The sequence below is a fragment of the Pan troglodytes genome, chromosome 7, assembly GCF_028858775.2.
Source record: "Pan troglodytes isolate AG18354 chromosome 7, NHGRI_mPanTro3-v2.0_pri, whole genome shotgun sequence".
Taxonomy (NCBI): Eukaryota; Metazoa; Chordata; class Mammalia; order Primates; family Hominidae; genus Pan; species Pan troglodytes.
Window position 1 is genome coordinate 56,553,389 of NC_072405.2, and position 71,937 is coordinate 56,625,325.

The following is a 71,937-nucleotide window of genomic DNA, read 5'->3' on the forward strand; positions in this document are numbered from 1 at the left end:
TTATGGTTTTAGGTCTTACGTTTAAGTCTTTAATCCATCTTGAGTTAATTTTTGTATAAGGTGTAAGGAAGGGATCCAGTTCCAGCTTTCTGCATATGGCTACCCAGTTTTCCCAACACCATTTATTAAATAAGGAATCCTTTCCCCATTGCTTGTTTTTGTCAGGTTTGTCAAAGATCAGATGGTTGTAGATATGTGGAGTTATTTCTGAGGCCTCTGTTCTGTTCCATTGATCTATATATCTGTTTTGGTACCAGTACTAGGCAATTTTTTTTACTGTAGCCTCGCAGTATAGTTTGAAGTCAGGTAGGTAGTGTGATGCCTCCAGCTTTGTTCCTTTTGCTTACGATTGCCTTGGCTACGTGGGCTCAATACCCCTGATGAACACTGATGCGAAAATACTCAATAAAATACTGGCAAACCGAATCCAGCAGCACATCAAAAGAGCTTATCCACCAAGATTAAGTCGGCTTCATCCCTGGGATGCAAGGCTGCTTCAACATATGCAAATCAATAAATGTAATCCATCACATAAACAGAACCAATGACAAAAACCACATGATTATCTCAATAGATGCAGAAAAGGCTTCGACAAAATTCAACAGCCCTTCATGCTAAAAACTCTCAATAAACTAGGCATTGATGGAATGTATCTCAAAATAATAAGAGCTATTTACGACAAACCCACAGCCAATATCATACTGAATGGGCGAAAACTGGAATGAAGGATTCTTTATTTTTTTTATTTTTTTTTATTTTGAGATGGAGTCTCGCTCTGTCCCCTAGGCTGGGGTGGAGTGCAGTGTCGCCATCTCGGTTCACTGCAAGCTCCAACTCCCGGGTTCACGCCATTCTCCTGCCTCAGCCTCCCGAGTAGCTGGGACTACAGGGGCCTGCCACCATGCCTGGCTAATTTTTTGTATTTTTTTTTTTTTCAGTAGAGACAGGGTTTCACTGTGTTAGCCAAGATGGTCTCGATCTTCTGACCTCGTGATCCGCCCGCCTCCGTCTCCCAAAGTGCTGGGATCCATGCCCGGCCAAAAGCATTCCCTTTAAAAGCCGGCACAAGACAAAGATGCCCTCTCTCACCACTCCTATTCAACATAGTATTGGAAGTTCTGGCCAGGGCAATCAGGCAAGAGAAAGAAATAAAGGGTATTCAATTAGGAAAAGAGGAAGTCAAATTGTCTCTGTTTGCAGATGACATGATTGTATATTTAGAAAACCCCATAGTCTCAGCCCCAAATCTTCTTAAGCTGACAAGCAACTTCAGCAAAGTCTCAGGATACAAAATCAATGTGCAAAAATCACAAGCATTCCTATACACTAATAACAGACAAACAGAGAGCCAAATCATGAGTGAACTCCCATTCACAATTGCTACAAAGAGAATAAAAATACCTAGGAATACAACCTACAAGGGATGTGAAAAATCTTTTTTTTTTTTTTTCAGTTTTATGTAGAGACTAGGTATCACTATGTTGTCCAAGCTGGTCTCAAAGTCTTGGGTTCAAGCCATCCTCCTGCCTCAGCCTCCCAAAGTGTTAGGATTACAGAAGTGAGCTTCGGCGCCCAGCCTGTATTACTTTCCTTTTTCTTTCTTTCTTTTTTTTTTTGAAATGGAGTCTCCCTCTGTTGCCCAGGCTGGAGTGCAGCGATTTCTGCTCACTGCAGCCTCACCTCTTGGGCTCAAGTGACCCTCCCACCTCAGCATCACTAGCTGTTCAAATTTATTGTCCAACTCTTTTGAATCGTTTATCAACGCAAATCTGTCAATGCCCACTTATTCTTATTTATTTTTTTTGAGGCGGAGTCTCGCTCTGTTGTCCAGGCTGGAGTGCAGTGGCGCAATCGCGGCTCATTACCCCTCCGCCTCCCCGGTTCAAACGATTCTCGTGCCTCAGCCTCCCAAATAGCTGGGATTACAGGCGCGCGCCACCACGTCCGGCTAATTTTTGTATTTTTAGTAGAGACGGGGTTTCGCCATGTTGGCCAGGCTGGTTTCGAACTCCTGACCTCGGGTGATCCGATCGCCTCGGCCTCCCAAAGTGCTGGGATTAGAGACGTGAGCCACCGCGCCCAGCCCTCATGAACTTATTCTTTAGCGTTTCATTTTGAGAGCGGGAGTCACAAGGGAATTGCGGAAACAGCGCGAGGCCCCGCGACCCCCCGGCCCACGTGCGCGCTGTCCCTCGGGTCGCCCCGCGCCCGCCGGGGGCGGAGTCCGCTGTGACGCGTGCAGGGCGGCGCGCTCCCGGAAGTGACGCGCGACGGTTCGTGCGTGCGTGCGGGCGGCTGCGTCGGGCTGCAGGAGAAGATGGCGGTCTCCACAGGTCGGTTCCCGGGCCGGGCTGCGTGATTTTCCGCTCCGACCCGGCTCTGCCCCTCCGTCTGCTGCTGGCGCCCGAGCGCTGACCGTGCGGGAGAAGCCCGAGTGCGCTGTCTCGAATGCCGCGGTCTCCGCAGAGCGTAGCCTGGGACCGGGTGGGACCGGCGCCGAGGCCCCGGCGGCCGTCGGGTTGGCGGGTCGTGCTCGCGCGTCGGCCGCGCGCCGGCGGGCTGGGGGCGGGGTGGCTCCCGCGCGGGCGCCCTCGTAGGGTCCGGCGGGCGCGGGTCCGAGTTGTAGGCTGAAGGCTCTACGGGAGGGAGGCGAGGAGGCCCAAGGTGGGCGGGTGTCAACCTCCGGCACCGAAGATGGGTCAGGCCAAGAGGTGTCCTGGATCAGAGTAGGGGTCCCATTCCTTTGGACTCTCCTTGACATGGGTTGGGGAGTAGAGGACGATTGCTCCTTAAAATAAGAGAGGATCTTTCTTACCTGACTGAATACGTGTGATCTTTTTATTATTTATGAGGAAAACTGCAGTGCAAACAAAATAAAAGACCAGAGCAAGATGAAAGCTAATTGAAGAACAAGTGGTTTCTTAGATAAGCTGTTCAACTCCTCTTTCCTACTGAATACAATGTTTGGTTTCCTGTGAGCACACAAGTATTAACGTTGAGGTTTTAGACATTAGACCATTTCAGAAATGTTAAAAACGTTAAGCTTTAGTTTACATTTAAAAATGTTAACCCGTGTGATCTGCCTTTTTCTTTTCTTTTCTTTTCTTTTTTTTTTTGAGTCAGAGGTTCACCCTGTTGCCCAGTTGGAATGCAGTGGTGTGATCTCGGCTCACTGCAACCTCCACCTCCCAGGTTCAAGTGATTCTCCTGCCTCAGCCTCCCAAGTAGCTGGGATTACAGGCGCGTGCCACCAGGCCCGGCTAATTTTTGTATTTTTAGTAGAGACGGGGTTTTGTCATGTTGGCCAGACTGGTCTCGAACTCCTGACCTCAGGTGATCCGCCCACTTCGGCCTCCCAGAGTGCTGGAATTACAGGTGTGAGCCAACGCGCTCGGCCTGATCTGCCTTTTCCTAGACTTCGTTGAAACAAGAGTATAGAGCAGTGTGATTTAATAGTTTATGCCATCATTGCGTAATAAAATGAATTTTCAAATCTATATGTACTAAAATGGAAGGCTTTGAATATATGTTGTAATTGTTGCTTTAGAGTAATACCTCAGGATACATTCTGCATACATTTTAATTAAGTGGTGTCTTTTACATCTTTATTACATATAGGTGTCATAGGTTTTAAGATCTTTAGCAGTTCTAGTGTTGGGGTAGTATACATACTTGGGTCAGAGCTAGCTAGTAAGGCAAGGATTGTTTTAAAAGTGGAATTTTAGTGTTATGACTTTACTGTGCTTGCTGAAATCTAATCTGTGCTCGTTAACGGGGCCATATCTTTATAACAGTTGTGCTTAGGACCTCTTATAGATTTTTGAAAATTTAGTAATAAAATAATGCATTTTAATTTAATACTTTTCATTTTCCTTTTGTGGGTTGCAGTATTAAACACAATTTTTTCATAACGCTATACATGAGTGTATGTTAATATTTTGAAAAGACCAAAGGTTAGATGATATTAATGGCAAATACTTTTTGTTAATCACTTTTAGTTGTTTTGGAAGTTGAATATAAATTATAAAGATTACTGATAAATTATTAGCATATTGTACATAGGGAGTCTGTATTTTTTTTTTTTTTTTTGAGATGGAGTCTTGCTGCATTGCCCAGGCTGGAGTGCAGTGGCATGATCTTGGCTCACTGCACCCTCCTCACCTCAGGTGATCCACCCGCCTCAGCCTCCCAAAGTGCTGGATTACAGGGGTGAGCCACCGTTCCCATCTACTAGTTTTTTTTTTTTTTTTTTTTTTTTGAGACGGAGTCTTGCTCTGTCACCCAGGCTGGAGTGCAGTGGCGCGATCTCGGCTCACTGCAACCTCCGCCTCCCGGGCTCAAGCGATTCTCCTGCCTCAGTCTCCTGAGTAGCTGGGACTACAGGCGCGTGCCACCATGCCCAGCTAATTTTTTGTATATTTAGTAGAGACGTAGTTTCACCATATTGGCCAGGATGGTCTTGATCTCTTGACCTCGTGATCCGGCCTCCCAAATTGCTGGGATTACAGGTGTGAGCCACTGCGCCTGGGTTTGTTTGTTTGTTTGTTTTTTGAGACTGAGTCTCGCTTCTTTGCCCAGGCTGGAGTGCAAGGGCATGATCTCGGCTCACTGCAACTTCCACCTCCCTGGTTCAAGCAGTTCCTCTGCCTCAGCCTCTTGAGTAGCTGGGATTACAGGTGCATGCCACCACGCCCAGCAAATTTTTTTGTATATATATATTTTTTTTGTATTTTTTTTTTTTTTTAGTAGGGACAGGTTTTCATCATGTTGTCCAGACTGGTCTCAAACTCCTGACCCCAGGCAATCCGCCCACCTTGGCCTCCCAAAGTGCTGAGATTACAGGTGTGAGCCACAGTGCCCAGCCTATTAATTAGTTTTAATTTTACTATTAGCTATACTTTTGTTTGCTTTTTGGTAACATGGGAAGTAAATAGTACCTGTGTATTTGTGAAAGCAGCATGATACAGCTTAAAATTTAAAAGTAGATGAGCTACATCGATGTAATGCACGTGTTTGTTTGAAACGGAGTCTCGCCTTGTTGCTCAGGCTGGAGTGCAATGGTGCGATCTCGGCTGACTGCAGCCTCTTCCTCCTGGGTTTAAGCAATTCTCCTGCCTCAGCATTCTGAGTAGCTGGGTTTACAGGCATGCACCACCATGCCCAGCTAATTTATTATATATATATTTTTTCTAGTAGAGATGGGGTTTCACCATGTTGGCCAGGCTGGTCTCAAACTGCTAACCTCAGGTAATCCATCCGCTCCGGCCTCCCAAAGTTCTGGGATTACAGGCATAAACCACTGAGCTTGGTCTAATACACGTGTTTTTTTATTTAAGCCAAAGTATCTCGATAACAGTTTAAGAGGCCAAAAAGAAAAACCCTGACAAATATGTTTTGATCTTTAGTTCAGTGTGCATCATATACCTTAGCCCCTTTAACCCTTCCTTCTACTGGAAGAGAATTTTGGAAGGAAAAAACTTTTAATTAGACTGAGACTTTTTGAGACGGAGTCTTGCTGTGTTGCCCAGGTTGGAATGCAGTGGCATGCGATCATGGCTCACTGCAGCCTCGACCTGCTGGGGTCAGGTGATCCTCCTACCTCAGCCTCCCGAGTAGCTGCGAACACAGGCACGCATTGCCACACCTGGCTAATTTTTAAATTATTTGTAGAGACAGGGTCTCCGTATGTTATCCAGTGTAGTCTGAACTCCTGGACTCAAGTGACCCTCCTGCCCTGGCCTGAGGTTAGGATTACAGGTTTGAGCCACTGTGCCTGGCCAGACGGAGACTTCTAAGCAGAAACATTTTTGGCCATCCCATCTGGTCTTCTTATTTTGCAGATGAGAAAACTGAGGCTCAAACAAGTAAAAGGCTATATATAGGTGGTTACTAGTACAGGCAAGACTAGAATCCAGGTCTTTTACCCTTAGTCTGATGCGCTCTCCATTATGAAGAACTCTGAATTTGGAATATTTCTCAGAACATGAATCTTAATTACTCCCTTTCACACTTCCCTTCTTGGCACAATCCTTGTTTCAGATTCTTAGATTCTTCTCATGGATGAAAGGGGAACGTAGCCCTCACCAGCTAGGTTCTCCTTTTCCAAGAGACAGAGTTACCCATGCAATTCAAGAGTATTTCACAGGACAAAGGTTAAGAAGCTACTCTCGGGAATAGAAATTTGATACTGTTTAGTACTCATGATTCAAAATTTTATTAGATTCCAGCATTAATAATAACAATTAGTTTAGATAGAAAAGTATGTGCAGGCCGGGTGGGGTGGCTCACACCTGTAATCCCAGCACTTTGGGAGGCCGAGGTGGGCGGATTACCTGAGGTCGGGAGGTTGAGACCAGCTGGACCAACATGGAGAAACCATGTCTCTACTAAAAATACAAAATTATCCGGGCGTGGTGGCACTTGCCTGTAATTCCAGCTACTCGGAAGGCTGAGGCAGGAGAATCTCTTGAACCCGGGAGGCAGAGGTTGTGGTGAGCCGAGAGCACGCCATTGCATTCCAGCCTGGGTAAGAAGAGTGAGACTCCATCTCAGAAAAAAAAAGAAAAAAAGTGTGTGCAATAGTTTTAAAAAAATACAATAGTTTTAGTTTTACAGAAAAGTTGTGAAGATAGTACAGAAAGTTTCCATGCACCTCACATTCAGTTTTCCCTGTCAATTTCCTTTTTTTTTCTTTCGGGATGGAGTCTTGCTCTGTCACCCAGGCTAGAGCGCAGTGGCGTGATCTGGGCTTACTGCAACCTCTGCCTCCTGGGTTCAAGTGATTCTCCTGCCTCAGCCTCCCGAGTAGCTGGGATTACAGGTGTGTGCTGTCACACCCGGATAATTTTTTGTATTTTTAGTAGAGACAGGGTTTCACCATGTTGGCCAGGCTGGTCTCAAACTCCTGGCCTCATGATCCGCCCGCATTGGCCTCCCAAAGTGCTGGGATCACTGGTGTGAGCCACTGCATCTGGCTTCACTGTTAATTTCTTATATTGGTATGGTACACTTGTCACAATTAAGGAACCAATATTGACACATTTATTATTAACTAAAGTTCAGATTTCCTTAGTTTTTCTTTAATGTACTTTTGCTGTCCTAGGACTTCATCCAGGATACCACATTACATTGTAACGTGAAACTTTTTTTTTTTTTTTTGAGATGAAGTCTCGCTCTGTGGCCCAGGCTGGAGTGCAGTGGCGTGATCTTGGCTCACTGCAAGCACTGCCTCCCGGGTTCATGCCATTCTGTGGCCTCAGCCTCCGAAGTAGCTGGGACTATAGGCGCCTGCCACCACGCCCGGCTAATTTTTTTTGTATTTTTAGTAGAAGTGGGGTTTCACCGTGTTAGCCAGGATGGTCTCGATCTCCTGACCTCGTGATCCACCCGCCTCGGCCTCCCAAAGTGCTGGGATTACAGGCGTGAGCCACCGCGCCCGGCCCACATGAAACGTTTTACATTTATCACTTAGGTAATATTAATGGTACAGTGAAGCTCTAGTCTCTGACTGTAGATGCCTGGAAAATGTCTTTGAGTAATGAGAAACTCAGAAAAAATTGATGAAAGAATATGTTTTCTGCTATGTAGGCAGAAAACAAAACCAAAATATAACCTACTAATTGCCTTCTTCAGAAGTGGGTAGCATTGTATATACTGGAAGAACTAGTTTAGCAGTGTTCTGAGTTGCCTGCTGCCCCTGACAGACTACTGTGCCACCATGGGCATGTCAGTTAATCACTAAACATTGCTTTTCCCATCCCATCTGTGAAAAGATTGGACAACATCATCTTGTTTTCCTCTTTAGATGAAGATACTTGGATATGGACAGAACTCGGGTGTGGTGATAGAAGAGAATTACATAGTTTAAATCATAACCTAGAACTTGGGAACTAAACAATAGAAGAGCTGAACTATGGTAGTCTAGTGTATTTCCCTCTTGAGGCTTCCATAACTGGCCTGGTTGATTTTTCTAGGTCATTTGGGAGCCTGAATTCTCTTGATAAACATGCTTTTGATAATATGGTACAACCTCACTGTACAGGCAGTCCTTTGGCAGTTTGCAGAGGTAAAAATGGCCATGCAAAAAACTACCCAAAGCAGTCTTAATTATTGGGAAAATTATGGTTATTCTGAGACCTTCAAAAATGTCAAAACATTAAGAACTCTCCCTGTTTAGAAATATGCAGGAAAGGGCCGGGCACGGTGGCTCACGCCTGTAATCCCAGCACTTTGGGAGGCTGAGGGGGGTGGATCAGGAGGTCAGGAGATGGAGACCATCCTGGCTAACACAGTGAAACCCTATCTCTACTAAAAATACAAAAAATTAGCCGAGTGTGGTGATGGGCGCCTGTAGTCCCAGCTACTCAGGAGGCTGAGGCAGGAGAATGGTGTGAACCTGGGAGTCGAAGCTTGCAGTGAGCTGAGATTGCTCCACTGCACTCCAGCCTGGGCAACAGAGAGAGACTCTGCCTCAAAAAAAAAAAAAAGAAATGTGCAGGAAAATGAAACCAGTAAAATTAATATTTAGTATGTCATAATTTAAAGTATCAGATATTAAGAATTAAAATGTTTTATTTCATTAAAAAAAGCTTGTTGGCTGGGCGTGGTGGCTCACGCCTGTAATCCTAGCACTTTGGGAGGCCGAGGTGGGTGGTTCACGAGGTCAGGAGATCAAGACCATCCTGGCTAACATGGTGAAACCCCGTCTCTACCAAAAATACAAAAAACTAGCCGGGCGTGGTGACAGGCGCCTGTAGTCCTGGCTACTGGGGAGACTGAAGCAGTAGAATGGCATGAACCCGGGAGGCGGAGCTTGCAGTGAGCTGAGATTGTGCCACTGCACTCCAGCCCAAGTGACAGAGCGAGACTCCATCTCCAAAAAAAAAAAAAAAAAAAAAAAAAAAAAAAAAAAAAAAAAAAAAGGCTTGTCAAGAGTAGCTTGAGGCTGGGTGCAGTGGCTTCCACCTGTAGTCCCAGCACTTTGGGAGGTCGAGGTGGGTGGATTACTAGAGCCTAGGAGTTCAAGACCAGCCTGGGCAATACAAGAAAATCCCATCTCTACAAAAAATGCAAAAATTAGCTGGGTGTGGTGATGTGCACCTGCAGTCCCAGCTACTTGGGAGGCTGAGGTGGAGTATGGCTTGAGCCTGGGAGGTTGAGGCTGCAGTGAGCTGTGATCGTGTCACTGCACTCCTGCCTGGGCGACAGAGCAAGACACTGTGTCAAAAAAAAAAATTAATTTGAACAATGCTTGCTAATGTTTTGAAGTACATTATATGTACATTGTGGAATGGTTAAATCTAGCTAATTACCAAATACATTATCTCACATAGTTACCATTTTTGTGGTGAGAATACTTAATAGCTACTGAGTATTTTTCAAGAATACAGTATGTTGTTAACTAATCACCATGCTATACAGTAGTGCTCTTGAACTTGTTCCTCCTGACTGTAATTACGTATCCTTTGTCTAACATCTTCCCAATCCCCACCCCCGTAACCCCAACCATCCTAACCTCTGGTAACCACCATCTCCTGTCTACTTCTGTGAGATCAATTTTGACTCCATATATGAGTGAGATAATATGTATTTGTCTTTCTGTGCCTGTGTTATTTCAGTTAACATAATGTTCTCCAGGTTCATCCATGTTGTTGGAAATGAGAGAATTTCCTTCTTTTTTATGATTGGAACAGTGTCCCACTGTATACGTATACCACATGTTCTTTATCCATTTGTCTGTGTGGTTTTTTTGTTTTTGTTTTTGTTTTTTTTTTTTGAGACGGAGTCTCACTCTATCACCCAGGCTGGAGTGCAGTGGCGCGTTCTCAGCTCACTGCAATCTCCACCTCCTGGGTTCAAGCAATTCTCCTGCCTCAGGCTCCCTAGTAGCTGGGATTACTGGCACCCGCCGCCAAGCCCGGCTAATTTTTGTATTTTAGTAGAGATGGGGTTTCACCATATTGGCCAGGTTGGTCTCAAACTCCTGACCTCAAGCAATCCATCCGCCTCGGCCTCCCAAAGTATGGGGATTACAGGCGTGAGCCACTGCGCTCAGCCTATCCATTCGTTGGTTGATGGATACTTAGGTTGATTCTATATCTTGCATATTTTGAGTAGTGCTGCAATAAAATGGGAGTGCAGGCCTCTCTTTGACATACTGATTTTATTTTCTTTGGCTATATATGCAGTAGCAGGATTACTGGATCATACGGTAGCTCTATTTTTAGGTTTTTGAGGAACTCCATACTCTTCTTTCTCCATATGGTTGTACTAATTCACATTCCCACCAACAGCATGCTTAGATTATCCTTTATCACCACATACTCACCAACACTTGTTATCTGTCATCTTTTTTTTTTTGAGACGGAGTTTGGCTCTTGTTGCCCAGGCTGGAGTGCAATGGCATGATCTCGGCTCATTGCAACCTCCGCCTCCTGGGTTCAAGCAATTCTCCTGCCTCAGCCTCCCGAGTAGCTGGGATTACAGCCACGCACCACCATGCCTGGCTAATTTTGTATTTTTATTAGAGACGGGGTTTCTCCATGTTGGTGAGGCTGCTCTCGAACTCCCAACCTCAGGTGATCTTCCCACCTTGGCCTCCCAAGGTACTGGGATTACAGGCGTGAGCCGCCGTGCCCAGCCTTTTTTTTTTTTTTTAATTGAGACAGAGTCTCGCTCTGTTGCCTAGGCTGGAGTGCAGTGGCGAGATGTCAGTTCACTGCAACCTCCACCTCCAGGTTCAAGCGATTCTCCTGTCTTAGCCTCCCGAGTAGCTGGGATTACAGGCACCCGCCACCATGCCTGGCTAATTTCCATATTGTTAGTAGAGACATGATTTCACCATGTTGGCCAGGCTAGGCTGGTCTCAAACTCCCGACCTCAGGTGATCCACCTGCCTTGGCCTCCCAAAGTGCTGGGATTACAGGCGTGAGCCACTGCGCTTGGCCTCATCTTTCATCCTTTTGATTATAGCCATTTTAATGGGAGTGAGGTGATACCTCATGTGGGTTTTTTTTGCATTTCTTTGATGATTAGTGATGTTGAGAATTTTTTTCATATACCTCTTGGCCATTTGTATGTCTTTTGAGAAATGTCTATTCAGATCTTTTACCCATTTTTACATGGGGTTATTTTCTTGGTATTGAATGGAGTTCCTTATATATTTTGGTTATTAACCCCTTATCAGATATATAGTTTACGAGTATAGTGAACCATTCTGTATGTTCTCTCTCTCTCTTTTTTTTTTTTGGTGGAGTTTCGCTCTTGTTGCCCAGGCTGGAGTGCAATGGCACGATCTCAGCTCACTGCAAGCTCTGCCTCCTGGGTTCAAGGGATTCTCCTGCTTCAGCCTCCTAAGTAGCTGGGATTACAGGCATGTGCCACCATGCACTGCTAATTTTGTATTTTTAGTAGAGACGGGATTTCTCCATGTTGGTCAGGCTGGTAATAAACTCCCGACCTCAGGTGGTCTGCCTGCCTCAGCCTCCCAAAGTGCTAGGATTACAGGCGAGAGCCACCGCGCCTGCCAGTTCTCTCTTTATTGTTTCCTTTGCAGTGCAGGAGATTTTTAGTTTTATGTGATCCAAATTGTCTGTTTTTGCTTTTGTTGAGTGTGCTTTTGAGGTCATATCCTCCAAAAATCATTGCCCAGACCAATGCCATTGACTTTTCTTCCTGTTTTCTAGTAGTTTCATAGATTGCCTTTTTTTTTTTTTTTTCCTGAGACAGTCTCAACCTGTCACCCAGGCTGGAGTGCAGTGGCATAGTCACGGCTCGCTGCAGCCTCAACTTCCCAGGCTCTCACCTCAGCCTCCTGAGTAGCTGGGACTACAGGTGCACGCCACCATACCTGGCTAATGTTTTGTATTTTTAGTAGAGATGGGGTTTCGCCATGTTGGCCAGGCTGGTCTCTAACTCCTGACCTCAGGTGATCCACACGCCTCGGCCTCCCAAAGTGCTGGGATTACAGGTGTGAGCCACCATGCCCAGCTGCACAATGCCCAATTTTGCCACTTCTGTTCAACATAATACTGGAAGTCCTAGAAAGAGCAATAAGACAAGAGAAATAAATACAAGGCATCTTAATTGGAAAAGAAGTTAAACTGTTCCTGTTTGCAGAAGACATATGATGTCAGTGTTTATTGTTATAAAAACTTCTGTCTTAAAACTGCTTTTGCTGTATTCCATAGGCTTTGTATGCTGTGTTTCAGTTTTCATTTGTTTCAATAAACTTCCTAATTTGTTTTTTAATATCTTCATTGACCTATTGGTTGTTCAAGAGCATGTGTTTAACTTCCATGTTTTTGTGAATTTTCTGAAGATCCTCCTGTTAATGATTTCTAGTTTTATACCATTGTGGTCAGAAAAGAAATTTGATATGATTTCCATCTTCTTAAATTTGTTAAGACTTATTTTGTGGCTTGACATATGATCTATCCTTGAGAATGTTCCATGTGCAGCTTAAAATAATGTATTATGCCACTGTTGAATGGTATGTTCTGTGTATGTCTGTTAGGTCCATTTGTTCTATAGTGTAGCTTAAGTCTCATGTTTCCTTGTTGGCTTTCTGTCTGCATGATCTGTGCATTGCTAATTGTGAGGTGTGAAAATCTCCTACTGTTACTGTATTACAGCCTATCTTTCAGATCTATTAATATTTGCTTTATATATTTAGGTGCTTTGATGTTGGGTGCATATATATTTACAATTATTCTCTTGCTAAATTGACCCCTTTGTTATTACATAATGACCTTCTTTATCTTTTTTTTACAGTTTTTGATTTAAAAATCTATTTTATTGGGGGCCAGGCATAGTGGCTCATGCCTGTAATCCCAGCACTTTGGGAGGCCGAGGCAGGCGGATCACTTGAAATCAGGAGTTCAAGACCAACCTGGCCAACATGGCGAAATCCCATCTCTATTAAAAATACAAAAATTGGACCGGGAGCGGTGGCTCACACCTGTAATCCCAGCACTTTGGGAGGCCAAGGCAGGTGGAGCACGAGGTTGGGAGTTCAAGACCAGCCTAGCCAACATGGTGAAATCCCATCTCTACTAAAAATACAAAAATTAGCCAGGTGTGGTGGCAGGCGCCTGTGACCCCAGCTACTTGGGAGGCTAAGGCAGAGAATTGCTTGAACCTGGGAGGCAGAGGTTGCAGTAAGCCGAGATCACGGCACTGCACTCCAGCCTGGGTGACAGAACAAGACTCCTGCTCAAAACAAAACAAACAAAAATTGGGCGTGGTGGTGGGCTCCTGTAGTACCAGCTACTCGGGAGGCTGAGGCAGGAGAATCGTGTGAACCCGGGAGTTGGGAGATTGCAGTGAGCCTTGATTGCGCCACTGCCCTCCAGCCTGGGCAACAGAGCGAGACTCTCAAAAAAACGGCAGGGCATGGTGGCTCATGCCTGTAATCCCAGCACTTTGGGAGGCTGAGGCTGGCGGATCATGAGGTTAGGAGTTCGAAACCAGCCTGACCAACATGGTGAAATCCCGTCTCTACTAAAAATACAAAAATTAGCCGGGCGTGGTGGCACATGCCTGTAATCCCAGCTACTCAGGAGGCTGAGGCAGGAGAATCACGTGAACCTGGGAGGTGGAGGCTGCAGTGAGCCGAGATTGCGCCACTGCACTTCAGCCTGGGTGACAGAGCTAGACTCCGTCTCAAAAAAAAAAAAATTAGCCAGGCATGGTGCCATATGCCTATAATTCCACTTGGGAGGCTGAGGCAGGATAATTGCTTGAACTCAGGAGGTGGAGGTTACAGTGAGCCAAGATCCTGCGACTGTACTCCAACCTGGGCAACAGAGTGAGTGAGACTCTGTCTAAAAAGAAAAACAAAAATAATTTTATCTGATATAAGTGAAGCAATTCTTGGGCTTTCTCTCTCTCTCTGTCTCTCTTTTTTTTTTTTTTTTTTTGAGACAGGGTCTCCCTATCTAGGCTAGAGTGCAGTGGCGTGAACATGGCTCACTGCAGCCTTGAACTATTGAGATCAGTGATTTTCCTACCTCAGCCTCCTGTGTAGCTGACCACAGATGCATGCCACTATGCCTTGCTAATTTTTTATATTTTTTGTAGAGATGGGGTCTCAACATGTTGCTCAGGATGCTTTCAAACTCCTGGGCTCAAACAATTTTCCCTCCTTGGCCTTTCAGAATGCTGGGATTATAGGGTCTTGTTCTCTCTTGATTTCCATTTGCATGGCATATCTTTTTCCATTCCTTCACCTTCAGTCTACATGTGTCCGTACAGGTGAGGTGAGTCTCTTGTTGGCAGCATATAGTTGAGTCTTGTTTTTTTTAACCATTCAGTCACTCTATGTCTTGATTAAATAATTTAATTCATTTACATTTGGAGTAATTATTGATAGATGAGTTAATACTGCCATCCTGTTAATTGTTTCCTATTTGTTTTGTAGCTCCTTTCTTCCTCTCCTATGGTCTTCTTTGGTGGTTGATTTTCTCTAGTAGTATGTTTTTGATTCCTCGCCTTTTTATTTTTTGAGACAGTGTGTTGCTCTGACCTGATCATAGCTCACTATAACCTCCAACTCATGGGCTCAAGCCATCTTCTTGCCTCAGCCTTTGGAGTAGCTAGGACTATAGGTGTGTGCCACCAAACCTGGCTAATTTTATTTTCCTGTAGATACGGGGTCTTGCCATGTTGCACAAGCTGGTTTGAACTCCTGGGCTGGAGTGATCCTCCTGCCTCAGCCTCCTGAGTAGCTAGGAATGCAGGCATGTGCCACTATGCCCAGCTAATTTTTTTTTTTTTTTTAAATTTTTGTAGAGACAACGTCTTGCTATATTGCCCAGGCTAGCTTTGAACTCCTGGCCTCAAGTGCTCCTCCCACCTTGGGCTCTAGAGCACTGGGGTTTCAGGCATGATCCACTCTGCTGGCTTGTTCTTGCTTTTTATGTTTTATCTATTATAGGTTTTTTTTTTTTGTTTTTTTTTAAGATGGATTTTCACTCTTGTTTCCCAGGCTGGAGTGCAATGGCGTGATCCTGGCTCACTGCAACCTCTGCCTCCTGGGTTCAAGCGATTCTCCTGTCTCAGCCTCCTTAGTAGTTGGGCTTACAGGCGGCCACCACCACGCCCAGCTAATTTTTTGTATTTTTAGTAGAGACAGGGTTTCACTGTGTTGGCTAGGCTGGTCTCGAACCCTTTTTTTTTTTTTTTTTTGAGATGGAGTCTCGCTCTGTCGCCCACGCTTTAGTGCAGTGGTGCAATCTTGGCTCACTGCAAGCTCTGCCTCCCAGGTTCACGCCATTCTCCTGCCTCAGCCTCCTGAGTAGCTGGGACTACAGGTGCCCACCACCACGCCCGGCTAATTTTTTGTATTTTTAGTAGAGATGGGGTTTCACCGTGTTAGTGAGGATGGTCTCAATCTCCTGACCTCGTGATCTGCCCGCCTTGGCCTCCCAAAGTGCTGGGATTACAAGCGTGAGCCACTGCGCCTGGCCGGTCCTGAACTCTTGACCTCAGGTGATCCACCCACCTCATCTTCCCAAAGTGCTGGGATTACAGGTATGAGCCAATGCGCCTGGCTCTCTTTTTTTTTTTGAGATGGAGTTTTGCTCTGTCACCCAGGCTGGAGTGCAGTGGTGTGATCTTGGCTCAGTGCAACCTCTGCCTCCTGGGTTCAAGCAATTCTCCTGCCTCAGCCTCCTGAGTAGCTGCCATTACAGGTATGCGCCACCACGTCTGGCTAATTTTTAGTAGAGACCGGGTTTTACCATGTTGGTCAGGCTGGTCTGGAACTCCTTACCTCAGATGATCCACCTGCCTCAGCCTCCCAAAGTGCTGGGATTGCAGGGGTGAGCCACCACGCCTGGCATATAGGTTTTTGCTTTGTGGTTACCATGAGGCTTACAGAAAAGATCTTACAGTTACAAAAGGTTATTTTAAGCTAATAACAACTTAGCCTTGATGGCCTAAAAAATCCTTTATACTTTTACCCTACTCTCCCATTTTGATGTCACAGTTTGGATCTTTTTTTTTTTTTGGAGACAGTGTCGTTCTTGTCACCCAGGCTGGAGTGCAATGATCTGATCTTGGCTTACTGCAACCTTCGCCTCCCGGGTTCATGTGATTCTCCTGCCTCAGCCTCCTGAGTAGCTGATTACAGGCGGCTGCCACCACACCCCACTAATTTTTGTATTTTTAGTGGAGATGGGGTTTCACCATGTTGGCTAGGCTGCTCTCGAACTCCTGACCTCAGGTAATCCACCTGCCTTGGCCTCTCAAAGTGCTGGGATTACAGGCATGAACCACCATGCCCAGCCTGCATCTCTTTATATTGCATATTCCTTTACAAATTATTGTAGTTACTTTCAATAGTTTTGTCTTTTAACCTTCCTACTAAAGATACAAGTAATTTACACTCCACCATTACAGTATTAGTGTATTCCGAAGTTGACCTTGTGTTTACTTTTCCCAGTGAGTTTTATACTTTCAGATGTTTTTGTGTTACTCACCAGTATCCTTTTCTTTCAGCTTGAAGAACTTCCCATAGCATTTCTTGTAAGGCAGGTCTTGTGGTGATAAACTCCTTCAGCTTTTGCTTGCCTGAGAAAGTCTTTATCCTTTGTTTCTGAAGAACAGCTTTGTCCTGGGACAGACAGCTTTGTCTAAAGGACAGATTTTTTCCTGGTCGCATTTTTTTTTTTTTTTAAAGAGAGACAAGGTCTGTTGCCCAGACTGGTCTTGAACTCTTGGGCTTAAGTGATCTGCCTGCCTCAGCCTCCCAAAGTGCTGGGGTTACAGGTGTGAGCCCAGCCCCTGCGAGCGCTTTAAATGTATCATCTCACTCTCCCCTGGCCTCTTAAGTTTTCTGTTGAGAAGTCTGCTGCTAGGTATATTGGAAGTCCCTTATATGTTATTTGCTTCTTTTCTCTTGCTGCCTTGAGGATTCTCTCTTTGTCTTTGATCTTTGACAGTTTGGTTATAACATGTCTTGGAGGAGTCTTATTTGGGTTGAATCTGGTTGGAGACCCTTCAACCTGTAGCCATATACTTATAACTTTCTCCATATTTGTACAGTTTTTTTGCTACTTTTTCTTTAGATATACTTTTTTTTTTTTGAGACAGAGTATTGCTCTATCGCCAGGCTGTAGTGCGGTGACGCGATCTTGGCTCACTGCGACCTCTGCCTCCTGGGTTCAAGTGATTCTCCTGCCTCAGCCTCCTGAGTAGCTGTGACTACACGCACGCACCACCACGCTCAACTGATTTTGGTATTTTTAGTAGAGACGGGGTTTCACCATGTTTGCCAGGCTGGTCTTGAATTCCTGACATCAGGTGATCCACCTGCCTCGGCCTCCCAAAGTGCTGGGATCACAGGTGTGAGCCACCATGCCCAGCCTAACATGAAACTTGATAGAAGTGGATATGAGGCATGCAAATTAGAATAAACAGTAACATTCAGTGTTCAGGCTGGGCGCAGTAGTGGCTTACGCCTGTAATCCCAGCACTTTGGAAGGCCAAGGCAGGAGGATCACTTGAGGTCAGGAGTTTGAGACCAGCCTGGCCAACATGGTGATACCCTATCTCTATTAAAAATACAAAAAAAAAATTAGCCAGGCATGATGGTGCTTGCTTATAGCTCCAGCTACTTGGGAGGCTGAGGTGGGAGAATCACTTGAATCCAGGAGGCAGAGGTTGCATTGAGCCAAGATTGCGCCACTGTATTCCAGCTTGGGTGGCAGAGTGAGACCCTGTCTCAAAAAAACAACAAAAAAAAATCAATGTTTGAAAGTTTGTTTCAAACGTAGTTCTCTTTTTCAAAGAGCTGATTAAAATAAGTCTTTGACATATGTAAGATGGGACTTCAGGACTGGGTTTGGGAGTGCTTTATTCTTGTTTATAAAGTCTTAGCTGATTTGTGTGAGAGCAGATGGTATTTTCAGTAAGCTGGAACTCAGCAGCTGTTTCAAACCTTAGAAGGAGATAAATCCTTGTGGCTGTGTATAGGTACTTTTAAATAGAAATAGAAAAAACAGTTTAATAGAATATATGTTATGGATTGCCTGGACTCTAGACCAAGTTCATTTTATAGATAAGCAGTAGAAATACAGATATGAAATGGCTTTTGCAGGAGTTTTTAGCTAGATGTTGAGTCCAGAGCTGGTATCTTGATTTAAGACTCTTGGCTGGGTATGGTAGCTCATGCCTGTAATCCCAGCACTTTGGGAGGCCAGGGCAGGTGGATCACCTGAGGTCAGGAGTTCGAGACCAGCCTGACCAACATGGAGAAACCCCGTCTCTACTGAAAATACAAAATTAGCTGGGCATGGTGGCACATGCCTGTAATCCCAGCTACTCAGGAGACTGAGGTAGGAGAATCGCTTGAACCCGGGAGATGGAGGTTGTGGTGAGCCGAGATCGCACCATTGCACACCAGCCTGGGCAACAAGAGCTAAACTCCGTCTCAAAAAAAAAAAAGAGATTCTTAAATACTGCTTCTGTATCACACTGTATCCTACGTATGCCTTGGTTGCTTTTATTTCCTGGAAACCCAGTGATGTTATTTTACAGATAAATGCCGTTAAGGATCAAGACAAAATACTTGATAGAGTCTAAAGGCATTAATAGAATATTAAAACTCCATGTTCTTTTAAGGTGTGAAGGATTTTATTGAAATGAGTAACAAAAATTTAGAAAAAGCGATTTCAGTGGCTAAATGCTGGTCAATATTCACATAAATCTTTTTTGTAAGCACATATTTGGTATTGCAGGTAAATACATATATATTATTTGTTCCCTTACTGATTTTTTTTTTTTTTTAGAATGAGTCTTGTTCTGTTGCCCGGGCTGGAGTGCAGTGGTGCAATCTCAGCTCACTGCAACCTCCGCTTCCTGGGTTCAAGTGATTCTCCAGCTTCAGCCTCCTGAGTAGCTGGAACTACAGGCGTGTGCCACCACGCCCGGCTAGCTTGTTGTATTTTTAGTAGAGATGGGGTTTCACCGTGTTAGCCAGGAGATGGTCTCGATCTCCTGACCCTCATGATCTGCCTGCCTTGGCCTCCCAAAGTGCTGGGATTACAGGCGTGAGCCACCATGCCTGGCCAGTGATTCTTATAAATCTGTGATTTTCTTTTTTTTTGAGATGGAGTCTCACTCTGTCATCCAGGCTGGAGTGTAGTGGTGCGATCTCGGCTCACTGCAACTTGTGCAGGGTTCAAGCAATTCTCCTGCCTCAGCCTCCTGAGTAGCTGGGATTACAGGTGTGTGCCACCACACTTAGCTGATTATTATTATTTTTTTTTTGTATTTTAGTAGAGAAAAGGGTTTCACCATATTGACCAGGCTGGTCTTGAACTCCTGACATCAAGTAATCCGCCCGCCTTGGCCTCCCAAAGTGTTGGGATTATAGGCGTGAGCCACCGTGCCTGGCCTAAATCTGGATTTTCTTTTTTTTTTCTTTCTTTTTTTTTTGAGATGGAGTCTTGCTCTGTCGCCCAGGCTGGAGTGCAGTGGCGTGATCTCGGCTCACTGCAAGCTCCGCCTCCTGGGTTCACGCCATTCTCCTGCCTCAGCCTTCCGAGTAGCTGGGACTATAGGCACCCGCCACCACGACCGGCTAATTTTTTTGTATTTTTTGTAGAGTCGGGGTTTCTCCGTGTTAGCCAGGATGGTCTCAATCTCCTGACCTCGTGATCCGCCTGCCTTGGTCTCCCAAAGTGCTGGGATTACAGGCGTGAGCCACCGCACCAGGCTCTGGATTTTCTATCTGAGGTTTATCTAAGGGAGGGGAGGGAAAGGGAGGTTATTGGGAGTGTTTTAAGTGTTTGATAGAAACGTATCTCTGTATCAGAGGTAGAATTTACAACCTGATGAGTTATCGTAAACATTTCAGTATTGCAGCTGTTATTCCTAAAGTGACCCTTTAGAATATTTAGTACTGTTCCTTTCTTTTTTTTTTCATTTTATTCTTCCTTTTACCCTTCCCCAAGTAGGCTGCCTCTAGATAAAACTGTATATTATCGGGTAGGAAGAACTTGGTTCCAGGAGTTTTGGGACTGGGAAGATTGGACAACAGCTATGTAACCCGGGCTTCTTATTCTCTCTAGGGCTTATGAAGTGGTTACTAAAATCTAAAGTTCTATGGAAAAGGGCCAGTTTCCTCTAGGATTTGACCACACCTTTGAGGGATGCTTCATAAGAAAGCTGAACTTCTGGTGGATGGAGATGTAAATGAATATTGAGTTTGGTTTCAGGGAGCTGTTGTTTCAAAACAACTTTACTGAGATATAATTCACATACCATACAGTTGTCTATTTAAAGTGTACAATTCACTGATTTCTGGCATGTTCACAGATATATGTAACTGTGGTCATTTTAGAACATTTTATCACCTCAGAAAGAAACTCTGTACCCTTTAGCTCTCACTGTTCTATACCTCCAAACCTCAGCCCCTGACTACTATAATCTGTCTCAATAGATATACCCATTCTGTACTTTCATATGTGTAGAGTCATATATTATGTGGTCTTTTGTGACTGGCTTCTTTCACTTAGTGTAATGTTTTTAAGGGTCATCCATGTTGTAGCATGTATCAGTATTTACATGTTTTTATGGCTGAAGAATATTCCACTGCATTGGATACACCACATTTTTGTTTATTCATTCATCATGTTGGTGGTGTTTTCCACCATCTGGCTATTGGGAATAAGGCTGCTGTAAACATTGATGTACACGTTCCCCCCCACCCCCCCGCTTGAGTAGATACCTAGGAGTGGAACTGCTGGGTCATGTTAACTATGTTTAGCTGTTTGAGGAACTGCTAGGCTGTTTTCCAAAGGGAGACTTCTTTTTTTTCGAGACAGAGTCTCGCTCTGTTGCCCAGGCTGGAGTGCAGTGGTGTGATCTCAGTCCACTGCAACCTCAGCCTCTTGGGCTCAAGTGATCCTCCTGCCTCAGCCTCCCACGTAGCTTGGATGCCACATAGCTTGGATGACAAGCCTGCGCTACCATGCCTGTCTAATTTTTGTATTTTTAGTAGAGACTGGGTTTTGCCAAGTTGGCCAGGCTGGTCTTGATCTCTTGACCTCAAGTGATCTCCCTGCCTTGAACTCCCAAAGTGCTGGGATTACAGGCATGAGCCACTCTGCCCGGGCCCAAAAGGAGACCATTTTATATTCCTACCAGCAGTATATGAAGGTCCCAGTTTATCCACATCCTTACCAACACTTATTATCTGACTTTGATTCTAGCCATTCTAGTGGGTGTTAAGTGGTATCTCATTGCGGTTTTGACTTGCATTTCCCTGATAACTAGTGATATTGAGTATCTTTTCATGTGCTTACTAGTTTTTATTTATTTATTTAATTTTTTGAGACAGGTTCTTGTTCTGTTGTCCAGGCTGGAATGTAGTGGTGCAGTCTTGGCTTACTGCAGTCTCCACCTCCTATACCCAAGTGATTCTCCTGCCTCAGCCTCCTGAGTAGCTGGGAGTGCAGGCATGCGCCTTTATGCCTGGGTAATTTTTGTATTTTTAGTAGAGATGGTGTTTCACCATGTTGCCCAGGGTGGTCTTGAATTGCTTGGCTCAAGTGATCCACCTGCCTCAGCCTCCCAGAATTGTGGCATTACAGGCGTAAGCCACTGCACCTGGCCCTTTACTGGCTATTTATATATCTTCTTTGGAGAAATGTCTATTCAGATTCTTTATTCATTTTTTTTTTGTTTTTGAGACGGAGTCTCGCTCTCGCCCAGGCTGGAGTGCAATGGCGCGGTCTTGGCTCACTGCAACCTCTGCCTCCTGGGTTCAAGCGATTCTCCTGCCTCAACCTCCCAAGTAGCTGGGATTACAGGTGCCCACCACCACGCCTGGCTAATTTTTGTATTTTTAGTAGAAATGGGATTTCACCATGTTGGCCAGGCTGGTCTTGAACTGCTGACCTCGTGATCTGCCTGCCTTGGCCTCCCAAAGTGCTGGGATTTACAGGCATGAGCCACTGTGCCTGGCCCCTTTACTCATTTTTATTTATTTATTCATTTTTGAGCTGGAGTCTTGCATTGTCATCCAGGCCGGAGTGCAGTGTCATGATCTCAGCTCATTGCAACTTCCATCTCCCAGGTTCAAGTGATCCTCCCACTTTAGCCTCCAGAGTAGTTAGGATTACAGGTGTGTGCCACCACACCCGGCTTTTTTTTTTTTTTTTTTTTTGAGACAGAGTTTCGTTCTCGTTGCCCAGGCTGGAGTGCAATGGCGCAATCTTGGCTCACTGCAACCTCTGCCTCCTGAGTTCAAGCAATTCTCCTGCCTCAGCCTCTCAAATAGCTGGGATTACAGGCATGTGCCACCACACCTGGCGAATTTTGTATTTTTATTAGAGATGGGGTTTCACCATGTTGGTCAGGCTAATCTCGAACTCCTGACCTCAGGTGATCTGCCCACCTCGGCCTCCCAAAGTGCTGGAATTACAGGCGTGAGCCACTGTGTCCAGACCAACACAGCTAATTTTTTTTGTAGTTTTAGTAGAGACGGAGTTTCACCATGTTGGCCAGGCTTGTCTCAAACTCCTGACCTCAAGTGATCTGCCTACCTCGGCCTCCCAAAGTGTTGGGATTACAGGTGTGAGCTACTGCACCCGACCCCTTTACCCATTTTTAAATTGGGCTGTTTGTCTTTTTATTGTTGAGTTATCGGAGTTCTTTATATATTCTGGATACAAGTCCTTTATCAGTTGTATGGTTTGCAAGTATTTTCTTTCATTCTGTAGATTGTCTTCACTTTCTTGATGTTGTCCTTTGGAACCCAAAAGTTTAAAATTTTGATGAAGACCAATTAATTTTTTTCTACTTCAATTAAATGCAGATTCTGGCTTTTTGTATGTAGCTCATCATCTAGCTGGTACTTTGTTTTAAAAACAATAATGTTCAGGCCAGGTGCAGTAGGAGGCCAAGGTAGGCAGATCACTTGAGGTCAGGAGTTTGAGAGCAGCCTGGGCAACATACCGAGATCCTGTCTCTACAAAAAAATTAAAAAATCAGCTGGGCACAATGCTGTGTGCCTATAGTTCCAGCTCCTCAGGAGGCTAAGGCAGGAGGATCACTTGTGCCCAGAAGTTCGAGGTTGCAGTGAGACATGATTGTACCACTGCCCACCAGCCTGGGCAACAGAGTAAGACCCTGTCTCTAAAATGAACACACAAACATCAGAGAACCATGTTTCATGCAGGATATGGTCAGAAACTAAAATATAAATGAATAAAAACAACCTGATGAAGTACTGTGAATTCTAGTTGATGCTCTGGTTGTGATTACTGTATGACAGAAGGGCAGGAGTCTGAGCTCTTCTTGCCAGGTGAGGTTTAATCTCACTAAAAAAAGTTCCATAGCCAGATACCATGCATACTGTAAACAGTTTTATTCTTTGGAAGTAGTATAATTATGCCAGAGTTTTTCAATTTATGGATTGGAATGTTCTTGAAAAGTACAGACAGTGCATTGCTTGGTGTACTGCTCTTCATGCCATTGTCATCTGCTACCTAAATTATTGATTGTTGTTTACTAAACAGTACTGATGTAAATGGTTATGTCCTCAGAGGAAATACTTATGTTATTGAGAAGTCTTTAATTTTCTCAAGTTTTTACCTCATAAACAGTGATTTGGAGAGATATCTGTTTATTTTGCTTAATATGGCTTTCTGACTGTGGAAGCCAGCTACAGCTTCCTGGACTCACAGGTGAGCAGTTATGCCCATTTAATAGTCTCCGTTAGAAGACCTCACATCTTTTAAAGTGCATGCCATCCTAATTTTACTTAGAAATTAAAACTAGAGAGGAACCAGAATATATTAGCTTACTTAACTTTCTTCCACTCCCTAGTGTATTCTAAGGGAAGTCTCCCTTGATAGTTCTGCAATAAACATTCTTAGCTACCTCACTGGAGAATGTGAAGTAACTGCTATATTCATTGGCTTATCTCATTGGGATATCTGTAGTGTATCCAGGTGAAATCTTCTGCAATAACTTACTGCATTATATTTGGATGTATTCACTTACATGGTTGTCTTCCCCACTAGATAGTAATGTCCTGGGGAAAGGATTCTGTGTTCAGTATCAGCAACATCTGCTGTCAGTTTATACATATTGAGAGAAAGATTAAAAACAAACATTTGCCATGAATTCACCAGGTGTTTATCAAGTGCCTGTTGTGTCATCATTTTCTATGGTACAGTTTCTTTCTATGTCAGAGATTTAATAATGAGAAAATAAAGGACTCAAGTAAAACCTAGCTTTTCAGGCTGGGCGCAGTGGCTTACGCTTCTAATCCCAGCATGTTGGGAGGCCCAGGCAGGCAGATCACTTGAGCCCAGGAGTTCGAGACCAGCCTGGGCAACATGGCGAAACCCCGTCTCTACTAAAAATATAAAAATTAGCTGGATGTAGTGGCATGCGCCAGTGGTGCCAGCTACTTGTGGGGCTGAGGTGGGAGAATTGCTTAAGCCTGGGAGGTGGAGGTTGCAGTGAGTTGAGATCATGTACTCCAGCCTGGGTGACAGAGTGAGACCCTGTCTCAAAAACAAAAAACAAAACAAAAACTGGCTAGGCATGGTGGCTCACTCCTGTAATCCCAGCACTTTGGGAGGCTGAGGTGGGCGGATCACTTGAAGTCAGGAGTTTGAGACCAGTTTGGCCAACATGGTGAAACCCCGTCTCTACTAAAAATACAAAAATTAGCCAGGAGTAGTGGTACATGCCTGTAGTCCCAGCTATTTGGGAGGCTGAGGTGGGAGAATCTCTTGAACCTGGGAAGTGGAGGTTGCAGTGAGCTGAGATTGCACCATTGCCCTTCATTGTGGCTCTGGGCCACAGAACGAGACTCTGTCTCAAAAATAAAAAACCAAAACACAAAAACAAAAATTAGCCAGGTGTGGTGGCAGGCACCTGTAATCCCAGCTACTTGGGAGGCTGAGCCAGGAGAAGCACTTGAACCCGGGAGGCAGAGGTTGCAGTGAGCTGAGATGGTGCTACTGCACTCCAGCCTGGGTGACAGAGCAAGACTCTGTCTCAAAACAAACAAACCCCCCCAACAACAACAACAAAAAACAACTTAGCCTTTCCTTTTTGTAGATTGTAATATTTCACTGTTTTATTTTTAGTTTGCTTTTCTGAAGTAAAACTACTAAAAGAATATTTTAGTTCATATATATTCATTAAATCTAAAATCATGAAGCCGCTTATTTTCCCCTTATCTAGCTGAGTTAATATCTAACAAATAGATTCTAAATGAACTCTCCATATAGGTGGTGATCTTTTGGCAGTGGCTGGGGGTAGGGTGGTTTTGGTTACAACCTAAAGAGTAACAGTAGTATGATTAATTTCTCCTGTATGTAATGTATTCTCCACACCACAGAATTGAGATACTTTGCAAATCCTCTAATCCGAGGTTTTTCCACTTGGGTTTGAAAGTGTAGTACAGATGCTTCAGATGTACGAAGTTTGACTTGAATTTGTTTTTTTCTTTTTTGAGACGGAGTCTTGCTCTGTCACCCAGGCTGGAGTGTGGTGATGTGATCTTGGCTCACTGCAACCTCCGCCTCCCAAATTCAAGCGATTCTCCTGCCTCAGCCTCCCGAGTAGAGGTGTGTGCCACCACCTCGGCTAATTTTTTGTATTTTTAGTAGAGACGGGGGTTTCACCATGTTATCCAGGATGGTCTCAATCTCCTGACCTCATGATCCACCCGCCTTGGCCTCCCAAAGTGCTGGGATTGCAGGTGTGAGTAAATTTTGTTTTTATAAATTACATTTTTTCCTGCTATATTTCATCAATTCTAAAACACATTGAAATATCTGAAGTGGATATATGTGTTATAGTTTAATTGGTAGAGTGTTTAAATTTTTTAAAATTATGGTATCATGTAGTTGGTTATGCCATGTTAGATTTGATCAAAGACAGTATTTAAAAAAACTGTTAAGATGCCCACATTGAGGTGAATATATAATAGATTTCAAATACTGGATTCTACAAACATACTGACGTGTTCTCATTTGTTAACTGAATACTAAGCAATTGTGATCAATTTAAACTTAAATGTATTCTATTGAAATATATTTTTAATCTCATACAATTTTTTGAAATATTTTAGAGGCTAAAGTTGAAAATTGGTTTATCTGGTAAACCTTCATTTCAGCAAAAGAATATTACCTTCTGATTTTTTTTGGTGAATTATATAAATATAGTTTTTAATATTAAATCTATTTGTATAAATTCACAGTGTCTGAATGATGGATGTATTTCAAATTTAAAGTTCAGAAAAAGTGTAGCTGGGCATGGGGCTCACACCTGTAATCTCAGTACTTTGGGAGGCTGAGGCAGGAGGACCCCTTGAGCCTGGGAGTTTGAGACCAGCCTGGGCAGCCTAGCAAGACCTTGTCTCTACTAAAAATATTTTAAAAATTAGCTGCGTGTGGCGGTGCATGCCTGCAGTCCCAGCTACTCTGGAGGCTGACGTGGAAGGATCTCTTGAGCCTAGGAGTTTGAGGCTGTAGTGAGCCATGATCGCACCACTGCACTTCAGCCGTGGCGACAGAGTCCCTGTCTCAAAACAAACACACAGACACACATGCACACACACCCCAGCATATGCTTTGATGTCAATAATTGTGTATTATTGACATTATTGACATTATTAATGTCAACAAATAGTGTTCTTGAGAGTGGGGTTGTAACTGATGTTTTTGAAACAGCCAGTGGGGGTTATGGGCCCAGTTAGGATTCTGGAACAGTTTTCCTGAGTGTAGAACTGTGGTGGGGCTTATGATTCATACTCATTTCTTTGCTGGATGAGTGTTAAAAACGGATAGGATGGCAGACCCACTCAGCAAGGAATTCCACTGAGGATACCTTGAAAGGAGCAGGGGCATACCATCCAGAGCACAAGACAGAGTAAAGTTATCACATGAAGGACTCATTTGCTTGTAAAGACTTGACTTTTCTTAGTGTCCTCAGATATTCTAACAACTTTACAAGGCAAAAAGACTCAGTGATTTTTTAATTCTTTTTCCATTTTTTTTTCCTGAGATGGTGTCTTTCTCTGTTGCCCAGGCTGGAGTGCAGTGGTGTGATGTCAGCTCACTGCAACCTCTGCCTCCCAGGTTCAAGCGATTCTCCTGCCTCTGCCACCTGAGTAACTGGGATTATGGGCTTTCACCACCACGCTGGCTAATTTTTGTATTTTTAGTAGAGATGGGGTTTCACCGTGTTGGCCAGGCTGGTCTCGAACTCCTGGACTCAAGTAATCCTCCTGCCTTGGCCTCCCAAAGTGCTGGGACTACAGGCATGAGCCACCACACCTGGCTCATTCCTTGTTTTTTTAAAATAAAATTTATTCTGTGTATTTAAGGCATATATATCATGTTATGAGATATATAGGAAAATGGTTACTATAGTGAGTCAAATTAACATATTCATCATCTTACAGTTACCTGTTTTCCTCCCTGTGGCAAGAGCAAAATTCCTGACTATAGCAAACTCTTATTAAAAGTCCTCATGGCTGGGTGCGGGCTCATATCTATAATCCTAGCACTTTGGGAGGCTGAGGCAGGCTGATCACTTGAACCCAGGAGTTCGAGACTAGCCTGGGCAACATGGCAAAACCCCGTCTCTACAAAAAATACAAAAATTACCTTGCATGTTGGCATGCGACTGTAGTCCCAGCAACTTGGGAGGCTAAGGTGGGAGGATCGCTTGAGCCTAGGTGGATGAGGCTGCAGTGAGTTTTGATTAAGCCACTGTGCTCTAGCCTGGGCAATAGAGGGAGACCCTGTTGCTAAAAAAAAGAAGAAAGTCCTCATGCTGTTGATTAGATCTGCAGACTTGTTCATCCTACATAGCTGCTACTTTGTATCCCTTGATCTATAGCTCCCTATTTCCTTTCCAGCTCCAACCTTGGTAACCACTGTTTTTATTCTGTCTTAATATTTGACCTCTGTTTTCTTTTCCTTTTTTTTTTTTTTTTTGAGATGGAGTATCGCACTGTCACCGGGCTGGAGTGCAGTGGTGCCATCTTGGCTCACTGCATCCTCCACCTCCTGGGTTAAAGCGATTCTCCTGCCTCAGCCTCCCAAGTAGCTGGGATTACAGATTCCCGCCACCATGACGCCAGGCTAATTTTTTTGTATTTTTAGTAGAGATGGGGTTTCACTATGTTGGCCAGGCTGGTCTCGAACTCCTGACCTTGTGATCCCCCTGCCTTGGCCTCCCAAAGTGCTGGGATTACAGGCGTGAGCCACCGCACTTGCCCTGTTTTCTTTTTTTAAAGATTCCTCACTCCCAATGAATTTTAAAAGTCAATTGTAGTTTGTCTTTGGATCCATACTGATGTATACATGAGAGTTTTTTTTAATAATTATGATCAAAATATATGTGCTGCTATTAGGTCTCCCCCACCCCCCTTTTTTTTAACTTATACACAATTAATATAATTCATGTAGTTTAAAATGCCTTTATATAATATTTTAAATTATGTGACATAGTTTGCCTGAATGTATACCAATTGGCCTCTTAAGTTTTTGCACTGCCAAATAAACATTTTTGTTCAGATTGCTTTTCCAACCCCCCCTCCCTTCATTTATTTATTGCTGTGTAACAAATTACATCAAAACTTTGTGGCTTCAAACGATGATTGATTTTTTTCTTATGGGAGTTGACTGGGTGGTTCTTCTGCTGGTTTCACTTAGAGTCACTCATCTGGTTGCATCAGCTGGTGAAGGGATAGGCTTGTTGCCCGGGACGCCTTGCTCCCCCTCCCTGCAGCCTCTCCAGGTGGCCAGTTAGGACTTCCTCACATCCCGGTGGTGTCAGGGTTTTCAGAATTCTTACATGATGGTTGGCTTCCAAAAGAATGAAAGCAGAAGTTAGCATTCCTCTTACAAGGTGAGTGCCAGAACTGGCCTTAGCATTGCTGCTTCCCTATTTATTCTTTTTTTTTTTTTTTGGAGGTGGAGTCTCACTCTGTCGCCTAGGCTGTAGTGCAGTGGCACAATCTCAGCTCACTGCTACTTCTGCCTCCCGGGTTCAAGCGATTCTCATGTCTCAGCCTCCAGAGTAGCTGGGACTACAGGTGTGCACCACCATGCCCAGCTAATTTTTTTTTGGTATTTTTAGTAGAGACGGGGTTTCACCATATTGGACAGGTGATATACCCACCTTGGCCTCCCAAAGTGCTGGGATTACAGGCATGAGCCACCGCGCCCTGCCACTGCTCCCCTCTTCTACTGATAAAACAGGTAGGAAGGTTTGCACAGCTTCAAGGGGAGGAGGGGTGTGCCTGGGCCTGGAGGGTGGAGGATGGCTCACAGCACTCTGCAGGCATTCTGCGCCCTGTTTTTTTGTCCTGAGGGGAAATTTCACAAAGTAGCATTTAAGTCAAATCACAATACATATTTAAAAATTACTGTTTTTTATGTATGTGTGTGTGTGTGTGTGTGTGTGTGTGTATATATATGTATGTATGCTTTTTTTTTTTTTTTTTTGAGACTGGGCCCGGGTTCAAGTGATTCTCCTGCCTCAACCTCCGCAGGAGCTGGAATTACAGGTACATGCCACTATGCCAGAGCTACTCAGGAGGCTGAGGCAGGAGAATCACTTAAACTCATGAGGCGGAGGTTGCAGTGAGCTGAGATCATGCCGCTGCACTGTAGCCTGGGTGACAGAGTGAGACTCCGTCTCAAAAAAAAAATTGGAAGTTGTATACCTTGTAATTATTACTTTTCTCCCCTTGCCTTTAATTTCTTTCTTTCTTTTTTTTTTTTTTGAGACCGAATCTCACTCTGTCACCCAGGCTAGAGTGTGGTGGCGTGAACAAACATGGCTCACTGCAGCCTCTACCTCCCAGGCTCAAGTGATCCTTGCACGTTAGCCTCCGGAGCAGCTCAGACTACAGCTGTGCACCACCATGCCTGGCTAATTTTTGCATTTTTTGTAGAGATGGGGTTTTGCATGTTGCTCAGGCTTGTCTTGAACTCCTGGGCTCAAGCGATCCTCCCACCTTGGCCTCCCAAAGTGTTAAGATTACAGGTGTGAGCCACCACACCTGGCCAATTAAAAAAAAAATTTCTTAGGATAGGGTCATGTCTGATGTTCTTAAGTAGTGCTCCAAATGAAATGAAGGAATATTAAAGGAGGAGGAAAATCAGACTTCACTTACTAGTGGGAGGAATAGCAAAGAATTTGTGGCCATCTTTAATTTGGTATAGAGTATAATGATTCTTGACTCAAAAAATATATATATATTTTTTGAGACAGAGTCTCACTCTGTCACTGAGGCAGGAGTGCAGTGGTGCGATCTTGGCTCACTGCAACCTCTGCCACCTGGGTTCAAGAAATTCTCCTTCCTCAGCCTCCTGAGTAGCTGGGATTACAGGCACGCACCACCACGCCGGGCTAATTTTTTGTATCTTTAGGCTAGAGACGGGGTTTCATCATCTTGTCCAGGCTGGTCTTAAACTCCTGACCTTGTGATCCACCCGCCTTGGCCTCCCAAAGTGCTGGGATTACAGGCATGAGCCACTGCCTGGCCGACTCAAAAATATTTTTTCAATTGATGTTGATACATAATATTTTACATATTTTATGGGGGTACATGTGATCTTTCATTGTGTGCATAGAATGTATAGATCAAATCTCAGGGTATTTGTGGTATCCAGATTCTTGACTCATGACAGATAGTTAATATATATGAGCTGGCCAGGCGCGGTGGCTCACGCCTGTAATCCCAGCACTTTGGGAGGTCAAGGTGGGCGGATCACAAGGTCAGGAGTTTGAGACCAAGCCTGGCCAACATGGCGAAACCCTGTCTCTACTAAAAATACAAATATTAGCCAGGCATCGTGGCAGGCACCTGTAATCCCAGCTACTTGGAAGGCTGAGGCAGGAGAATCACTTGAACCCTGGAAGCGAAGGTTGCAGTGAGCCGAGATCGTGCCATTGCACTCTGTCCTGGGCGACAAGAGCAAGACTCTGTCTCAGAAAAATACATATATAGGTTATGAAGTTTTAGGAAGTGACATTTTGGGCATCACAGGGATTGGTTGTTTCTTTTAGAATCAGTCTATGAAAGGATAAGGCTTTAGAAATAATGTGTTTCAACAGGGATTCTGACTAGGGATAGAGGTGGGGGAAGGAAGCAAAGCGATAGGATTTCTCCTTTCTTTTGCCTCTTCTCCCCAGGGCAGTGGGTTGCCTTCCTGTACTAGGCTCTTGTGTGTTGGTCATTGAGATATATTGGGGTAGACAAAAAGTTGTATGTATACCACTGATACAGTTTAGTCGAAGTATGCAAAGTATAAAAAGAAAGCACTTTGCTCAGTCATCTGGCTAGGTTCTTAGTAGAGCAAAACTCTCGCTTTATGATGTTACCTCCTCCTTCTTACGCTTCTCCTTCTCTAATTGTGGTTTCTGTGTCTTGATGCCCTGCTGAACTTTAAGCTCCACAAGAGCAGGACTTTGACTATCATGGCTAGATCATGGGCCTAGCCACAATTCTTTGGCTCACAGTAGACATTAGGTGCTGTTAAAATGGAAATAAATAAATAAAACCAAAGAATTACAACAGCAAAATGAACCACAACTTTGTCTCAGTTAACTGAGTGCTTAACACTTCTTCCCTGATCATCCTATTTCTTGGTCTTTTATAACAGCTGATACTTTTCTCCTCCTCTTACCTCCCAATCCATTCCCACGTTGCAGCAAAGTGAAGTTTATGCTTAAAACCCCTCCCTGAATCCTCATTGCTGCAGATAAAGGCTGAATTGCTAAGGGTGCCCTTCCAGGCCATTTCTGACTCTTTGCTCTCATACTCAGTTGCAGTCCCCAAACATTGCCCAGCATTCTCTCTCTCTTTTGTAATGTCCTCCCCACGCCTTTTTTGGCTCCACCCGTCCAATCCTCCCTTTTCTTTTTAAATAAAATATTTCAAACACCAGGAAAATACGTGAATACACATATACCCACCCTGGCTATTCACATTCTAATAAATTCTTGCTTCAGATTGTTTTTTGGAAACAGAACATTTCTAGTACATTTAAAGTCCTATTTTCACTTCTCAGTCCTAGGCCACTTTCTCTTTGCCCAGAGGTCATCAATATCCTGATTTTTATTATTTGTATTTATTTATTTATTTTGAGACAGAGTCGGACTCCGTCACCCAAAATGGAGTGTAGTGGCGTGATCTTGGCTTACTACAACCTCTGCTTCCTGTGCAAGTGATCCTCCCGCCTTAGTCTCCTGAGTAGCTGGGACTACAGGTGCGCACCACCATGCCCAGCTAATTTTTTTTTTTTTGAGACAGAGTCTCGCTCTGTCTCCCAGGCTGGAGTGCAGTGGCGCAATCTTGGCTCACTACAACCTCTGCCTCCCAGGTTCAGGTGATTCTCCTGCCTCAGCCTCCCAGGTAGCTGGGACTACAGGCACACGCCACCATGCCTGGCTAATTCTTTTGTGTTTTTAGTAGAGATGGGGTTTCACCATGTTGGCCAGGCTGGTCTCGAACTCCTGACCTCAAATGATCCGCCTGCCTCAGCCTCTCAAAGTGCTGGGATTACAGGCGTGAGCTACCATGTCCAGCCACCCAGCGAGTTTTTTGTATTTTTAGTAGAGACAGGGTTTCACTGTGTTGACCAGGCTGGTGTCGAACTCAAGTGATTTGCCCATCTCAGTCTCCCAAAGTGTTGGGATTACAGGCATGAGCCACCACACCTGGCCCAATAATCCTGATTTTTTTTTTTTTTTTTTTTTGAGACAGAGTCTTGCTCTGTCACCCAGGCTGAAGTGCAGTGGCGTGATCCCAGCTCACCGCAACCTCTGCCTCTTGGGTTCATGCGATTCTCCTGCCTCAGGAGAATTTTTAGTAGAGATGGGTTTGTATTTTTAGTAGAGACGGGTTTGACCATGCTGGCCAGGCTGGTCTCGAACTCCTGCCCTCAGGTGATCCACCTGCCTTGGCCTCGTAAAGTGTTGGGATTACTGGCGTGAGCCACCGTGCCTCGCCCGACCCCTGATTTTTAAATATCTTTTCCACTAACACCTTTATACTTTTTGCTACATATGTATATATGTATAAAAACTATGTTTATTTATAGCTTCGATACCAGTTTATTCTAATCGCAGCAGTGAATGAACTTCCAATATCTACACGTTTGCCCAGATCAAGAATTATCAGACTTAGTATTTGTCAGTTTGGTGGCTAGAATAAGCCGTTATGATTCCCTGATTACTGATGAGGTTGAACATATTTTTATGTTTGTTGGTCATTACTGTTTTCTGTAAACCTTATTCCTAATATGTTCTCATTGTTCTCTAGGGTTTTCTTTTCCTTGTTGATTTCTAGGAGGAATTATTTCTGTATTTTGAATAACGTTCTTGTCTTCTATATGTTATTCACATCCTTTTTCAGTCTGTGGCTTATCTTTTCATTTAATCTGCCTATAATTGATTTTTATGTATACTATGAGATCAGATTGGGTTCTAATTTTATTTTTTCATATTGGTAAAATGTTCCAACACCATTAACTTTTCCTACTTTTTTTTTTCTTCTCTTTTGAGACAGGGTTTCACTCTGTGGCGCAGGCTGGAGTGCAGTGGTGTGATCACAGATCACTGCAGTCTTGACCTCCCTGGGCTCAGGTGATCCCCACCTCTGAATAGCTGGGACCACAGGCATGTGCCAGCTACCACACCTGGCTAATTTTTGTATTTTTTTGTAGAGATGGGGTCTTGCCACGTTGCCCAGGCTGGTTTCCAACTCCTGGGCTCAGTTGATTGGCCTACCTTTGCCTCCCAAAGTGCTGGGTTTACAAGTGTGAGCCACCATGCCCAGCCTTTTCTACTTTTTTTTTTTTGTTTTCTTTTGAAATAACTTCAGATTTGCAGAAAAGTTAACATAAGTAGTACGAAGGATTCCCATATACCTTCATGCAGATCCATCAAATGTTAATGTTTAACATTTTTGCTTGCTCTTGTGTGTACTCTCTCTTCCCCCCTCCCTTCACATTCGATTTTGTTTTTTGGGGGAACCATTCAAGGGTAAGTTAACAGATACTGTCTCTTCACCCCTACATTCTTCAACTAGGACATTTTCTTACAATAGAATTATCAAAATCAGGAAATTAATGTTGATAGAGGACTATTATCTACCAGCCCTATTCAGATTTCACCACTACTGTTCTTTAAAGCAAAATAATGATAATAATATTTTTCCTGATACCAAGATTGCATTTGGTTGTCATGCCTCTATTCTCTTTACTGACTTTTAGTGTTGCCTCTACTAAGAAGCACATTTTCATATATGATATGTCTGCTTTGGGGCTTTTCTTTTTCATTAGTCTGTCCATTTCTGTACTGATTCCATATTTTCTTAATGATTTCTTTAGCTGATGAGGAAGTCTTAAAATCTAGGAAAGTGTCCCCTCTGTTTTTTCTTTTTTTGTTTTGTTTTTGTTTTTGAGACAGTCTTGCTGTGTCTCCCGGGCAGGGGCTTGATCTCGGCTCACTTCAGCCTCCACCTCCTGGGTTCAAGCGATTCTGCAGCAGCCTTCCAAGTAGCTGGTTGGGATTACAGGTGTGCACCAGCATGCCCGGCTTATTTTTGTATTTTTAGTAGAGATGGGGTTTCATCATGTTGGCCAGGCTGGGTTTTCTTTTTTTTTTTTTTTTTTTGTGTGTGTGTGTGTGTGTGAGACAGAGTCTCACTCTGTCGCCCAGGCTGGAGTGCAGTGGTGCGATCTCGGCTCACTGCAAGCTCTGCCTCCTGGGTTCACACCATTCTCCTGCCTCAGCCTCCCGAGTAGCTGGGACTACAGGCGCCCGCCACCACGCCTGGCTAATTTTTTGTATTTTTAGTAGAGACAGGGTTTCACCGTGTTAGCCAGGATGGTCTCGATCTCCTGACCTCGTGATCCGCCCACCTCGGCCTCCCAAAGTGCTGGGATTACAGGCGTGAGCCACTGCGCCCGGCCTTTTTTGTTGTTGTTTTTTTTTTTTAAGACAGAGTCTCACTCTGTCGTCTAGGCTAGAGTGCAGTGGTGCGATCTCGGCTCGCTGCAGCCTCCGCCTCTGGAACATTAAATGTTCCAGACCAGTCTGGCCAACATGGTGAAACTCCATCTTTACTAAAAATACAAAAATTAGCCGGGCATGGTGGTGCACGCCTGTAATCCCAGCTATTTGAGAGGCTGAGGCAGGAGAATAGCTTGAACCTGGGAGGTGGAGGTTGCCTCGGCTACAGAGCGAGACTCTGTCTCACACACACAAAATAACACAGCAGGTGTATGAGGAACATTAAATGTCTTTCCTAACTTACTGTATGCAAATAAAAGTAGATACTTAAGAAATTGTCTAAAAATATTTAGTAAACCCATTTCTACACAGATAGACAAATTAAAAGTTCTGAGAAATCAGGCTAAAATAACCTCAAATTTATAAGGTTTGATTAATAAATATTTACCTTTGCATATACACGAAAGCAAAAAAAGGTAGGAATACTTTCAGTTTCAGATAACAATAAATTGAAATCAAGTACAAATTTTGACTCCCCTTCCTAAACTGAATAAACTCTTAAAAAGCAGACACACTTTACTTGTGTAAACACTCTTCTTTTTTTTTTAAATGGAATTTCGCTCTTGTTGCCCAGGCTGGTGTGCAATGGTGTGATCTTGGCTCACCGCAACCTCCACCTCCCGGGTTCAAGCGATTCTCCTGCCTCAGCCTCCCGAGTAGCTGGGATTCCAGGCATGTGCCACCATGCCCGGCTAATTTCGTATTTCTAATAGAGATGGGGTTTCTCCATGTTGGTCAGGCTGGTCACGAACTCCCAATCTCAGGTGATCTGCCCGCCTCGGCCTCCCAAAGTGCTGGGATTACAGGCCCAGCCGTATCCACTCTTTTAAATTTAGGCATCCATGTCACTGGAATTATGTTTTTCACAGGATCACTTTTAAATTCATTAAGAAGTTTCTTTATGTATATAAGCCTATTCATTTTACTTGAAAGGTTTTCTGTCTTCCCAAAGTCAAATCCTTACTAACTAAAATTAGGAATTTTGAAAAAACATCCATGAAAATCTCACAAACACATTAAAAAATGTATTATCTAAGGTGCATAAAATTAAACTCCATATTACCAATAGCATTTAAGAAACTCATATAAAATGATAATGTTTTCTTTAAAGAGACATACTGAAAGCCAAGTCAGTTGTTCACAGGAGGTGGTTTTGCACCATTATTTGAACTTTGATGTGTGAATTTGCTTTAGAAGTCCATGGTCTGTTTACTCTCTGACAGATTCTGTTTTCACATGCCCCTCACATGAAGGTTCACTCCTCATTCTTTTTTTTTTTTTTTTTTGAGACAGGTTGGGTGGGACTGCTTCAGGATTCTAAAAGACAGTACCTTCTGGTGCACTTTCTAAGATGGAACATAATTCTACTCTTTGAAAATCATTAGAGAGTATATATTAATGAACTTTGGCTTCTATGAACTTTCTGGGCATGCCTGTTTGATTGGTGCAGAGTCCTTGGCTGTAACAGAAACATCAAGTAGGGAAAACGATTTCCTTATGGTTGATTGACTTACATCAGTATAAAATTGATGAGGAATTTATATACACGTTGTATACTGCTGTTAATGTTTGGTACAGTGCTTTCTTTAGTGTTTTCATTTTGAGGGGTTATTAGATTCAGCATTTTCTGGAGCAGAATGCTTTTTAAAGGGGATTTTGTCTTTTTGGGAAATAATTTATAAAGGTTAATTTGGAAAAAGCTGAATTTAAATACGTGTAGCTCTTATAATTATGAGCTTTTTACATTTACACTGACGTTCTTTTGTATAGGAGTTAAAGTTCCTCGTAATTTTCGCTTGTTGGAAGAACTTGAAGAAGGACAAAAAGGAGTAGGCGACGGTACAGTTAGCTGGGGCCTTGAAGATGATGAAGATATGACACTTACAAGGTGGACAGGCATGATTATTGGGCCACCAAGGGTCAGTGTTATAAATTATATTTTTTCTATTAATACTTATTGTTAAAGTTAGCATTTAATTTTATACCATTGATATTAAAATAAGCAATTATGATAACTTCTAAAATAGTTCCTTTTTATTTTGTTTACATTTATTGATGCTTCCCACGTGCAGGATATAATGCTCGATTACGTAGAGGATTGGGGGGAGGAAGGTTGATATGGTCATTGCCATCAAAGTTTTGCAGTTTAGTAAGGGAGAAAAAATCAGTACAAATGACAGATTCTAAATATGACAGAGCAAGTTCACTACGGGACTTTAGAATATGTTTCTTCTAGCTGGAATAATTGAGGAAGGCTGAACAGTGGAGGAAGTTGCCTTTGGAATGATCCCTAAAGGACTGACTGGTAGGATTTCAGAAGGTGGTGATGGGGATGGAGAACATTCCAGATAGAGAGGAGAAAAGGTGAGGAAATGGAGGGGGTATGTGGGGAGAGCAGTCATTTTGACGTAACATGTTACCTCTTGTGTGAACCTGAGGGTTTCTAAATTGGTTTGCATTGAGTGCATGTTGCTATTTGCCCTCTGACACTTCACATGCCATAGAAATGCTGTAGGTCTCAGTTTCTTCATCTATAAAAAGTCTATGATTCTTACATTTTTTTCTAGTATGGTTGGCAACTGGCCCATTGTACTTTGTCTTTCTTGGGTTTATGAAGTTTTATTTTTACTCAAAGTCTTTTAGTCTTTTTTTCTAGCTTGGGATTTTTTTTTTTTTTTTTTTTACATTGCATTCCTTACTTAATGGTCCCATCCACTGCACTCCCTGCAGTGAATCTTTGAAATGTGTCTCTGTAATGTTTTTGGCTTGTTGGAAAGAGCACACATTTGAAGGGTTTTTTAAGTCTTTGGTTTTGTATACTGGTTGCTACCTTATGATGAGAGCATTTTAACTGTTTTGCTCTTGGGTAGAGTTTAGAGTTCCTCCTGATGATGATGATGATGATGATGATGATGATGATGATTATTGAGACAACATCTTATTCAGCCACCCAGGCTGGAGTGCAGTGGTGTGATCTCAGCATACTGCAATCTCAGCCTCCTGGGCTCAAGCGATCCTTCCACCTCAGCCTCCTGAGGTGGTGTGCACCACCACTGCTGGCTAATATTTGTAGTTTTTGTAGAGATGGGGTTTCACCATGTCGGCCAGGCTGATCTCGAATTCCTGGCCTCAAGCGATCCACCTGCCTGGGCCTCCCAAAATGCTGGGATTACAGGTGTGAGCCACTGCACCCAGCCCCTGCTGATTATTACAAAAGAAAAATGTATCAGGTAATTAGCAACATTAATTATAGAGAATGAATTAGTGTATGTTTTATGTTGTTTTCTGGTGTTCCTTTGCAAAATTCATGCACACTCCTAAACTGATAGGCTCCCTGTTTACTCCCTTGCTCTATTTTTTCCTGAAGACATTTTAGGAAGGAAATATAATGTTGATATGTTGATGGATAGAGTTCCGTATGACTTGGTATATATAATGGAAGCCTTGATTTTCACTGCCTGTGAACATTATTACTGTGGTCTGTTTGGTTTAAAAAAAGCGCTTATAATTGATGAACATTCTGACTTACTGATTTGAAGATTTAACAGTCAGAACTTGGTAGAATATAAATTTGAAATTATTTAGATTTGGTTTTTCTCTAGCCACTGCCTGCAGCAGACTTTAAGAATGTTTTGGAACTTGTGATGAGTTCATCAGTGGTCTTGTGGGCTGACCCACAGCACAGTTCCTAGCTGTCGTGGACCGGTTCCTGCTTGGTCTTTCACCCGGTTGGGGTCCCCTGCAGGATGCCCCAACTAGTTGCCATTCCTGGTGTCACCAAACCTCAGGAAACTCCATCCACTGGGATGGGGGTGAAGGCTGCTTCTCTGCAACTCTCTCCCCCCTCAGGGCACACAGACAAAATGCTACTGTGGTCCTCCATTCTCTGTGGGTGGTGGTTTTGGAGCTGCAGGGGAGAAAAGGTCATAATAGCTTTTCCTCACCTGTCTCAAGCTTCACGCTGAGGCACTTATAATAAAAAGCAGAGAAAAGCATACAAATTTATTTAAGTTTTACATGACATGGGAACATTCAGAAAGGAAGACCCAAAGAAACAGGGAAACCGTGTATTTTTATGCTAAATTTGATGAAGAGTGGACAGTGATGCAACAGCGTGATTGGATCTGATGGTAACACACTAGGTAATAAACTGGGGGAACTTACCAGGGCCTATTTGTTCACATTATTCCTGTGTCTTTGGATTTCATTCCTTTCTTGGCATAAGACAAGACCCCTTTGGAGTGGTTCTCATGACCTACTTCATGGGGAGGTCAGCTAGATTTTAGGGTCTGCTTCAGGGGAGAAGGGGGCGAAGGTAAGGTAAGAGTAACCTTGCTTCTGCTGTTTTCTTAAGTGCCAAGGTGCCGTATTTTGGGATAGTATGTCCTGAACCTCATCAGAGACCCCCTCACTTCCTTTGAGTGCCAGGCAGAGGTAGGAGGGTGTGCCCTGCAAAGGCACAGGCTTCTTCTGGAACTGGCCTCTGCTCACCACCTGATGATCTTCTCTGCATCACCCTCTCAGTTCTCTTGAAGGCAGGTCACAGCAGGCATATTCAGTTGCCTTTTCATAAAACAGGCAGGAGTTGGTATCTTACCACAGTTGTTTTCTCCTTAGAAGGTGCGATGTTGAGAACAATTTTGTCCCCAGGGTAGAGTATCTACATCTAGCCAGGAGAGGAGGAAGACTTTTTTGTTTGTTTGTTTTTGAGACGGAGTTTGGCTCTTGTTGCCCAGGCTAAAGTGCAATGGCGTAATCTCAGATCACCGCAACCTCCGCCTCCCAGGTTCAAGCGGTTTTCCTGCCTCAGCCTCCCTAGTAGCTGGGATTATAGGCATGTGCCACCACTCCCAGCTAATTTTGTATTTTTATTTTTTTTTTGAGACGGAGTCTTGCTCAGTTGCTCAGGCTGGAGTGCAGTGGCGCCATCTCGGCTCACTGCAAGCTCTGCCTCGCGCGTTCACACCATTCTCCTGCCTTAGCCTCCCGAGTAGTGGGACTACAGGGGCCTGTCACCACGCCCTGCTGATTTTTTGTATTTTTAGTAGAGATGGGGTTTCACCATGTTAGCCAGGATGGTCTCGATCTCCTGACCTTGTGATCCACCCGCCTCGGCCTCCCAAAGTGCTGGGATTACAGGCGTGAGCCACTGCGTCTGGCCTAATTTTGTATTTTTAGTGGGGACAGGGTTTCTCCATGTTGCTCAGGCTGGTCTCAGACTCCCGACCTCAGATGATCCGCCCGCCTCGGCCTTCCCAAAGTGCTAGGATTACAGGCGTGAGCCACCGTGCCCGGTTGAGAGGAGGAAGACTTTTAACATGTTACATGGTTCGTTGTTTTTTATTTTTATTTTATTTTATTTTGAGATAGTCTCACTCTGTCACCCAGGCTGGAGTGTAGTGGCCCGATCACACCTCACAGCCTGGACCCTCTGGGCTCAAACAATCCTCCCACCTCAGCCTTCTGAGTAGCTGGGACCATAGGGGTACACCACCATACCTGGCTAATTTGTGTGTGTGTGTGTGTAGAGATGGGGGTCTCACTGTGTTGCCCAGACAGGTCTCAAACTCCTGGGCTCAAATGGCCCACGTGCCGTGGCCTCCCAAAGTGCTAGGATTGTAGGCGTGAACCACTGTGCCTGGCCAGTTGTTTTTTATTTTTTGTACTTTATTGACTAAGGTCCCTCTTTTTTTTTTTTTTTTTGAGATGGAGCTTTGCTCTTGTTGCCCAGGCTGGAGTTCAATGACACTATCTCGGCTCACCGCAACCTCTGCCTCCCAGGTTCAAGTGATTCTCCTGCCTCAGGCTCCTGAGTAGCTGGGATTACAGGCATGCGCCACCATGCCCGGCTAATTTTGTATTTTTAGTAGAGATGGGGTTTCTCCATGTTGGTCAAGCTGGTCTCGAACTCCCAACCTCAGGTGATCCACTCGCTTCGGCCTCCCAAAGTGTTAGGATTACAGGTGTGAGCCACCATGTCCAGCCAGATCCCTCATTTTTTATGTTGTTCTAGTATTTATTTGGATTTATATGATTAGCAGTTTTGTTTTTCTATGTTTTTGTGTTCAGTTTTCTGAAGCAATATTTGTTGTCACTAGAGTTTAGTACTTTTTCAAGTTTTCTCATATTTAATGAAGGTACTGTCCCCATATTTAAAATAGAAACAGTGTGAGAATTAAGTGAAATAATAATTAGATAATAGGAGAATACCTGAGTACTTGACTTAGTAAATATTAGTTTGTTTTTCTCCTCTTTTTTTTGCTCTTGCTTTTTATTAGATAACAGAAAAACTTGACTGTTAATTAAAATTTTTTTTTTTTTGAGACAGTCTTGCTTTGCCACCCAGGCTGGAGTGCAGTGGCGTGATCTCAGCTCACTGCAGTTGCCACCTCCCAAGTTCAGGTGATTCTCCTGCCTCAGCCTCCCGACTAGCTGGGATTACAGGCGTGTGCTACCAATTTTTGTATTTTTAGTAGAGACGGGGTTTCACCATGTTGGCCAGGCTGGTCTCGAACTCCTGACCTCAGGCAGTCTGCCCGCCTTTGGCCTCCCAAAGGGCTGGGATTACAGGCATGAGCCACCACACCCAGCCTGTTAATTTAAAATTTAGAGGGGATAAAATCAAAGATGTCAGAAGTTAGGGTGATATTTACTGTAAGAATTGGATTAGATTAATAGGCTAGCTTTGGGATTAAATTTTTTTTTTGTTTACATAAAATCTTTCAGAAAAGAGCTTTGGGGTTTTTTTTTTTTTTTTTTTAAAACAAAAGGAATTGAGGTAGAATTTACATGTAGTGAAATGCACAGATGTGCCATGAGTTTGACAAATGTAGCTTGTTACCCCTACTGAGATACAGAACATTCCTGTCATTCCAGAAAGCTCCCTTTGCGCTTTCCCACACCTGAGAGATTTGCGTGTTGTAGAGCTTTGGTAAGTAGGGTCATGTAGTGTGTACGCTTATGGTTCTTTACTCAGCATGAAGTCTGAGCAATTCAGTTGTGTTATCTCAGGTAGTAGGAGTGTGTTTCTTTTTATTGTTGAATAGTATTTTACTGTATGGATATACCACAATGTGTTTATCAATTCTTTTTATGGACATTTGGATTTAATCTACTTTCTTGCTTTTACAAATAAAGCTGCTATGGGCATTCTTGTAGAAGTCTTTTTGTGAACATGTGTTTGTTTCCATTTCGCTTGGGTAAATGACTAGGAATAGAATTGCTGTATCATAGGGGAGTCTGATATGCATCCAGATTGGAGAATCACAGCCAAGATAATCATGAGATCTATCTGATTTTAGTCATTTTTATATATTGAAAGTGCTTGGGATATTATTAATATTTGCTTGCTATTAATCTCAGATGAGTTTTATATAGCTCTTTTTTTTCTTAAAGTATTGAAATATTTAATAACATACATATAACATTGTTGCATAGGTTTTACATTAGAGTAGTTTAATACTGCAAATCTGACCTCCATTTGGATAGCTCTTGTTTATGGGGATGGGATCAGTTTGAGTAGGTGAGATCTGTAGATGGTTGGTTAGCTTCCTCCCTCTCTGGTCTTATACAGCAGCCAGCAGATATTAAATTTTTCACTTTCATTTATTTACGTATATATTTTTATGTTATTTTAATTATAATTTAGAAAATTTAAAGTTTCAATAATTATAATTCTCTTTAAAACAATTTTTTTTTCTTTTTAATCTCTTGAGTCAAGGTGAGGATTCATTTATTTTTTACTTTGCTGTTTTAATGGTACACTAATAAGTTAACTGAGTGAACAAAAGCCATAGCAGAAAGAAGAGTTAATTTATAGGCATGAAAATAAGCCCTGGATAATCTAGAAGCTTTAAGTTTGATACCTATTTGAAAATGATGTGTAAACATAAAGTTTGCCATTGTATCTCTGAATTCAGATAATGGGATTTAATGAACCTCAAAATTAATGAAGTGGCAACGTAAGTATAACTAACAGGGGACATAAAATAATTATGTTTTATTGCTGCAAAATGGTGTAATATGGGGTTTTCTCTTTTGCTAGAAGTTATTGATTGCCATATTTAGTAGGATAATCATATAATTTGTTATCCAACAAGACCCTTTTGAGAATGAAAGGAGGCACTGTTAATAGTCAATACTGGGACAATAGGAATAAGCAGAACTGTTCTGTAAAACAGAAACCTTCATATATGTTTGACACAAGTCTCAAGTAGCCCCTCCCTCTACAATGTAAACTTTTTAGCAAAATCTAAATTTAAGTGGTTTGCTTTTTCGTTTTTCCTTCTTCGTTCTAATTTGTTACAGGCATCATTTTTATCACAAAAGCAACTTGGGATCATATTGATAATACTTTGTAGAATTAATTTTGTAAAATCTCATGGAATTAATTTTGTAAAATCTCAGTTTTTAAGTATGCTTATTGCATTTTTTCTCACCATATAGGTGAAATAAATTTGAATGTAGAAAAATAAATTCTTAATCATAAACACTGTCTTATGTACATTCATATTGTACTTTCCCTTTTTTTTTTTTTTTTAGCACTTAGACATTAATATTTTAGGTATTGTTATTTTGATTATCTTTTTGTTTTTTGCCTTCCAGACAAATTATGAAAACAGAATATATAGCCTGAAAGTAGAATGTGGACCTAAATACCCAGAAGCTCCTCCGTCAGTTAGATTTGTAACAAAAATTAATATGAACGGAATAAATAACTCGAGTGGGATGGTAAGTTAATATAGTCATTTTGGTTTTATATAACATAATGTATAGAGTTATATATTATACGTACACACACCATAATATATGTAAGATATTAATATGTAGTTAGGAGAAAGTTTTTAAAAGAGGACCTTTGTTAAGCCAAAAGTCTAAAGAAGGTTGCATTATGTTGTTTTTCTTTTATTAATATAAATTAGGCCATCCTTAAAAACCTTAATGTACTTGCCTAGAATAGATGCATGTGGTGGTTAAAACTTTTTTTTTCTTTTTTTTTTTTGAAACAGAGTCTCACTCTGTCACCCAGGCTGGAGTACAATTGTGCGATCTTGGCTCACTGCAACCTCCGCCTCCCAGCTTCAAGTGATTCTCCTGCCTCAACCTCCCGAGTAGCTGGGATTACAGGCACCTGCCATCATGCCCAGTTAATTTTTGTATTTTTGTAGAGATGGGGTTTCACGATGGCCAGGCTGGTCTCGAACTCCTGACCTTAGTTGATCCGCCCGGCTCGGCCTCCCAAAGTGCTGGGATTACAGGTATGAGCCACTGTGCCTGGCCAAAAGTTTTCTTAGGGTTTTAATTGCCTTAGTAGTCATATTTCAGTTGATCTTTATTTGGTAAAAAGATGACCATTATTGGGCGGGGCATGGTGGCTCACGCTTGTAGAGATTGTGCCACCGCACTCTAGCCTGGGTGAAAGAGCGAAACTCCGTCTCAAAAAAAAAAAAAAAAGAGATGATCATTATTTCTCTTTGAATGTTACTTTTCTGAGGGTTAAGGTACATTTGGTGGGATTAAAAGGATGACTATTCATGAAAAGGATGAATATTCATGACGGGTTTTTTTCTTTAAAGAGCAAATATGTCTGTGTTGAAACAGTCATGGCTGAGCATCATTGTCTATTTATTTTTGGGTTTCACTCTGTCCCCCAGGCTGTAGTGCAGTGGTACTCCCCCACTTCCTGTGGCCTCAAGTGATTCTCCCACTTCAGCCTCCCAAGTATGTGAGACTACAAGGCACATGCCACCAAGCCCAGCTAATTTTTGTATTTTTTGGTAGAGATGGGGTTTCGTCATATTGGCCAGGCTGGACTCAACTCCTGACCTCAAGTGATCTGCCCACCTTGGCCTCCCAAAGTGCTGGGATTACAGGCGTGAGCCACTGTGTCCAGCCCATTGTCTCTTTAAACAAAATAACATGCCCTGCTTGACCCACACAAGTTAGTTAGTAGAAACAGCTGAATTTCCAGTATGAGTAGATTGTTAAGTTCATGATAAGTCTTTGAAGCCTAGGCTCTCTTGGTGCCATGTTGAGAGCACACCACATACAAAATACATTTTAGGAAGCAAAATAACATATCATCATCATAAAATGAGTATCATCCATCTCAGGAAATAGGGCCTCAGTATCCTTGATTTCTCATCCCATCCCTGCGTTCCCTCTCTCTACCAGTGTATTTTGTACTACAAATGTATCACATACGTACACAAATTCATCCTCCTTTCTTCTCTCCTTCTCTCTTTCCTTCTTATCTGTTTACCATCTGTTAAAAATCACGAGTTTATACTAACAACTCCCACTAATTTTATTCTAAAACTATAGGGTTTGTTCTATGATTCTTCCTTTCCATTTGAGAAACCTGGCTCCCATGCTTCCCAGTGCATTTACTTATTTGCTCAATTTCCCCTTCATATAACTGTACTTCTGGCAACAAGTTGAATCTTGGATTCACAGCCAGCTCCCTGCCCCTCAACCCCAACCTAATACGCAGGTCTGAGGCGGGGCCCCAGATTGGCTGGTGCATCCAGCAGGGAGGCACCAGGCCAAATAAAGCATGACCCTGAGAAAGGAAGAAGGTGGGAAAGGTCATTGGAAACCTTAGCCCTGCACCTGCTGGGCCATTAACACCCCCCACCCCTGTGCCAACTCAGAGCTGGGACCTGAGAGTCTCTCCAGCCCTCACAGTCCTCAGTTGGTCAGTCTTTGTGATTTACTGGGAGCATTTAGTCCATTTACATTTAATATTCATAATTACTGACATGTTCAGGTTTAAACAGATCATCTTATTTGGTGGTTTCTATTTTTCTACATGTTTCTTGCCTACTTTTGGAATGGTTGTTCTCAACTTCTTTCATTCTGTTTGTGTTCTTTCAGTGATTATTCTAGAAATTATGCACACTTATCTATTTTTAAGAAATTTGATAGGAGCGGGATTATAAAGCATATGAGTACACAGAAAAGATATTATTTAGGGAATGTCCTGTGTGACACACAGCATTGCCTTTATGAAGAAGACCTTTGTTAGATTTTGCTACTAGACATATCTGGTTTTCTCCACTACTGTTTTGTTTTTACATTATAGCTTCTGTAAATTAAGTAACTAATGGTGTGTTCTACATTGTCATGGAAGCTAGGAAATTTAGATTAAATTTCAGACCTACCTCTAATAAGCTTATCTGATCTCTTGGGCTTTTGGTCCAGTAGTTGATATTTTGCCTCCCTCTCTACCTCCCTTCCCCTAACCCATTTATCATTAAGCCTTGTCAGTTTTATGTTCCAAATGTAACTGGATTTAGGTCTTATTTTTCTATTTACATTGCCACCAAGTGAATATTGGCCATCATTTATTTCCTGGACTCTTGCAACAACGTCTCTGATTCTACTTTTTAAAATCCCTTCCAGTCTTTCCAAAGTTAGCAGCCAGAGGGATCCTCCTAAGAGACAAATTGCGTCATGTCATTTCTGCACTTCAAATTCCTTTAGGGGCATCAACCTCAGCATGCATGCTTCTTGCCATGGCTCACTGGGAGTGCTCAAGGTGCACACTGGCCTGCATGCCTTTCGTTTGGTCTCAAGACCTTTGCACTTCTGTTCTTCCTCCTTCCTCCCCAGTCTGGCTAACTCCTGTGGGTCCTTCATTTCTCACTGTAAATTCCACTTTCTTTTTTATTGAGACAGAGTCTCACTCTGTCACTCAGGCTGGAGTGCAGTGGCATGATCTCGCTCACTGCAACCTCCATCTCCTGGGTTTAAGTGATTCTGCTGCCTTAGCCTCCCAAGTAGCTGGGACTACAAGTGTGTGCCACAACACCTGGCTAATTTAATACAGATGGGGGTTTGCCATGTTGGCCAGGCTGGTCTCAGACTCCTGACCCGCGTTGGCCTCCCAAAGTGCTGGGATTACAGGCATGAGCCACCGCACCCAGCCTAAATTCCACTTTTTAGTAGAAGTCTTTATTGATGTTCCAACTTGAATTATGTCCCTTCTATTGCTCTGTTAAAGTCACTCTTATTCTTTTGTTGCACTTAACTATAAATTTATTTTTTTGTTTTTAAAAGAAATGTTTCTAACATAATAGAAGTTTTAGAGAATGATAGAACCAGCATCTATGTGTCCTTCACCTAGCTTTGTCAAATGTTAACATTTGTCTTATTTGTAACAGATCTTTTAATTTTTTTTTTTTTTTTTTGAGACGGAGTCTCACTCTGTCTCCCAGGCTGGAGTGCAGTCACGCGATCTTGGCTCACTGCAACCTCTGTCTCCCAGGTTCAAGCAATTCTCTTGCCTCAGCCTCCCAAGTAGCTGGGACCACAGGCCTGTGCCACCACGTCCAGCTAATTTTTTTGTATTTTTAATAGAGACAGGGTTTCACCATGTTGGTTAGGCTGGTCTCAAACTCCTGACCTCAAATGATCTGCCCGCCTCGGCCTCCCAAAGTGCTGAGATTACAGGTGTGAGCCACCCTGCCCAGCTAGATTTTTTTCTTATTAGTACAAAGACTACATTATAAATAGAGTTAATTCTATGTGTGGCTTTCTCTTGTTTCCCTTTCCTGTTTTTTTTTTTTTGAGATGAGGTTTGCTCTTGTTGTCCAGGCTGGAGTGCAATGGCATGATCTCAGCTCACTGCAACCTCTTCCTCCTGGGTTCAAGCGATTCTCCTGCCTTAGCCTCCTGAGTAGCTGGGATTACAGATGCCTGCCACCATGCCTGGCTAATTTTTGTATTTTTAGTAGAGATGGGGTTTCACCACGTTGGCCAGGCTGGTGTTCAACTCCTGACCTCAGGTGATCTGCCTGCCTCGGCCTCCCAGAGTGCTGGGTGGGATTACAGGCTTGAGCCACCACGTCTGGCCAAGTTTAAAATTTTTAAATTAAAATGTTCTCCGTCAGATTGCTATAAAACTTTCTAAGTTCTTACTCTCAATTGCAATGTGTATCTTGTCAAGGAGCAATAGAATTCAGTTCGTGGCCTGCCCCTTTCCACGGACACACCTTGAGTAGTGCTGCTCTCGGGAATACATCTAGAAGTGTGCCGTGGCGTGGGGCTTTCTTCAGCTTGAATATTGCCAAGCTGCTTTCCTCCCGGCTGGGTCAATGTCAGCCCCACCAGTGGTGTATAACAGGACCCTCTGAATGTATATTCCCACCAACCCTTCTTACTGTCAATCTGGAATGGGGACTGGGAAATAGAAAAATAAATACTGATTTTAATCATTATTGGAGTGTAGATGTGTGTATAGAGGGTTGTGGGTAGGGTGAATATATTGGACATCTGTTTTTCTCTTCATTTACATCTAAGAGTTTGGATTATTACTTTTATAACTAGTAAATGGTACAGAATTTCACATTGGTGATTGTGCCAGGATAGTTTTTATATTTTGAGGCTGTTTAAGTGTCTCATGAATTGTAGTTCATAGGCATTGATGGTGGGTGTTGCTTTAGTAATTTTAGTTTATATGTATTTAATACGACGAGGCAAAGTTATTCCCTGTGGGTGGTTAGCACTCTGAAGTGTAAATTTTATTGTCTTATGCAGTGAGATCTCACATTTTGGAGGTCATTGTATGTTGTAGACTGATAAGATGCAGATTTTATTCTGACATGATATTTATTTTCTCATGCTCTTTACTGCGTCCTCTCTCTTCATCTTTTTTTCCTTTTCCTCCAATGTTTCTTTTTTTTTTTCTGCACCCTGTTGGTATTTCACAGGATTTGCAATCACTTATGTTTATTTAACTACCATTTACAGCTGGAAGTGTTTGTTTCTGATTTAGAAATAGCTTGGTATTCTCTCTACTTATTTTTATAAACTGTTCAGTTATGGAGTCTATTTAAAATAGGCTAAGGAGGTTGCCACTCTTTGAAGTGAAAGTGTTAGAGGAAGCATTTTAAATGTACCTTACCATTGTAACATTTTTCTTACTCTTTTAGTTAGTTTCTTTTCCTTTTTTTTTTTTTTGAGACGGAGTTTCGCTCTTATTGCCCAGGGTAGAGTGCAGTGGTGCGATCTTGGCTCACTGCAACCTCCGCCTCCTGGGTTCAAGCGACTCTCCTGCCTCAGCCTCCCTAGTAGCTGGGATTACAGGCGCCCGCCAACATGCCCAGCTAATTTTTTGTATTTTTAGTAGAGACAGGGTTTCACTATGTTGGCCAGGCTGGTCTTGAACTCCTGATTTCAGGCGATCCACCCACCTCAGCCTACCAAAGTGCTGGGATTACAAGTGTGAGCCATTGCGCCTGCTGTTAGTTTCTAAAATAAATATCACTCTAAAATTATTTTTCTTTTCTACTTTCAAACACTTTTATGGTGATATAATTCACATACCATACAATTCACCCATTTAAAGGGTAAAATTCAAGGGTTTTTAGTATTCACAACATTGTGGAATCAGTGCCATGACCCAGGTTTGGAACATTTTTGTTCTTCCCAAAGCAAATCTGTGCCCATCAGTTGTCATTCCCCATCCCATCTCCCTTAGACCTAAACAACCATTAATCCACTTTCTGTCTTTTTTTTTTTTTTTTTTTGAGGCAGAGTCTCACTCTGTCGCCCAGGCTGGAGTGCAATGGCTTGGCTCACTGCAAGCTCTGCCTCCTGGGTTAATGCCATTCTCCTGCCTCAGCCTCCCAAGTAGCTGGGACTACAGGCGCCCGCCACCACACCTGGCTAATGTTTTGTATTTTTAGTAGAGACGGGGTTTCACTGTGTTAACCAGGATGGTCTGTATCTCCTGACCTTGTGATCTGCCCTCCTCAGCCTCCCAAAGTGCTGGGATTACAGGCGTGAGCCACGGTGCCCAGCCCACTTTCTGTCTTTATAGATTTGCCCATTCTGGATGTTTCATATAAATAGAATCATAGAGTATGTGTTCTTTGGCGACTTAACGTAATGTTTTCAAGATTTACCCATGTTTGTATTGTGTATTGGTACTTTATTCCTTTTTATTGTTGAACAATATTCCATTGTATGGAGATCCCATTTTATTTATCCATTTATCACCTAGTAGATATTTCTATTTTTCTACTTTTGGCTATCATGAATACTGTTGCTATGAATATTTGTATACAAGTTTTTGAGTGGGCAAATATTTTCATTTCTTTTGGATATATATTTAGGAGTGCAATTGTTGGGTCATATGGTATCTATGTTTTAGTTTTTGAGGAACTGTCAAGACAGATTTCTAAAGTGAATAGGCCATCTTACATTGCTACCACTAGTGTATGCAGGTTCCCAGCTTCTCCACATCCTTGCTAACCCCAAATAAAAAGCAAGAAATTAAAACATAACAACATAAACAATCACCTTCAAAAAAAGGAAAAGGAGACAGGGTTTCGTCATCTTGGCCAGGCTGGTCTCGAACTCCTGGGCTCAAGAGATCCACCCGTCTATCTCTCCCAAAGTGTTGGGATTACAGGTGTGAGCCACTGCACCTGGCCTGCCTTTCTGGACTACCGTAGCTTTGTAGTAAGTTTTTTTGTTTGTTTTTGAGACAGAGTCTTGCTGTGCCGCCCAGGCTGGATTGCGGTGGTGCGATCTTGGCTCACTGGAACCTCCACCTCCTGGACTCAAGCAGTTCTCGTGCCTCAGCCTCCCAAGTAGCTGGGATCACAGGCATGCGCCACCACGCCTGGCTAATTTTTTGTATTTTTAGTAGAGATGGGGTTTTACCATGTTGGCCAGGCTGGTCTTGAACTCCCAGCCTCAAGTCGATCTGCCTGCCTTGGCCTCCCAAAGTGCTGGGGTTACAGGAGTGAGCCACCACGCCTGGCCTGTAATAAGTTTTGAAATCATAACTTTGTTCTTCTTTTTTTAATATTGTTTTGGCTATTCTGGGTTTCTTGCATTTGCTTATGAATTTTAAGATAAGCCTGTTCATTTCTGCAAGCAAGAAAAAAGCAGTTGAAATTTTAATAGGAGTTGTATTGAATCTCTAAATTAACTTGATGAATATTGTCATCTTCACAGTAATAAGTCTTCTGACCCATGTATATTTATTTAGCTCTTCAATTTCTATCAACTGTATTTTACAGTTTTTAAAAATTATTTTTATTTATTTATTTTTTTGAGATGGAGTCTAGCTCTGTTGCCCAGGCTGGAGTGCAGTGGCGTGATCTCAGTTCACTGCAACCTCTGCCTCCTGGGCTCAAGCAATTCCTGTGTCTCGGCCTCCCAAGTATCTGGGATCACAGGCATGTACCACCACGCCTGGCTAATTTTTGTATTTTTAGTAGAGACGGGGGTTTTGCCATGTTGGCCAGGCTGGTCTCGAACTTCCGAACTTAGGTGATCTGCCCACCTCGCCCTGCCAAAGTGCTGGGATTACAGGCATGAGCCACCGCACCCGACCTTTAAATTATTTCTATTTAATTTTTTTTTCTCTTTTTTCTGGGGAGGGAGGGAAAGGGGGAGGTAGGAGAGGAGGGTGGTAGGAAGGAGGGAGGGGAGATATTTTACAGTTTTCAGTGCACAAGTTTTACACTTTTGTTAAATTTATACTTAGGTATTTTATTAATTTTTATTTCAGATTGTTGCAAGTGTAAAGAAAAACTAATTTTTGTATATGGAACCTGTATCTTGTTGCCTTGATGAACTTGTTTATTAGCTCTAATAATTTCTTTAGTGGATTCCTTTGAATTGTCTATATACCAGATCATTTCTTCTATTTCTTCTGCAAATAGAGGTAGTTTTACTTCTTTTCTTTCTAATCAGGGTGCCTTTTATTTCGCTTCTTTGTTAATTGTCCTGGCTAGAACCTCTCCAGTACAATGTTGAATGGAAGTGATGAGAACGGGGCCAGGTGGTGGTGGCTCATGCCTGTAATCCCAGCGCTTTGTGAGGCCGAGGTGTGCAGATACCTTGAGCCCAGGAGTTCGAGACCAGCCTGGCCAAGATGACGAAACCCTGTCTCTATAAAAAATACAAAAATTGGCCGGGCGTGGTGGCTCATGCCTGTAATCTCAGCACTTTGGGAGGCTGAGGCGGGTGGATCACGAGGTCAGGAGTTCGAGACCAGCCTGGCCAACATAGTGAAACCCTGTCTCTACTAAAAATACAAAAAATTAGCTGGGTATGGTGGTGAGCACCTGTAATCCTAGCTACTTGGGAGGCTGAGGCAGGAGAATCGCTTGAACTGGGGAGGCATGGGTTGCAGTGAGTGAAAGTAGCCGGGCCTGTGGTGGTGTGCGCCTGTAGTCCCAGCAACTTGGGAGGCTGAGGTGGGAGGATCACCTGAGCCCAGGGAGGTCGAGGCTGCAGTAAGCCACAATTGTGCCACTGCACTCTAGCCTGGGCAACGAGTGAGACCCTGTCTCAAAAAAAAAGAAAAAAGAAAATATAAAAAGTGATGAGAATGGACATCCTTATCTTATTCTTCATCTTAGGAGGAAAGTATTTGGTCTTTATTAAATATGATGTTAGCTCTAAGTTTTTTGTAGATTCCTGTTAGGTTGGAGGGTAGTTTCCTTCTATTCCTAATTTATTGAGTATTTATATCATGAAAGGTTTTTGGATTTTGTCAGATGCTTTTTTGCATCCATTGAGATGATCATGGTTTTTGTTCTCTGTTCTGTTAATATGATATATTACTCTGATTTTTAAAGTATTGAATCTATCTTGTGTTTCTGGGATAGGTCCTACTTGTATATAATCTTTTTTGTTTGGAGATGGAGTCTTGCTCTGTCGCCCAGGGTGGAGTGCAGTGTCACGATCTCAGCTCACTGCAACCTCCGCCTCCCAGATGCAAACAATTATCCTGCCTCAACCTCCTGAGTGGGTGGGACTGCAGGTGCACACCACCATGCTAAATATTATATTATTATATATTTATAAATACAAATATTATTGTATTTTAGTAGAGACGGGGTTTCGCTGTGTTGCCCAGGCTGTTCTCGAACTCCTGAACTCAGGCAATCCGCCCGCCTCGGCCTCCCAAAGTGCTAGGATTACAGGCGTGAGCCACCATTCCCAGCCTGTATATAGTCTTATATGTTGCTTGAGGTCAGCTGTAGATGACAGCTTATGGCCTTCTCAGCTCTTTCATAAGCCTGTGCGCAGCCCTACACATGTGTGTGGTCTTCTAGATTCCCAGGCCTGTTTGGAGACACCTCATTTCCCAGCTTGTCTGCTTAAGTATTTTGGTTACCTTCCTGCTTTTTTTTTGGAGACAGAGTCTCGGTCTGTCGCCCAGGCTGGAGTGCAATGGCGTGGTCTCGGCTCACTGCAGCCTCCACCTCCCAGGTTCAAGTGATTCACCTGCCTCAGCCTCCCAAGTAGCTGGGAGTACAGGCACGTGCCACCACACCTGGCTAATTTTTGTATTTTTAGTAGAGGCGGGGTTTCACTATCTATGTTGGCCATGCTGGTCTCAAACTCCTGACCTTGCGATCCGCCCGCCTTGGCCTCCCAAAACGTTGGGATTACAGGCGTGAGCCACCGCATCCGGCCCACCTTCCTGTTTGACTCAACTTTTTTTGACAAATGCCCAAGGTAGGAGGTGAGTGAAGATATGTGAGCTCTGAGGTCAGATAAAGGAAAGCTCTGTGTGAGTGGAGTTTTCCAGGGAACTGCAGGACAGGTCAAATGCTGACAGTTAACTGGGAATGGGCTTGCAAGGAGCTCCATCCCCATTCTGTTGTTCTTTCACAGAAGATTAATTTGGGTCGGGTGCCGTGGTTCATGCCTGTAATCCCAGCACTTTGGGAGGCTGAGGCAGGTAGATCACTTGAGCTCAGGAGTTCAAGACCAGTCTGGGCAACATGGTGAAACCCTGTCTCTACGAAAAATAGAAAAATTAGCCTGGCGTGGTGGCGGGTGCCTGTAATCCCAGCTACTTGGGAGGCCTCATGAGGCAGGAGAATTGCTTGAACCTGGGAGGCGGAAGTTGCAGTGAGCCAGGATCGCACCACTGTACTCCAGCCTGGGTGACAGAGCGAGACTCTGTCTCCAAAAAAAAAAAAAAAAAGGAAAGAATAATTAGGAATAGTGCGTAGAATACATTGGAAAGAAAAATCTGAAAGAAGAGATCAGGTTAGTAGCTTTCATCTAAATCTCAGTGTGAGATAATTCCCCAGATTTTGGGCGGTGGCATTGGAAATGGAGAGGAACCTTTTGACCTTACTCCATTAAGAAAGAATTGGTAAATTTATTTACAAAGTAGTTATTTAATATAACATTTATTTCTGATGACCAAAGTTCACTGTATGTTTTATGTCTTTATATTTTCCCAAAATATTAAACTAATTATGATAAAATATACTAATTATGGTATTAGTAATTTCATAGTGTATGTTTTGTGAAAATAGAGGCAAGCTATGAATTTTCAAAATCATTCTTATTAAAATATGCTTAACAAATTGGTGCCATAGTACTTTAAACTTGCTAGTTAACTGTACTCTTTCCTCCCCTTTCAGGTGGATGCCCGGAGCATACCAGTGTTAGCAAAATGGCAAAATTCATATAGCATTAAAGTTGTACTTCAAGAGCTAAGACGTCTAATGATGTCCAAAGAAAATATGAAGCTTCCACAGCCACCAGAAGGACAAACATACAACAATTAATTTTAGTGGATCTCAAACTTGTCTTAAATCAACAACCTTCTACTCATGTTAATGTCTTGATTAAATATCACAATGCAAAATACACATTAAGTAAAAGAATTCCAGCTGGTAAACATGACCTGGACATTTGTAAGAATATATTTAATATATGTACACCCATTATGTTTTCAGGTAACAGGAGGAAAAAATGCAGCACAATTTTTTTTCTCTTGAAAGGCACTGTCATTTAAACATAAACCTGGAGTACTCGAAATAGAATTCAGGTTTACAAGATGAAAGCGTGTGGAGAAGTGTCAGATGGCAGTGGAAGCATGTGTGTTTCTAAAAAGTAAAAATCTCAAGAAAACAGAAATGGCATGCTTTACCCATCTTGCTTAGTGAAAGAGAGCTGCAGTTGAAATTGTTTAAAAAGTAGCAGGTACAACGAATATTGTCACAGATGTGTTAATTTTTGAAGCAATGTGGGTGCTGACTACTAGTAGTATCAAAAATATGTTCAGGATTGTTTTGATACCTGTATTTATAATAAAAAATGTTGGGGGGAGTTGATGAATTCCTGTTAAAAGCTGTTCTTGTGTGTTACATGTAACAGACATGGTAAATATTTGTTTACAGTCTTTGTTTAACAAACCATGCATTTAAGTTTAAGTGAAGTCAACAAAAAGGAAATAGGTGTATGGATATGTGATTTTGAGATTAAAGTTAGTCTTAAAATGTAAATAAAATGTGGAACGTGTCCTCAGAGACTGTGCCATTTCTATTATGTTGATGTATATGTACAGTACCTTGCCAGGGAAGCAAAAATTGGAATTATTGTAGCTTTTCATGTATACACACTTTTATTTACCCTATTTTGTGTACTTCTTGTGAATTATAATTTGCAGACTATTTCAGAAAAGAAATTATCTAGTTTAATTTCTTCTTTGGACAAGGAGTCCTAGGTATTATATTTTGAGTTTGATTTCACCAGAAATAATAATATTAAAAAGATCTTTGCATTCTGGCAGTTCTTTTAGGATTATAGGTTGCAAATTATCCAAATATATATCCCATTTTTTAAAGCATAATATCTTTTTTAGTTATTTTTCTGTGAAGCTTTTGGTTAATAAATAGGGTCAACTAATTGGAGACTTTTCTCTTCCAGTTAGGGCTTTTAATACTAACAAGGATAACTTTATTCATTCCTCGTATTCTCTACTCTAACAAATATGAACTCTGAAGTTGAAAATTCATTTATGTTCTGCTTTCACCAAAGTGACGCGAGGCTTTAGGTCACTGTTTCACTTCAAAGTACTGGATCCAAAGCTTTGTTGAAAATGCTGTTTGATGAATTCACTGAAGAATATAGAAAGGTGGTCAGGTAAAGTCTACTTTTATTTTGTCAAGCTTAATAATTTGTGTCATACTTTACCCCGGTATATATAGACAAACCAAAACCTTATCAAATATTAAATTAGATGTTTAAACTTTGCTTATAAAGTAAAGTATTGGCCATGTGGTGGCTCACGCCTCTAATCCCAGCACTTTGGGAGGCTGAGACCAGCCTGGCCAACATGATGAAACCCTGTCTCTACTAAAAATACAAAAAATTAGCCAGGTGTGGTGGTGGGTACTTGTAGTCCCAGCTACTCGGGAGGCTGGGCAGGAGAACTACTTGAAACTGGCAGACAGAGGTTGCAGTGCCGAGATCGCACCACTGCTCCAGCCTGGGCAACAGAGCAAGACTCCATCTCAAAAAAAAAAAAAAAAAAAAGAAAAATATTAATAATTGACCTTGGCTGTATATTAAAATACTTACTTTTATAGTAGAGCACATTTCTCAAACATGCCCTGAAAGGCTTTTATCAAGCTCATATAAAGTTAAAGCTTTGAGCTACCTTTTCTTGGCCAATAAAGTCACTGACAGTTTATGTAAACATTAATTTCAACATGGCTGTTGCATTTTAATTATCAAAAATGTTTAAAATGCTTTAAGATGACACATAGAGAACATACACATACATACAAATTAGTGCATTTGTAATTTGTTAAATTTGAAATGAACTATTACCTTGAAATATAGTCTTTAAAAATTTTTAATGGTTAAAGAAGATTAAATTGAATGAAACTGTAGTCTAATGGTAACTGATGATCTGAATCCATCTCTCTGATAACCTCCTTTCCATTTTGAAAATGTGTCTTATTATACATGGAAGCTAGTAACTACGTGAATGCTGTTGGCAGGATGAGGGTCTGGGTACCTCAGTCTCTTGTCCTGTTTCCTTCCCCCAAATCCACCATTGTGAAGTTGCCAACCCCCTGCCGCCTTCCCCTGCCAAGTACATGTTGTCAGAGTCAGCCCTATAATGTTCATTTCCCCTCTTGTTTGTGGGATTATGGATCTCTGCAGAAATCTGCATGCCAATTAACCCATTTCTAAAGCAGAATCCATTTTGCATGTCACAATCAAGATGTACTTGGCAATCTAAGACACACTGGGAGACTGTAAGAGGAATTAATATAGAAAAGCTCTTAATTATAACATTTGGAAGAAATTTTTCCTTTGTTTTGTAAAGTGGCTAAGGTTGTAGGAGTGTGTGGTATTTATTACCTTTTAAATGAACTGTAAAATTGCCTTAGAAATTTGTTTAAAAGGCTAGCAAGTGAGACCCTTGAGGATGATCATATACTAATAAAGATTACCAGAAGAAACTTCTTGTCCTGTTAGGTCAGTGTTATGATTTAATGGTTTTAATTACTTAACCAATTTTAAGAATTGACAATTTTTAAAAATATTTTTTTCTACCATTCTAAAGTAATGTCTTTTGTTGTGGGTTTATGTGTAACTACAGGATTTTGGAACATAAACATTTTGAAGGATAGTCAATGGTATTTAGTCTTGGATATAAAAATAGAGAAAATTTATAGCTTTATGTTATTAAAATAATTTATCACACAGAGTGATTTGAGGTTTTTGCAGAGTAGATTTGTTTGACTCATGGTTTATTAGTCTGGATTACTTAAGAACAATATGTTGATTTTAATGTTAATTCCCACTAAATATATAATATTGATAAATACATGTGAAATTAATATTGTTTTGAAAATGTAGAGGACACAGCTGGGAATTATGAATGCTTTTTTCTTAATAGATTTGGTGTGTGTGGCTTTGGATGGTTCTGCTGATGCATCATGGAAAGACAGCAGGGAACTGTAGCCTGCCATCAAAACTGTATCAACTCTTTTAATGAGCATGTGACTGTATTAGGTACATTTTGAAGAATATAAGTACTGATGATAAAGTCTAGTATGCATAATAGGATTTTGGAGGCATTTCAGGAATTTTCCTTTTATAGTATGCTTTTTAGGCATCTGTATGTGTAATATCATAGTATCATTTATTGCTGGGATGGATCGAAAAGCACTGCTTTTACTTTTCTGATAAGTATCAAAATGATTTTCCAGTACCAACTTGATTGGCTTTTAATTATTGTCACACACACACAAAATTCAACTCCTCAAGGTTTGGGAAAATTGTGTATTTTTTTGTATACAAGATAAAAGTGTCATAAAAAGGAATGGATGAATTGTTGATAGGAACATTAGCAGTTAATTTTTACCTGATACTGAGTTTACTGTAAAATAGGAAATGCATAGGAAGGAATACCTCTTAAATAATATGCCTTATAGAATGATGAAATCTTACCATAGTTCATACTGAAAATGTTGTTTATTTAAAAGTATTGTGGAGTGTTGAAAATAAAGATACACAATAAGTATTTTCTGAAGAGAAAATTAATGAAGGTATTTAATGATATAGGAAATAAGTGACAAGTTAAAGTCCATTTTGTTTCAATAAAGGAGTTGTGCAAACTCAAGGAGTGAGTTACATGATTGAAAAAAATCATTGGATATGAGGAGGTTGCTATGGTGTTTATATCCTTAATAGGATCTTTTCATCTAAAAAATTCCTAAGAATCTGCTCCATCTCATGTTTAAAATTAAAATTTTTTTTTTTTTTTTTTTTTTTTTTTTTTAGAGACAGGGTCTTGCACTATCACCCAGGCTGGAGTGCATTGGTGCGATCACGATTTACTTTACCCTTGGCTATCCTGGGCTCCAGTGATCGTCCCGCCTCAGCTTCCTGAGTAGCTGGGACTACCGGTGCACGCCACCATGTCTGTTTTTTTTTTTTGTTGTTGTTGTTTTGTTTTTTGTTTTTGGTAGAGACTGGGTCTCTGTTGTATAGGCTGGTCTGAAACTCTTGGCCTCAAGTGATCTTCCTGCCTTAGCCTTCCAAATGCTGGGATAACAGGCATGAGCCACCACCCCTGGCTGGCATCTCATATTTCTGTGTAGTCTATAAGACCATCTGAAAAGTTTTTGCTTCAGGTTAATTTGTGAAATAAATGATAAAAGCTGATAGATGTTGTTTTCTTATAGAGATTCCAGGGATTATCCTTTCTCCAGTGTTTAACTGACCAAATACCATGTTAAGTGTTGTGCAGTGATCCATTTGCTGCCAAATAGATAGACTCAATGTGTGAATTCTTCTATCTTGTCATTGTCAATAGTGAGCAGCTACTTTATCCAGAAATTTTGGCAGTTAAAAGATTATACAAAAGCAGAGTTGTTATTCTTAGTTGGCACTAAGAAACCAATGGTCAAAAGAAACCTGTGGTCAATAGAAAAGCAAATTGTTGATCTTATCCATAGTGAATACTTTGCATTGCTTTTTCAGTACAGTAGTTGAGTAATGAAAGAAAAATATTGTTCAAGGATTACAAGGAGGCTTTTTTTTTTTTTTTTAAAAAGCAGTCCTCCTGCCTCAGCCTCCCGAGCAGCTAAACCACAGGCACACACCACCACACTTGGCTAATTTTTAAAAATTTTTTTGTAGAGACGGTCTCGCTATGTTGTCCAGGCAGGTGTCAAACTCCTGGCCTCAAGCCATCCTCCTGCCTTGGCCTCCCAAAGTGCTGGGATTACAGGCATGAGTCACCTTGCCCAGCTCAGTTTTTTTTTTCCTTTTAATAATAGATTACAGGGTAATATTGAAAATTCACATTATCATGAAATGAGATTTTAACAGGACATCCTCATATTAAATGTAGTAAAATTAGTTTTAATACTGAATGTCTTGTTTTTTCATTTAAAGACTTTCATCCATTTATAATTAATAAACATGATACTTGATACTTGCTAATGCTTTATTACATTTGATAGCCCTTGTAGTTTATCAGCCTTTAACTTGAAGAACAGATTTTTTCCACAGTTGATAATTGATAAATATATTGTTTCATTCTTTATCAAGCCACATTAGCCACTTAAGTAATGGTGGTCAAATGTTCCGATTACATCCATTATTATAAATTACCTTTTTGTTGCTATAATGTAAAAAAATCTGGATAATTGCAATGATTATTCAGACAAATTTAAAGTGGGTATTGGGTACGTTTTCAGTTATCCTAATACTCAAGTGAAAATAATTGAGTTCACAAGAAGAGTAAATTAATTGCATCGGTTTTTAAATTTTAGTAACATATGGATCCCTTTGAGAAGGAAAGTTCTTGTGGACTTAGTATTGTCTTGAATTATTTTTGTTAAACTATTGTTTAGTGCATACATTGAACTTAGGCTCTTAGATCTTTTTTTTTCTTCTTCTTTAGACCTGTAACAAAACTGCAAGATCTTTTAAAATTATAAAGTGGGCCCGGCAGAGTGGCTCACGCCTGTAATCCCAGCACTTTGGAAGGCTGAGGCAGCCAGATCACCTGAGGTCAGGAGTTCGAAACCAGTCTGGCCAACATGGTGAAATCCCGTCTCTACTAAAAATACAAAAATTAGCCGGGCATGGAGGTGCGTGCCTGTGGTCCCAGCTGCTTGGGAGGCTGAGGCATGAGAATCACTTGAACTTGGGAGGCGGAGGTTGCAGTGAGCTGAGATCGTGCCACTGCATTCCAGCCTGGGTGACAGAGCAAGACTCCGCCTCAAAAAAAAAAAAAAAAAAGCTTCATTGCTAAAAACTAGGTAATTTTTTTATGAAATGTAAACTTTATTAAGTTGTGTTTATCAAACATGTTGGCATGCTTGTTATTAAACCCTCCCCATGTTAAGTCCTTATAAAAGGCTGCTTACTTGGTACTTGTATGTAGATGATAATATTGAGTTCATAGGTAAATATATGTACATTATTGTCAACTCTTGGTTACAGAGATGATGATCAAGTCTGCCGGTCCCTCATCTGGCACCTCCTATCTGGTAGAGTGTAACTACCCATTAGCATAATGTTGTAAGCAGAACTGGATAGTAATATGGATAAGTGAAGCCATTGGCATGATATTCTAAACCGAACTGGATAGTAATATTGTGAAATGAAGCCATTAGCATAATGTTCTAAGCTTAACTGGACAGTAATATGGATAAATGAAGCAATTATCACAATGTTCTAAGCTGTACTGGACAGTAATATGGATAAATGAAGCCATTAGCATGATGTTCTAAGCTGAACTGGATAGTACTATTGATAAATGAAGAGCAGTCCAGAGGAATCTACTGCAAATCCTAGGGAAAACACCTATTTGGCCCTCTGCCCTGTGACTGTGGGCAGTTAGCCCTGTAACCTTCAGTTTATTCTGTAAAGGTTGTGCTTGCCTCTGAGTTGTCATTTAATGAAATAACATGAATAGGTTTAATCACGGTCTGATGCAGAGTGATTGATCAACAAATGGTAGCATTTCTTAATGTTATTAATCTAAGAACGCTTAGTCTATGTTAAGATTTGCATTTGTGGCTGGGCATGGTGGCTTACGCCTGTAATCCCAGCACTTTGGGAGGCTGAGGCAGGGGGATCACAAGGTATAGAGATTGAGACCATCCTGGACAACATGGTAAAATCCCATCTCTACTAAAAATACAAAAATTAGCTGGGCGTGGTGGCGTGTGCCTGTAGTCCCAGCTACTCGGGAGGCTGAGGTTGCAGTGAGCCGAGATCGTGCCACTGTACTCCAGCTTGGCAACAGAGTGAGACTCCGTTTCTAATAATAATAATAATAATAATAATAATAATAATAATATATGCATTTGCATCAAACCTGTACTTCTGTGTAAAGAATGGGTTGGTTTTTTAAAAGAGGTTATATGGGATTGGCATCCCATAAGGCATTTGTGCATTCTGAATTAAGTTAATTTCTGCCCGTGGTCAAAGGTGAACAGATATGCTTCTGGATGTTCGTGATTCTTGATGCCCCCACACTGCTGAGAGGACGCCCCCGCACGTCTTGCCGCAGGGGCCCTGATGGATGCATCTCAGGTTGGGCACAATTGCTTTGGTACCAGCAGCAGGCCATTAAGATGAGGTCCATTGGAAAGAGGTAACTTACTGGTAATGGAAAGCCAGGTTCACAAAGCTTGGTTTGAAAAGTCCATGGTTTAACTACATTATAATAGAAAACTCAGTTCTTCATATATGCAACCTATGTAAAGTAACATGATTAATTAGAAAAAGGAGATTACATTTTAAGCTTATCTTTTCCACTAGTCACTTGTGAATGTAATCACAGTGAAGTCATATGAATTGTGAAAGAAAGTCGATTTCTACTTTTAATAAGCATCAGTGGGTGGTGCTTCCAGCAAATCTTGAGACTAGGGCTTCTGTCTTATTAATCCTTGCCTTTGGGCAGGCACTGTTAGATGCTGAAGATATACAGCCTCTTTTCTCACATGTACAATGTGGTGGAACTTAGAGATAGGCTGTTTATTTATTTATTTATTTAAGATGGAGTATTGCTGTGTCACTCAAGACTAGAGTGCAGTGGCACCATCTCAGCTCACTGTAACCTCTCCCTCCTGGTTTCGAGCGATTCTCGTGTCTCAGCCTCCTGAGTAGCTGAGACTACAGGCATGCCCCACCACGCCCAGCTAATTTTGTGTATTTTTAATAGAGATGGAGTTTTGCCTTGTTGCCCAAGCTGGTCTGGAACTGCTGGGCTCAAGTCAACCTCCCTTCTCGGTCTCCCAAAGAGCTGGGATTACAGGTGTGAACCACCATGCCCAGCCAGGACTAAATTTCTGAGGTTGTTGAAAAGCGCTACAAGTGTTATTAATAGCTTGCCTTTTAAGGATAATATAAACTATACCTAAATATAAAGAGTTTGCTCCTCATCCTGGTGTTTGGTAACTGTATTCATTAAAGAGATAAGCCGGGGCCAGGCGCCATGGCTCACGCCTGTAATCTCAGCACTTTGGGAGGCCGAGGCAGGCAGATCACGAGGTCAGGAGATCGAGACCATCCTGGCTAACACGATGAAACCCTGTCTACTAAAAAAATACAAAAAAATTAGCCAGGCGTAGTGATGGGCGCCTGTAGTCTCAGCTACTCAGGAGGCTGAAGCAGGAGAATGGCGTGAACCTGGGAGGCGGAGCTTTCAGTGAGCCGAGATTGCGCCGCTGCACTCCAGCCCGGGCGAGAGTGGCGCTCCGTCTCAGAAAAAAAAAAAAAAAAAAAAGAAGCCGGGCGCGGTGGCTCACGCCTGTAATCCTAGCACTTTGGGAGGCCAAGGCAGGTGGATTGCCTGAGCTCAGGAGTTTGAGACCAGTCTAGGCAACATGGTGCAACCCCATCTCTACTGAAATACAAAAAATTAGCCAGGCATGGCGGCGTGTGCCTGTAATCCCAGCTACTTGGGAGGCTGAGACAGGAGAATCGCTTGAACCTGGGAGGCGGAGGTTGCAGTGAGCCAAGATCGCGCCGCTGGCGACAGAGCAAGACTCCATCTCAAAAAAAAAAAAAAAAAAAAAGTTATATTGTTGGCTGGGCACAGTGGCTCACGCTCGTACAATCCCAGAACTTTGAGAGGCCGAGGTGGGTGGGTCACTTGAGCCCAGGAGTTTGAGACCAGCCTGGGCAACATGGTGAAACCCTGTCTTTACACAAAATACAAAAATAGCTGGGCATGTTTCAGCTACTTGGGAAGCTGGGGTGGGAGGATCACTTGAACCCAGGAGGTCAACGAGGCTGCAGTGAGCTGTGATAGCACAACTGGACTCCAGAGTGGGTGACAAAGACCCTGTCTCAAAAAAAAATTTTTTTTTTTAACTTTTAGGTTTGGGGGTACATGTGATGGTTTGTTACATAGGTAAACATGTCACGGGGTTTTGTTGTACATATTATTTCATCACCCAGGTATTAAGCCTGGCACCCAATAGTTATCTTTTCTGCTCCTCTCCCTCCTCCCACCTCTAGACCCCGGTGTCTGTTGTTTCCTTCTTTGTGTTCACGAGTTCTTATTTAGCCCCAATTTATAAGTGAGAACATGTGGTATTTAGTATTCTATTCCTGTTAGTTTGCTAAGAATGATAGCCTCCAGCTCCATTTATGTTCCCGCAAAAGACATGATCTTGTCTTTTTTTATGGCTGCGTAGTATTCTACGGTATATACGTACCACATTTTCTTTTATCCAGTCTGTCATTGATGGACATTTAGGTTGATTCCATGTCTTTGCTATTGTGAACAGTGCTGCAATGAACATTTGCATGCGTCTTTATGGCAGAATGTTTTATATTCCTCTGGGTATATACCCAGTAATGGGATTGCTGGGTCAAGTGGCAGTTTTGCTTTTACCTCTTTGAGGAATCGCCATAGTGCTTTTTACAATGGTTGAACTAATTCACACTCACACCAACAGTGTATAAGTATTACCCTTTCTCCACAACCTCGCCAGCATCTGGTTTTTTTTTTTTTCGGCTTTTTACTAATAGCCATTCTGACTGGTGTGAAATGGTATCTCATTGTGGTTTTGATTTGCATTTCTCTAATGATCAGTGATATTGAGCTTTACCTCTTAGACTCTGGACAGCCCACACGTTCTTGGGAATAGTTTAGTCTTGACAAAATGGAAACTGGAGTAGTCAATTTCTTAGACACCTTTGGTGCTAACTTCTCAGTCATTTAATCTACCTGTGTGGTGTGTGTGTGTGTGTTCTGAGACAGGGTCTCGCTGTGTCACTCAGGCTGGAGTGCAGTGACGGTATCTCAACTCACTGCAACCTCTGTCACCTGGGCTCAAGTGATCCTCCCACCTCCCACAGCTTCCTGAATAGCTGTGAATATTGGCATGGGCCACCATGACCAGCTAATTTTTGCATTTTTTGTAGAGACAGGGTTTCGGCATGTTGCCCAGGCTGGTCTCGAACTCCTGAGCTCAAATCATCACCTGCCTTGGCCTCCTAAAGTGCTGGGATAACAGGCATGAGCCACTGTGCCCAGATAATTTTTGCATTTCTTGTAGAGATGGGGTCTTGCCATGTTGCTCAGGTTGGTCTTGAACTCCTGAGCTCAAGTGATCTGCCTTTCTTGGCCTCCCAAAGTGCTGGGATTACTGGCATGAGCCACTATGCCCAGCTAAGTTTTGCAGTTTTTGTGGAGATGGGGTCTTGCCATGTTGCCCAGTTTGGTCTTGGACTCCCGAGCTCAAGTGATCCTCCTTTCTTGGCCTCCCAAAGTGCTGAGTATAAGGCATGAGCCACTGTGCCTGGCCTACATCGTGTATTCTAAAAGCATAGAATGCTTTATGGTGTATGGAACCTTGCTGGTCCTGTGGGAGGCACACAGAATGATAGTTTTATTCATATGTAGTGTACAGTCTGTCTTTTGAAAGGACATCATTTTGGTATACACCAGTGCTTCTCAGATTTTAATGGCATTCCTGAGGGTTTGTTAAAGTGCAGATGCTAATTCAGTAGGTCTATGGTGGGACCTGAGGTTCTGTTTCTTACAGGCTTCCCATGATGGCCACTGGTTGGCAGACCACACTTTGAGGAGCAAAGGGCCTAATAAACAGTGGTTTGGGAGGAGGCTTAATGGAAGTGTGTCTGGCGGGCACCGTGGAGTAGGAAATGTAGACCATGTTTGGGGTGCATATACTCAAATTCTCTTTACAGAGGAGCAGGCACAGATCTCTTTACAGATCTCACCACGGTGTCCTTGGCTATTTTGGTTTTGTCTCCCTAACACTCTCCCCACTCACTTTTCATGGCCCTCTGCTGGAACTTCCTCTGGTGTTCTCTGGCTCCAGACTTTTGACTTGAGACCTTCTGACTCTCAGAGCCTGTGTATTTGGTATATTTGTGTGTGGGCAGGGATGGGCATAGAGGGCAATTTCACCACAAATATTTAAATTTTAACATTGCCACATCACGAAAATCAGTTTCCTTTTAGATGTTCCCATCTGGGCTGTGTGTACAATAATCTTTATGATGTCTCTGGCACATCCCCTTGCTGAGATTGGGCACCTTGTAGATGATCTGTGGGTGTGCACCTGCAGCACTGAGTCTTCTAGGCTGTCTTTGCAGGGCCCTTCACCTGATGCCACCTCGCAGATTCTAACCTTCATCTCCGGGCACACTTGCCCTTTCCCCAGGCCTGGGAAGCTCCTCCTCCTCATCCCTGTTCCAGGCACATGACTGTTTCCTTTTGCAGAATGAATGAAATTTATTTCAGGGAAAAACATAGTAGGTAGGTTTTATATCCCAAAAGTGTCCTTCCATCTGTTAAGGCCAAGTTTAAATGTTACCTTTTCCACTAAAAATTGCAGGTCATGCTTATTTGTCTCTCCCTCAAGCTGTATTGATAAAGGGAAATAATGAGATGGAAGTCACAAAGTGCTTGTCATGGTGTGTGTGCCATGCTCGCCAGCGCCAGCCACCCTGCCTGCTGCTGGCAGAGCACCTGGGTGTGAGGGTCAGGGCGGGTAGAAACAAGCTGTGGGGTGAGGTAGAAACGCCAGTGTATAGCGGAAGAGCGCGGCCTCTTACTCAGGTCTCATCTCAGCATGGCAGAACTGTGGAGGGGCTTTAACTCAGTATACACTCCTGAAACATTTTTAAATGACCAGGGTCAATAGATATATGACAGATAGATACAAATAGATACACAGTAGGTATTTGTCAATTTGTGAGGTAGAAAGCCTTGTAATGTGTTCCAAGCACTACAAACATTTTTCTGAGATTACGTTGTTATTTATCTAAGGCCTCTGTTAGCACTTTTGGTTGAATATGACTCTAATTTTGAGATAATTTCTTTTTTTTTTCTGAGACAGAGTTTCACTCTTGTTGCCCAGGCTGGAGTGCAATGGCGTGATCTCGGCTCACTGCAACCTCCGCCTCCCTGGTTCAAGCAATTCTCCTGCCTCAGCCTCCCGAGTAGCTGGGATTATAGGCATGCACCACCACGCCTGGCTAATTTTCTTTCCCTTCTTTTCTCTCTCTCTCTCTCTCCTTTCTTTCTTTCTTTTTTTTTAGACAAAGTCTTGCTCTTGTCCCTCAGGCTGGAGTGCAACGGCGCGATCTTGGCTCACTGCAACCTCCGCCTCTCAGCTTCAAGCGATTCTCCTGCCTCAGCCTCCAGAGTAGCTGGGATTACAGGCGCCTGCCACCACACCCAGCTAATTTTTGTATTTTTAGTAGAGATGGGGTTTCACCACGTTGGCCAGGCTGGTCTCCAACTCCTGACCTCAGGTGATCTGCCTGCCTTGGCCTCCCAAAGTGCTGGGATTACAGGCGTGAGCCACTGTGCCTGGCCTATATGATATATCATTGTTATTATATAGTCATCCTACAGTCATATAGAGCACTGGAACTCATGCCTCCTATCTAGCTGTAATTTTATATCCATGAGCAAATCTATCCCTATACTCTCCCGCCCCCTAACTTCACCAGCTATTTCATATTTTAAAGAATTAACAACAACAACAAGAAAATCCTGTGAGCCAAGTGTAAGCTCCTTGGATAGCTCTTAATTCTGCAGTCTACTTGGGTTCTTCCATGTTTTAATATTGAACAGAGCAACTGATCCTGTAGCCTGTGTACTGTGGATGGCACACTTCCCCTAATCTATCCTTCAAATCACGGAGCAGTGACCACTCACAGGGTCATTCTTGTTTCCAGGATCCTGCATCTGTTGAAACCTTGGATCTCTGTTCTGAATCTTGCCTCCTATGACTGCTGCTCACTCCTTTCCCTCCCCGCCCAATTGGACAGGACTCTGATCCCTTACTCCACTAATGAAAGCTGATATCCTGTAAGTGATATCAGCTTTTTGGGTTTGGCCAATTTTGCTGAAGACTTGTGCTAGTGGAGGAGGGTTGAAGCATAGTTTAACACAAGGATATCAGTATTTTAAAAAACTCATGGTTCTCTTCCAACCATGGGCTGGGAGAGGATAATGGAAACAACAAAACTACACTGGCCCAGTTTTACTAGGAACATCCTTCTGCCCATGGAAACCACACCCCAGAACCCAGCGACAGATACCCAGATGTCTACCACACATAAAGCACTGTATTCTTGATTTAAAAGGCCACAGTGATAAAATGCATACCTTCTTTTAGACATGAGTAAGAATTACGGCATCACACCAGGGCTCATCCTCTGGCCTGGCTTGTGAGGGATGGGGGGAAGCCTGTTAGACGGTCTGAGTTCAAATGCCATCCCTCCCACCAGCATTAGAGAAACCTGAGTCAGCTCACCCAAACCCAGGCTGAATCCCTGCTGGGCTCTGCCTCTGCATATCTACCTCCTAGTGATCTACCCTAGGGCTAGGTAGGGAGCTTTCCAAGATGCTACCTTGGAAATCACTTTTTTTTTTCCTTTAGGATGTAAAGAAACATATTCTCAAGCTGAGTTTCAACTACTTCAAACTTCAGAGCTTTTGTATGTATATGAACACACAAAAGCCCACACTGTGCCCAGCCATGCCTGGCTAATTTTCTATCTTTAGTAGAGATGGGGTTTCTCCACGTTAGTCAGGCTGGTCTCAAACTCCTGACCTCAGGTGATCTGCCTGCCTCAGCCTCCCAAAGTGCTTACAGGTGTGAGCCACCGCGCCCGGCCGAAATACTTTCTTTTGAGAATATTTCTCATTGAATGGTGGCTCTAACTATTTGGTTACCACTGAGTTTCAAGATGTGTTCCCTGGGCCACGAAGAAGTCAGCTACTTGTCAAGGATCAGCTATGTTATGGGTGGATCCTGCTAGAACCAAAGATGGGAATAGTTTCATTATGAGCAGCCTTTGTGTTGAAAATAATTTCATCACTGAGAAGTATGTTTTTGTCAACAGATGTACTGCTTTTTGGAATTGTTTTCTCTAGGCAAACAGTAAAGGTACAAATAATCCCCCACGATGACTCAGAACATTTTTTGTCAGCTCAGGTTCTAAATATTTATGTTGTAGCCTGGAATGAAATTTTCATGAGTTCTGTATAATTTGAAAAACATTTTGCAAAGCAGTGTGGGAGACACCCACTGTTGGCCTCTTTGCTTTCATCTGAGAGGTGGACATTGATTAGTGGCCCCTGAGGGCAGATGTGTGTGATATGGGAGAGAGGGGATGCTGTGGGCCATAATTCCCCAAGTGAGGGTGAAAGCAGTCTGAGAGGACAAGCTGGCCCACAGAGACAGACGTGGGGTTGGACAGAGGGGAAGGTGCTGTGACTCAGGGCTGGCTCCTGTGGTTTCTGAAGCCCAGCTCCATGCATGCCCTTTCCATGGTCACGTGAGCTATGAGTAGGTTTATGATTGCCTTGCTTTTCTGTCCTAATACAAGCTGTAGATGGAATCTGGAAGTGTTGTTCATGGTGTAGTTTATTCATGCTTCAGTCAGTCTTTATCAAGTGCTTACTGGGGCCCATGTATTGGCACATGCCCTGCTGGTTGGTGTGGCCCACCAGAAATATAGACCTTTCAGTCTCCAGGGTAACCATGTAGGGGCTAGACAGGTCCTCTTTGGATGTGTCAGATGCACCCTGGACATGTGGAGGTAGAGCATGTAGGGGAAGCCAGTCCACCTTTGAGTTAACTTCATATGAAACGCTGCCCAGTGGGCTTTTTTTATTTTTATTTTTATTTTTTTCTGAGACAGAGTTTGGCTCTTGTTGCCCAGGCTGGAGTGCAATGGTGCGATCTTGGCTCACTGCAACCTCCGCCTCCCGGGTTCAAGCAATTCTCCTGCCTCAGCCTCCTGAGTAGCTGGGCTTATAGGCATGCATCACCACGCCCGGCTAATTTTGTAGTTTTAGTAGAGACAGGGTTTCTCCATGTTGGTCAGGCTGGTCTTGAACTCCCAACCTCACGTGATCTGCCTGCCTCGGCCTCCCAAAGTGTTGGGATTACAGGTGTGAGCCACCGCACCCAGCCCCAGTGGGCTGTTTATTAGAGGGGGGGTGACCAACATCCACATCAGACCTACTCTTCTAAGCATGAATGACTCGTGTGCCCAGGGTGGTCACTAGACTTGAAGTCATGTTGACCAGTGCTGGAATGTGGCCCTGCCATTCTATGAGGCCCACTGAGTTCTAACCTTGGTGGTGCTGAGCTCGGAGGACAGGAATGGCTGGGAGGTGAGGTTCTGGCATGCCTCTATTTCCATGGGCTTTTCATTTCTATTTATTTTTTATCTGAAATATAAACTACATACCATAAAATGCACCATTTTAAAGTGTACAATTCAGTGTTTTTTGTTATAGCCACAAGATTGTGTAACCATTACCACTAATTCCAGAACATTCCAGAATGATGAACATTTGGGCTGTTTGCACCTTTTGGCTATTATAAATAATATTGCTATACACGTTTGTGTACAAGTTTTTGTGTGGACGTTTTCATTTCTGTTGGGTAGGGGTGGAATTGCTGAGTCATACAGAAGCTATGCTTCACCATTTGAGGAACTGTTAGCATGTTTTCCAAAGTGGCTGTACCATTTCACATCCTCACCAGCAGTGGATGAGAGTTTCAATTTCTCCCTGTCCTCACCAACACTTGTTATTGCTCATCTTTTAAATTCTAGCCTTCCTGGTGGGTGTGAAGTGGTATTTCATTGTGTGTGTGTGTGTTTTTTTTTTTTTTTTTTTTTAAATGGAGTCTCGCTCTGTTGCCCAGGGTGGAGTGCAGTGGCACAATCTCAGCTCACTGCCAGCTCCACCTCCTGGGTTTGTGCCATTCTCCTGCCTCAGCCTCCTGAGTAGCTGGGACTACATGCGCCTGTCACCATGTCCAGCTATTTTTTTTTTGTATTTTTAGTAGAGATGGGGTTTCACAGTTTTTTAAAAATTACTAGTGCTGCTGAACATCTTTTCATGTACTTACTGGTTATTTGTGTATCTTTGGAGAAATCCTGTCCAACTCCTTTGCTCATTTGATTTTTAAAATTTTTATTTTATTTTTTATTTTTTAAGATGGAGTCTCTCGCTCTGTCACTCAGGCTGGAGTGCAGTGGTGCAATCTCGATTTACTGCAAACTCTGCCTCCCGGGTTCAAGTGATTCTCCTGCCTCAGCCTCCCGAGTAGCTGGGGTTACAGGCATGCACCACCACACCTAGATAATTTTTGTATTTTAGTAGAGACAGGGTTTCACCATGTTAGCCAGGCTGGTCTCAAACTCCTGACCTCAAGTGATCCACCCGCCTCAGCCTCCCAAAGTGCTGGGATCACAGGCATGAGCCACCATGCCTGGCCTTTTTATTTTTTGAGATGGAGTTTCTGTCTTGTCACCCAGGCTGGAGTGCAATGGCACGTCTCGGCTCACCACAACCTCTGCCTCCTGGGTTCAAGTGATTCTCCTGCCTTAGCCTCCAAGTAGCTGGGATTACAGGCATGTGCCACCATGCCTGGCTAATTTTGTCTTTTTAGTAGAGATGGGGTTTCTCCATGTTGGTCAGGCTGGTCTTGAACTCCTGACCTCAGGTGATCTGCCCGCTTCGGCCTCCCAAAGTGCTGGGATTATAGGTGTGAGCCACCGTGCGCCTGGCCTTTTTTTTTTTTTTTTTTTAGATGGAGTCTCGCTCTGTCATCCAGACTGGAGTGCAGTGGTACGATCTCGGTTGGCTCACTGCAACCTCCGCCTCCCGGGTTCAAGTGATTCTCCTGCCTCAGCCTCCCAAGTAGCTGGGATTACAGGCACGTGCTACCACGCCCAGCTAATTTTTGTAGAGACGGGGTTTCACCATGTTGGCCAGGCTGGTCTCAAACTCCTGACCTCAAATGATCCACCTGCCTCAGCCTCCCAAAGTGCTGGGATTACAGGTGTGAGCCACTGTGCCCAGCTGTTTTGTTCATTTTGAAATTTAGGTTGTCTTTTTTTTTTTTTGAGATGGAGTCTTGCTCTATTGCCCAGGCTGGAGTTCAGTGGCACGATCTCGGCTCCCTGCAAACTCTGCTTCTGGGTTCAAGCAATTCTCCTGCCTCAGCCTCCTGAGTAGCTGGGGCTACGGGCATGTGCCACCACGCCTGGCTAATTTTTGTATTTTTAGTAGAGACGGGGTTTTGCCGT

General features: G+C 42.7%; 1 protein-coding gene across 2 annotated transcripts; it reads left to right on the forward strand.

The window, feature by feature from the left end:
- The first annotated feature begins 2,213 nt into the window (after positions 1–2,213).
- Positions 2,214–55,374, forward strand: UBE2V2 (ubiquitin conjugating enzyme E2 V2). 2 transcript variants are annotated; one of them, XM_063817089.1, is made up of 5 exons: positions 2,273–2,333; positions 28,698–28,893; positions 36,844–36,992; positions 43,678–43,803; positions 54,486–55,374. In XM_063817089.1, the coding sequence occupies exons 3-5, from the start codon at positions 36,948–36,950 to the stop codon at positions 54,630–54,632; spliced, it is 318 nt and encodes a 105-aa protein (XP_063673159.1). In that variant the 5' UTR covers positions 2,273–2,333; positions 28,698–28,893; positions 36,844–36,947; the 3' UTR covers positions 54,633–55,374. The 2 variants fall into 2 exon arrangements, with proteins under 2 accessions (XP_016814944.1, XP_063673159.1); XM_016959455.4 differs by lacking the exon at positions 28,698–28,893 and having other exon boundaries at positions 2,214–2,333.
- Positions 55,375–71,937: the final 16,563 nt, after the last annotated feature.

Excerpts from the sequence above, each read along its gene's own strand:
- UBE2V2 (XM_016959455.4), top strand. Across the intron at positions 36,993-43,677 it reads TGATTATTGGGCCACCAAGG|ACAAATTATGAAAACAGAAT; the intron begins GTCAGTGTTATA and ends TTTGCCTTCCAG. Across the intron at positions 43,804-54,485 it reads TAAATAACTCGAGTGGGATG|GTGGATGCCCGGAGCATACC; the intron begins GTAAGTTAATAT and ends CTCCCCTTTCAG.